This window comes from Populus nigra, chromosome 7, assembly GCF_951802175.1.
Source record: "Populus nigra chromosome 7, ddPopNigr1.1, whole genome shotgun sequence".
In the NCBI taxonomy this organism is placed as follows: domain Eukaryota; kingdom Viridiplantae; phylum Streptophyta; class Magnoliopsida; order Malpighiales; family Salicaceae; genus Populus; species Populus nigra.
This window is the reverse complement of record NC_084858.1, coordinates 13,150,180-13,222,268: the sequence shown is the minus strand read 5'-3', so window position 1 is coordinate 13,222,268 and position 72,089 is coordinate 13,150,180. Positions and strand designations below refer to the sequence as shown.

The 72,089-nt window shown below is 30.6% G+C and overlaps 5 protein-coding genes and 1 non-coding gene across 6 annotated transcripts; 3 read left to right on the top strand and 3 right to left on the bottom strand.

The window, feature by feature from the left end:
* The first annotated feature begins 6,945 nt into the window (after positions 1-6,945).
* LOC133700073 (protein GLUTAMINE DUMPER 5-like) lies at positions 6,946-7,328 on the top strand. Its single transcript, XM_062123636.1, has 2 exons — positions 6,946-7,217; positions 7,298-7,328. Exons 1-2 carry the CDS (start codon positions 6,946-6,948, stop codon positions 7,326-7,328), a joined length of 303 nt encoding a protein of 100 aa, XP_061979620.1.
* A 2,845-nt stretch (positions 7,329-10,173) lies between these two features.
* On the top strand, positions 10,174-10,494 carry LOC133700072 (protein GLUTAMINE DUMPER 5-like). Its single transcript, XM_062123635.1, has one exon. The coding sequence runs from the start codon at positions 10,174-10,176 to the stop codon at positions 10,492-10,494; it is 321 nt and encodes a 106-aa protein (XP_061979619.1).
* A 22,834-nt stretch (positions 10,495-33,328) lies between these two features.
* Positions 33,329-33,715, top strand: LOC133700071 (protein SOB FIVE-LIKE 3-like). The gene has a single exon (XM_062123633.1). The coding sequence runs from the start codon at positions 33,329-33,331 to the stop codon at positions 33,713-33,715; it is 387 nt and encodes a 128-aa protein (XP_061979617.1).
* Positions 33,716-38,388: 4,673 nt separating this feature from the next.
* Positions 38,389-40,174, bottom strand: LOC133698391 (6-phosphogluconate dehydrogenase, decarboxylating 2-like). The gene has a single exon (XM_062121291.1). The coding sequence runs from the start codon at positions 40,170-40,172 to the stop codon at positions 38,706-38,708; it is 1,467 nt and encodes a 488-aa protein (XP_061977275.1). The 5' UTR covers positions 40,173-40,174; the 3' UTR covers positions 38,389-38,705.
* Positions 40,175-49,392: 9,218 nt separating this feature from the next.
* On the bottom strand, positions 49,393-52,141 carry LOC133699227 (6-phosphogluconate dehydrogenase, decarboxylating 2). Its single transcript, XM_062122391.1, has 3 exons — positions 52,009-52,141; positions 51,850-51,905; positions 49,393-51,183 (listed from the first exon to the last, which is right to left on the bottom strand). The coding sequence occupies exon 3, from the start codon at positions 51,174-51,176 to the stop codon at positions 49,710-49,712; it is 1,467 nt and encodes a 488-aa protein (XP_061978375.1). The 5' UTR covers positions 51,177-51,183; positions 51,850-51,905; positions 52,009-52,141; the 3' UTR covers positions 49,393-49,709.
* A 15,645-nt stretch (positions 52,142-67,786) lies between these two features.
* On the bottom strand, positions 67,787-67,893 carry LOC133700261 (small nucleolar RNA R71). The gene has a single exon (XR_009843362.1). It is a non-coding gene; the product is annotated as a small nucleolar RNA R71 (small nucleolar RNA).
* Positions 67,894-72,089: the final 4,196 nt, after the last annotated feature.

The window sequence follows — 72,089 nt, the reverse complement described above, 5'->3', positions numbered from 1 at the left end:
AAAGCAAAATGGGCAATTTCTTATAATAGGGGTCATCGATAAAGTAACTTGTAAACAAACATTTTTTAATATTTTAATTATGTTTTGAAAGGTGCACGTGCTTTGCCTATTTCTGCTTTAGACCAATTGACTTTTTTTTAGGAATAATGCTTATTTTGTTACACAAAAAGGGAATGCATATGATTACACTGCACGTGGGAAATTATAGCCTCCTATTATTCAACTAGAAATGGATGCCAATATATTTAGATCGAGAGATCATACTATAGTACTTTTTAATGTTGATGATAATATTTTTCAGGTTCACTCCCCTTATAAATCAAGTAATAAGATTCAAATTTTGGTGTAACTTTTTTATTGTCCAGTTTTACATTATTAAATATAATTTTCAACTCGATCGTTGGATTGAGTTAATATTTTTACAAGAGCTTCTAGACATGTTGCTCTACATTGGTTTAGGTCAATCGGAGTTTGGTAAGAGATTATTTCAAATGGTCAAAATCATTGGACGAATCTGGTCAAATACGTATGTCTAGACCTTTGTCTATTGTTTGGATTATATCTAGAGCTAAAAAAAGAATTCCACTAACATTCCAGTTGGGTTGGAAAATAGACATTCATACATTTCCGTTAGATATATTTAAGGTCTGCTAATTCACCCAAATAAGAGATAACAACATATTTGACGTCAAGGCGAAAATATGTCATGAATGTGTGAGAATTGAAGAAATATTGTTTCAATCCTTGTGTGTTATGAATTGTAGTCAATACAAGGATTTCTTAATGCTTTTGGAATCATGTGTGGCAGCTATTGGATTATCTATTTTACAAGGACTTCATGTCAAATATAGAGATATTTATTGCAGCAACTATTATCCATAGTTTGCAATGATTCCATATCCATTATTGAATGTAGGTGGTCACAAGGAGGGTTGGGATTCTATTTTTGTTCTTTTCCTTATTTTATAGGATTTTTTTATTCAAAAAGGAGATTATATGAGACTATTTAAAGGAGTTCATGCTTGAAGAGGAAACAAAGTGGCAACAACTTCTCCAAAATAAAAAAGTAAAAGGTGACAAGTTTTTCTTATTTTCAAGGACAATAGTGGTGGCAACAAGGCTCTATATAAATCCTTGTTACAGTTTTATTTTTTTTCTTTTCTTCTTCTTCTCTTATGACAGTAAAAATAATTTATTCTCGTGGGTTTTATTTTTGTTGTTTCTAATAGGCTTAGTTCATATTGAGCATGGGTTTGATTAATTAGTTAAGACCCAAGGCTTGTTTGGGCTTAATTAATAATTAGTCCTTAACTATAGCCCAAGGCTTGTTTGGTTCCATACATTCAAGTTTATTATTATAGTTTTTTGGTCAGTTTGTAGGTGAGTCAATTTAGCCTACAAGGATAAATTCATTAAGGTTTTTATTTTCAAGAGTATAAATACTCTTTATAAGGATAAAATATGAAGACTTGATAATACTATTGCTGTTGAATTTATTCAGCTTGTGAGAGAGAGATTCTCATATTCTTTCATTCTCTAACGAACTAAATTAACTTATTGATGATTAATTGGTTTCGTGGCGTCTTCCTTATACTTTTCGTTCACAAATTGGTATTTATAGGGTTGTGGTTTTTATATCAATAGTGTTGGTGTCTTGGGATATGTTTTTATTGTGTCACACTCTTATCAGACCTGTTTCAGCTTTTCAAAATTCATTATCAATCTTGTTATGGGTTGTGTGAACATGATCATGAGGTTTGATGCACCAAGTGTCAAAAAGAAGTTAGAAAAATAGATAAGTTGGTGGATGGAACATGCATATATGGTAAATGGTAGAGTTCTAATTGACCTTGTTCATATATTTTTGCATATTATGCAAAAAAAACATCTTGATATTACTCAGTATGTTGACCAAAATTATAGTTTTTAAATGTATAAAAACACATATGGGACTCTATTTCATCCTTTACCTGATGAATTATAATGGAATGAATATATTGGTCCTCAAGTATACCTAGACCTTTCTAAAAAGAAAATAATTTTGAGGTCAACTAAAGTCAACTTAGTTACATAATGAGATAGATGCAAGAGGGGCATTCCCAATATAGATGTGTCATTTGCGGTCAAACAAGGCATTACAAAAAAACATGTGAAAACATACAATGTATGTAACAAGATACTCAATTATATTGTTATTTATTATTGTTTGTATTGTAATTGCTTCTAATAATTATTTTTTAATTTTGAATGATGTTTTGTATTTTATAGGTATACTTGGTTAGGATGTCATATATACGAGGTATGTTGTCTTTATCTACACATAGAGTTTCTCAGTACATAGATCCTGGTACAATCGATTCTTGTGTTTTATGGTTGCAGGAGTTACATAGATTAGAGACTATATATAATAAGAATGAATGTTTGTTTTCATATACAAAATAATTAATTATTATGTCGATTATCTTATAATTTATGTTAATACATCAAACATTTTCTTTTATTATGCAGGATTTGGGTAAAATGTATTACAAATTCTATAATTTAATATTGCTTTTAGATCCTATGATCCCATGCATCATGCAAGCAACTTTTTATTATATTACATGTCTTTAGCATATAATGATGGGTCATCACTTACTTATAACACCTATTGAGAGATAAAGATGGGAGACTCACACATTCCACCTTCATAAAGGGGAGATGAGTCTTACATTACAAGACATTGTTATTCTGCTTGGCTTACTTATAGAACGGTGAACATTTACTATCGTGCGTGTCCAGAATAAGGTCACTTTATACGATCATATATTTGGACAAGTACCCCTCATAAAATGTTCAAGGGGAATGCTTTATGCAGAAAATGACTTTGAGAACTTTTCTAAATTACCCGATGATCATAAGATTTTACAATGGTATGTTAATATGGATTAATAATACAATTAACATGTTGATTTGTCTATATTTGATTTGAATTTGATATTCTATTGTGCAGATATGCTAGAATGTACATATTTTATATGTTTGAAAGTATACTTTTCATGAATCTTAGTGGCATGCATGTGCCTTTGTTCTACCCACCACTACTCAAGAACTTCAATCCATTCCATGATATAGTTAAGGTTTAGGCATCCTTACATGTTTCTATAGGCATTTGTGTCAAGCTAGTTTGAAAAAAGCAAAGCATGTTGGAGGATGTTTATTGCTTTTACAAGTAAAATAAATGTACAGAGTTTTGTTTTTTATATTTTCATATTATTTTTTTTATGTTTGAGTTGGTTACTAATTGTTATATGTTTTTTGTACATAAAGGTATAATCATGGAGGCATTTACTTATGCTTGGGGCAACAATAAATTAAGTCTAAACTTGTTATTTTTATTTAGGTTTTGGAGGTTGAGTTACAACTTTTTTTAGGATACAAGTAATATGCTATTGATAATACAAATTATATTATTTAGATTAAGAATATTTTTATGGAAACCTTATTTAATAAGTTTCATTGCTTATTTATTAGCAAATGGTGTGAGAGTATATACTTTGAAAATAATCCAACGAACATTTTGTCATTTTATCGTAGCGAGTTAGATAAACAATAGTCAAATCAGACATGTTATAATAAATTGCAATGTTAATGTTAAAATTGATGTTGAAAATTGATAAGATAATTTTTTTATGTTAGAAAATATTGAGAAGTAATAAGATTGGTTCATATTGGTAAGTGATGAGAAATAATTGTTTGTGTTGATGTTGGTAAATGATGAGAAATAATTACTTGTGTTGATGTTGAAATTTTTTGATATTGAAAAATTTTGGGAAATAATTGTAAGTTGATGTTGGTAAATGATGATAAATAATTATTTGTGTTGATGTTGCTAAGTGGTTAGAAATAATTTTTGACATTGTTGTTGAAATTTGTTTATAATGAAAAATGTTGGGAAATAATTGCATAGGTTAATGTTAGTAAATGATGATAAATAATTGCATTGTTGATGTTGAAAATTCTTGATATTGACAAGTGTTCAAAAATAATTGTATAAATTGATGTTGGTAAATGATGAGAAAGAATTGCATTCTTGATTATAAATAATGATGAGAAATAATTGCATTGTTGATTAATTTTTTTTGTTACTAAACAATGTTGGGAAATAATTAATTGCATTGTTGATGTTTTAATAGGTTGTGTGGAATCTTTATTATAAAGATAATATGTCAGCTACTCCTATTATACGCATATTGGTCATTAATTTATGGATACCAATTGTCCCCCTCGTATTTTTCAAGATTGTTGAGATGCATTACTCAGATCGTGTAACATGATAATTTGGCTTTAAACAACACATTCTATCTGACATAGATACGAACGATCAATTGCATTATATTAGTCGTTCGAGTAGGAACATTGATTATAATTAGATGATCTACCATCTCTACTATATATTGATGTGAGATGCACAAAGAAATTTTCTTTTTAAAATGTGCATCTTGTAATTTTCAAGGTGGAATACATGGGCTGACACTTGAGTATAACACGTTGAATCATTACACCAAACACAGAGCAGGTTCCTTCACGCGAGGAGATGGAGTATGAGCCACATGCACGTTGAATTCAAAATGATGTAAGTATTTATTACTTTTTTATAAGCTTGGACGAAGTAGTTTCATTTTATTTATGGATTAATAATTTTTATTTGCTTAATATTAGGTTTGTAATTGTTACATGATGGTCGATATGCTGCTGCTAATCTTTGTAATCTCGATGATAATGATGGACTTGCTCGTTCTTATGCATCTTTTTGGTTCAAGACATGTCATACTACACTTGACTTGTTATGAGATATATTAAGCTTAGATGATATTGTCTCTGAGGATAAGACCACATAGACAGGTGGAAGTCATTCTACTGATTAAGTCGATCCATCCACTTGTCATTGTATAAGACAAAGATAGGCTCAGATATATTATTATGTTGTGTTATTTTCTTAGTTATGAGTTTTTTTTTATTACTTCTGTAATATTGTTTTAGTTAATTATCATGTTAATTTTAATGTTGTCTTACATCATATGTATTTTCATATTTATTTTAGATAAACATGAATTAAAATAATTAATTAACAGATGAACATCTAAACATCGTGAACAAGTTGTTTAAAGTTTCAAATAATCCATTTATAGATTAAAAAAATACACATTGTTATGTTTCTTTATTGCCATGATCAAATTAATGCATTACATGTTATAAATAACACACATTAATTTGGGATTATAATTAATACATAAAAATGATGATAAAATATTGCACCCTCAATTATGAGTTTGAGGTTTGGTGATTTATTGTTTTGTTTGATGATAAAATATTGTAGTTTAAGTTTTGTTTTATGTAAAATTTTAAGTTGAGTTTAAGAAAAAAATGTGTTGTGATAACACAAGCACTATTTATATTAGTATTTGTGTATTGAAAAACCACTATTGTTATTAGGCTAGACAGAATGTCAAGTTCAGGTGACATGAGTCTGGCTTGCTTCTAAGTTCTACATTTTTGGATTCAACTCCATGCTAAGCCTAAATACATATAGGTCTAGCGAGCTGGGAATGACAGTAGCCTCTCTACCAATCCTCTAGTTCAACCAGTCGGCTGATTGATCCTGTTATATGAAATGGTTGACCGATTCATACAAAAACTATGATTTTGTTAACCTTTTCTTCTAAATATATTTTATAAGTCAAAATATACATTTTGTAGACTAAAAACATTACTCCAATTATAATCTCAAGAATTTATTGTTTACATGGTAGCTTATCTCTGTTTTTTAGTGTCAACTATTTGACTAGTTTACTTACTATTATGAACCGGTAGATTAGATCGTTCTTTTTAATGAGATTAAAATTTAATTGATATAGTCAGAACCACGACTTCAATAAACATGATATTTGATTAATTATTGCAAGTTTAGAACCAATATTGGAATGAAACAGTTGTGAGCTACGCTATGCTTTACACTTTGATTGATTGATGGTAACTGCTGGTGTCTCTGTTATCTACATTTGGGTAAATCAAGCCCTCTATGAACCTTGTATCCTGCATTTAAAAGGCAATTTAAGCCCATGCATCAAACTTTCCTACAAAATCAATGTCCAAATGAATTCCATATGATATGCTGGAATTTAAACATGATCCCAAACTTCGTTTAATTAGAAATGAAGGGTTGAGCAGATTTATAAAAGGAATTGATTTGAAAATATATAAAAGTAGAGGGACTATATGTAATTTTTATCTAAAATTATAGGGGTTAAAAAATCAAATTTAAATTTAAATTAGATTGTAAATAAAAAACTAAACCGCAATTTTTCAGCCAAAAACAATTTTTTTTAATGTTTACAACAAATAAAAAAAAAATTTAAGCTCGTTCAGCTTCTTCACACACCGGACAAGTCTTATATCTGCCTCATCTCATATTTGAATAATATATCACGTATATGGCCATGGTTTCACCTTCTGCACCGTCAAGCAGATTGAACATTCTCAGAAAGATATTCCTTCATAAAGTACCAACCCCCTCAATGAAATGTTTCCTTGACAGTCATATCTTTGGCTAGAAAGGGAATCTAGCTAGCCAGGCATCTCCCTCATGGATTTTTTTATCTTTTATAATGTTGCTAAATTTTGTTAGTGGACGTAGCTGCTTGGAGACGCAAGCAGTTGAATCATTGCCTTCTTGAACTTCTTAGGAAAATGGGTCTGAGACAACAGTGGCAGAATTAGTGCACCGCAAGAAAGAATCAATCTTTTTTTCTTTACAAAACCAATGGCTTCTTTGTGACTAAACAAAAGAAACTTCTTTGTTCTAATCCAGGCCCATCTGTTCATCAACCTCATTACACTGCACTTGTCAAAAAATAAAACAAGAGAGATAAAAAGAGAGAGGAGAGGGAGTAGTACTTATTGGAAATGAGGCCCGTTACCAACTCAATTATTGTAGGTGGTGGTGTTCATTGGAGATTCTGGCAGTGGAATTCACTTGCTGCTTACCTCTTTGTTGGTCTAGCATCTATGCTGGGGCTTGTTACTGTAGCTTTGATAATTCTGTCTCATTCATCATCGGGAACTGAGGCTGAATCAGATGAAAAGCCAGCAAAGCAAGTGGATTTTGAGCCAGAGATTGTTGTGATCATGGCTGGCGATGAGAATCGAACATATCAAAATACCAAAACACCTTGGTGGTACTGAGAATTTATTAACACTAATATCAGTTTTTTATATTGCTAGAATATGACAAACCAATTGTTTTTGCATTTTACAGCTGCCTTATCTCTTCTCTCTCAAATTCATAGACTTAAATGTTAAAAACATTTAGGTTATAAACATAAAATCCTAAAAGTAGAGAGATAAAAAAATAAGTAAATGGAGAATTATTGGACAAAAAATACCATTTCGCCTGAATTTGAAAAATCCCTGTTGTTTTTATTTTATTCCTTCTTTTAATTGTTCTTTTTCTACAAATCTAAATCTTATTTAATTAAATTCGCCTTTAATTGAATTTTAAAATTTTATAAAACATTTCAAATTCTCAAGAATATGCAAAGAGAAGAAAATCTCAACACATAAAATATCACAACAGTACATACAAGGATGAAATTTAAAATAACAAGGTTTAATGATCAAAATAAAAAATAAAAAATAATTGTTCATTAAACAACACCGTTTACAATAAACTATGAGAGATCGAGAGCATGGTAACGCATAGTGAAAACACTATTTATTTTAATTTATTTAATATATAATAATAATAAAGTTTTCATCCTGTAAGCATAATCCAACACTACATTAAACTTTTACAGTGTAATTGTCTTATTTTTTTTGTAAATTATTATTATTATAATTAGTTATGTTCATATAAAATTCAGTTTGCATGGTCAGGAAGATTAAACATTGTCATCATGATATACGCCATGAAGGACAAACCCCTTTCTTGAAACGTGTGATTACCGTTAATTAATATGCTCTATTTAGTTAATGTAATATTAATTTTATTCGTGTAAATTTTATTTATTATTAATAAAAATATATATATTTAATTATATTTGATTAATAAATTTAATATTTAATTAATAAATCTAGAGTAAAAATGAAGCTTATAAAAAAAAACCTTTGCATATAAAATTTTAAAATTGTTATAATTATAAGATTTCTATTACATCAAAACATTGTTTCTAAATATTCCTAATCAATATTCTATTAATATTAAATAGTAATTAGAGTTGTTAATACCAATGCATATTATGTTCATTCTTTTATGAAATAAAGCAACTGCTCTTATAAATTGAGGTACGAGAGATACTTAAAACTACTATGTAGGTGCTTTTCAGATGCCATGTACATTGAACTTACTCAAATGAGGATTCCATATAAAAAGATAACCTATGTCTACGAAAAAGCTCAAGTGATGGTTGTGTAAGTGATCTTTAGACTTAAAATCACAAAGTTGAATATATGAAGTGTAATGCTTTGATACTAATTACATGTTGTCCTAATTAAGGGTAACATAAAGGCAAATATTATGTATAACATAAACTGTATAAAGGTATTTGAATAATCAGAGAGGATTCATCATCTTAAGTGAATTACAGAAAATATTTCAAGTATTCTCAAATAGTATTGATTGTGAAATCCTTGATCAATATAGAATAAGATTTAGAAAGAGTTTTAAATCTTATTTAAATATTCAATTACTATAGTGTTGAGAGCTAACATAATTTAATAAAATAAACATACTCCATGTTATAATGTCTAAATCATAATATTCATGATGAACGAATAATAAATACATTAAGAAAATTGTCACTGAAATGTTAAGTCAAACCACTTATGACTTTCCTAATATTTGGAGGATCATGTCAAATTGGTAGACATTGTACTTAATCTTCAAATATAAATCAACCAATTGTTGAATTAATAATAAATTAAATTATTTAATCCTATTTTATTTAGGATTATAATTTATATTTGGACCAACTTATCAGAAAACCTAATGAGCACACATATAAGAACCTTGGTTAGAAATGAAAATGTGATGATTAATCAAGTATGACTTGATTGTAAATAATTTTTAGAAATTAAGAACTAGAATGTAATTAATACAGAACATCACAATTCCAGACCTAAAAAAATCAAGTAGGGACTTGATTGAATAAATTTCTAAAATTGTCTTGAAATAATATATGTAATATTATTCAAGGGGCAAATTGATATTTTTCTATTTTTAGGGTGTTTAGATTTTTCTATAAATAAAATGTTATGTTTTTTATTTCCTATAAGAAGGTGAATAAAGTATAGTATAGAAACATCTAAAACACAAAAGAAAAGAGTTAGTACTTTAAGATATATCAATTCCTCTCTTCTAAAAGAATTTAAGAGATTTCTCACTGGTAGTTCGTATGGATTACCGTTAGAGGCGAATATTTAAACGACTAGTAGTTTGCGACAATTCAGCCTTGAAATAGTTATTTAAAGCTTGTCAAACATTTTTTCTTCATATAATTTTTATATAAATCATAAATAATTTTAAATTTATCTAACAAGACCTGCAAGACTCCTAAAATTTTTAAATTATAATTTCTATTATGTATATATTTTTCAAAAAACCCAACAATTGCATAATCATCTTTTAGTCATTGCGCAGCAAACGCTTCTTCTAACTATCCAGGCAACTCTCACGAACCTTCTCTTTTATGATTACACAGTATTGTTTTTCTTTAACTTTAATTTTTCTATTTTATTTATTTCTTTTGTCATCAAAAGTTGTCCTTTTCTTTTCTTTTCTTTTTTTCATATTACATGCTGAATTTATTAGTGGACACGGCTGCTTGGAAACGCAAACATTTCTATCATTCTCTGCTTGAATTAGGTAGGAAAATGGGTCTTGACAAAATGAGACATTTGTGGCCGAAATAGTTCTCCCCAAGAAAGAATAAATCTTTTCTTTACAAAACCAATAGCTTCTTTTCTTGGTAACTGCACGGAACCATTATTTCTTTGTTCTAATCCAATATTCGCTGTGGAAGTCTAATTACTTCCATGCTATAAATACAAAGTCTATCAACCCCATTATATTGCACCTAAAAATAGAAGTAAAAAAACTAGTGAGAGAGGGAAAAAGAAAGAGGGACTTTATTGGAAATGAGGCCTTCTACCAACTCAACAGCTGTAGGTTCTGCTCATGGGGGATTCTGGCATTGGAATTCCCCTGTAGCTTACGTCTTTGTTGGTCTAGCATTCATGTTGGGTCTTATCACAGTATCATTAATAATTCTTGCTTGCTCCTCTGGAAATTCTTTGTCCAACTCATCAACAAGCGAGGCTGAAGATGAAAAATCAGCAAAACAAGTGGAAATACTGGTGGAATTTGAGCCAAATATTGTTGTGATCATGGCTGGGGATGATAATCCCACATACTTGGCCAAGCCTGTCTCTTGCAATTGTCCCAGTGAACAAGTTTAAGCTGATCTAGCTATATATCCGTCTAGCTTCAACTATGAACTGAAGACACCCTCCTTTTGTAGTTCCTCTCTTTAATTTGCTTTTGTAGTGATTCAGTTTTGGCTTTTGTTTTGTTTTTTAAATTTGCGGAATATGCAAAATCATGAGTATAGAAATCAAGTGATGATATTTTCTTGATGGTATAATCATTCCTTTTCATTTCCATTTTTATTGGTTATTGAATTTTGGGATTGTTCTGTTTAATGTTTATTTGATATCATATGATTAGAGCAAGAATCAAGCTGCAATAGTAAGTCAAATTCATCAAATCCATCTCTGAATTTGGAAAAAGAGTTAATGGTAAAGAATGCTTGCAGGCTTGAGGAAGCAGTCAAACGTTAACAGCACAGGAAGAGGAAAAAATACAAAGGCTAGTCTTCAACATTTTCTCCGTTAAATTAAGGTAGTTCACATTGATTTGTATCAGAATTTGAATAAGAAATTAGCTAGAGAAAGGGATCAACGAGAGCAGCGGACAAAACTGCTAGGTCAAGATACCATGGACTCGAAAATATTGATGATGTAAATATGATCTTTTATGGGTCAATCTGTCACACATCAAATTACAGCTATGACATAATGTTTCTTTCACATCTTCATTAGCTTAAGCTTTTAGGAATTGGGCATCAGCTGCATAGCGTAAAAGCTTTTTTTTTTTTAATAAAAAAAAAACACATCAATGCTATCTTTGAGTAAAATTTTAATTATTTTATATTTTTGAATTAATTTGATATGTTAATATTACAAATAAATTTTTAAAAATAAAAAATATTATTTTAATACATTTTTAAATAAAAATTAATTTAACCTGTCCCGAAATCTTTCATGGAAATTCAAAGTGTCATTTTTTCCACTTCTTCAAACACGATAGGCACATAAATAATCATTTAATCTGTTCATCGATAGTAATTTCAAAGTTTAATTAAACTGCCTTACTATCTCTTTGACATTTGAGGTCTAAACATAGCAATTCTCGCCTAAAACCACATGTTACTATTGCAAAAATGGATTTATATACTAAAAATAAAAAATAAAAAAATGAATTGGGAATTAATAAGCCTGGCTTGGCTTACCTTTTCCTCTAGCCACTTGCCAGTCATCGCATACCTTGGAAATTCTCAGAAGCGGGTCTTCAAAAATTATACTAAATTAATAAGGTAGCATTAAGCTAATAAGGTAGCATTAAGCAAACTATCATTGACAGAAGGAATGAAAAATATGATTTGTTTTCTGTGTTGGATTAGGTTAACGAGAGACGTAACGGGAATTAGCATTTACAAGCTAGACCCGCGCTCCAACGCGTATAAGATTTTTATTTCGAAAACAAAAAACACTTGCAAATTATTTTTTCAAAGATGTAACTAAAAAACATGATGAGACATATATAAATTAAAATATTTAATATTATGATATGAGATATTTATATATTTATGTTTAATAATTCTGTTTATTAAAATTAATTTTTTGTTTAATCAAATAATAAAAAATATATATATACATATTAAATTTATTATATAAAATCAAAGAGAGAAAATATTACACAAGATTGTACTTGTTAGAGTTACTATAGAAAAATAAATATTTTTAATTTTAAAAATAAAATTCATTTATATAAAACATAAAAAAAATTATAGATGGATTAAATACTCTCTTTAAAAATTAAATGCATAAAAATAACTATAAATTAATTGCTATTTAAAAAAGACTAAATAAAAAAATAGAAATTTTTTTTTGATTTAAAGATAAATAAAAAAATATTTTTTAAAAAATACATATTAAAAAAAACATCGATTCAAATTAAACTTTGGGTTAGATTTGATACCTATAATCATTGATACATTATAGAGGAACCTAAAAGGTATTCATTGTGCATGCTTGAATCGTGGATCCCATCATAAAATATTGTGCACCTATTATTCATAGTTTTTTTTTTTTTTTTGATTATCGTGGGTGTCCGGGCCAGCTTGCGCGCACCTCGACTAATCCCACGGGCCCTGAAGTTAACGACCATGTAAGCCTCCAGTGGCCATCATATGAGCAGCCACAGGGTTTGAACCTGAGACCTAAAAGGGAGCAAACCCCTTAATCCCAAGCTCTTACCACTAGGCCACCACCTAGATAGTTTATTCATAGTTTTTATGTGAGGCTAAGGGGATATGAAAACAATAAAGAGAGACAACATGGATATAAGATCAAGGTGACTGCTAGACACCTTGATATTAATTAGTCAATCGAGGAATTGAAAATTGAGAAAATGAGTTGTTGTATAATGACATGTAGTTGGTAACCTCAGAATTGAATGTATTATATAATTCTTTGTAAAGACAATATATAAAATGACAAATGATTAGTCGATAACTCTAATTTAATCTCTTGTATTAATTACATTCTAGTCCTCAATTTCTAAAATTTATTAACAATCAAGTCACACTTGATTAATCATTTCATTTTAGTTACTAGCTAATGGTTCTTTTGTGTGTGACCCATTAGGTTCCCTAATAAATTGGCCAAAAATATAAATCATAATCATAAATAAAATAAAATAAATAATTTAATTTATTATTAATTCAATAATTAATTGATTTATATTTAAAGATCAAGTACAATATCTAGTAATCTATCATAATCTCCTAAATATTAGAAAAGTCATAAGTAATTTGACTTAACCTTTTAGTGAGCAATCTCTTAGTGTAATTATTGTCCCTTTATCAAGAATGTTCCGATTTATATATTATATAATGAAGTATGTTTTATTTGTTAAATTATTTTTGTTCTCAACACTATAATTATTGATTATTTGAATAAAATTTAAAACTATTTTCAAATCTCATTCTACCTTACCAATGATTTCTATTAGCAGGTTTTGGTTTTCATTGCTGCTTGATCTTTTTTGCTTTCTTTTGGGGTTGATTTGGATGTGCTTTCTCTATTTTGATACTACCTGAATTCTTCTTGGTATTCTTTTTTGTCTTACTGTCTTTAGATTTTTAAATTCTTCTTGACTTACTGTCTTTATGTCTTTAGAGGTGTTGTTGGGTTTTTTTTTTTTTTTCAGGCAACAACTTTTGTTTGCTTTATATATGATAGATTAGTTTTAGTTTTTCCTTGGTCTTTGCACGGCATTTTTGCTGCAATTTTCTTATCATAGATGTGATGGCCTAGAACTTTGTTTTTCTCAAATTTTGTAGTGCTGCAAGTTTGTTGTGGGTAGGGCGTGGGAGGTTGGGTTCCAGTTGCTTACTCTGTCGAGCTCAGGGAAGGGTTTTGCTGCTCAGCATTTTCTTTGCCCTGTTTTGATTCCAGTGAAAACAATTTAATTAATGCTTTTCAATGAGATTTGCCATTGTGATGACATTATCCTCATACAACACTATAGTTCTTTTTTAAAATCTGTTGAGCGGAGCCAATACTTTTTCTTTTTCAATGATTGATACTCATCGAAGAAAAAAAGGAAGCAAGCTCATATCATTTGGGATTTATTTTGACTCTGAATCGCAAAATGTGTATGATGGAAGAAGGCTTTTGCCTGCTGCTCATGCCAGATGCTTTATTGGTTGTTCTATCTATTCTGCTTTATTGTTTTGCATCTTGAAAACAACAATATACACCGGGATCATTTTGCTAATTTCTATATTTGCTCACTGCTTCTTTTTTAGTACTGTTGGACTACATCTCCTCATGGGTACTACTGCTAGAATTGGATGTTCACTGTTTACTTTAAGTCGATGCAGCTTTTTGGTCATTATCAATTCTTAGTTTAAACAATGTTTTGTTATATTTTCAATGATGCACGTACTAGATTTACATTACCTTGCATATTTACAACAAATGGAATCTTTGCATACTTATATCATCAAATCACTCTATATCAATTTAAACTAGATATCTATGTCTTATAAGAATTTTTATACCCGTGACAAAGCACGAGTCATGTAGCTAGTGAAGTTTAATTCTCAATTACTCCTGTTGGAGTCAATGTTGAACAATGAAATTTAAAAAAAAAATTAAAAAAATAACAAAAAAGCCATGTCAATTTGTATAAACCTATTAAGCATTATTTTTGGGTCATGAGATAATAATTTTATAAAACAATAAGTTAAAAATTAATTAGAAAAAATAATTTTTCGATAAATATAATATTAAATAATGAAATTGAAAAAAAATCAAATTAAACAAGAATAATTAGATTAACTTATTAAATTTATGATTCAGGTGGTCATGAGATGATGATAATCTAATATATAAAAAGTAAATTTGATGTTGAAGGTGAGATAAGGATAACCTAATAAAAAGCGAATCTAATGTTGAAAGACCCGTGACTTGGGTAATAAGATTCAAATAAACTCTTAGAAAGAAAAATTAAAAAAATGATCGATTTAACCGAGGTTAACATGTCAAAACTCGCAACTTTGATCGTGAGACCAAGATATTCTCATAGAAAGGACAGATTATTAAGTTCAATTCTCAGCTGACCCAATGTTGAATGATAAAATTGAAAAAATAAATAAATTAAAACAAGACAAAAAAACAACATAAGTCAACTCGAGTTAACCCATTAAGTATTATTCATGAGTCATAAGGCCGAAACAACATAAAAAAAGCAAACAAAACAAGTCATGAAGTCTAATTCTCAATCAACCAAATATTAAAGGATGAAATTAAAAAAACAATTAATTAAAAAAAAAAGAAAAAAACTAAGTCAATCAGGTTAACCTGCCAAACCCGGTTACATTGTCAAGCCCGCAATCCGTGTTATGAGAGAGTGATAACTCAGTAAAAAAAACATAATATTAAATGATAAAATTTTAAAAAATATATTGAAAAAAAATCAAAGAAAAAAAAAGAGCAAGCACTTTTCTAATGAATAATGCTTTGTGAGGAGAGGTAACTAAAACCCCCTCCACTTCTATAGTTAACTAGATAATTTCCCACGCTATGTTAATGCTCGAATTATTGTTTTTTAACATAAAAAATATCTAGGTGTCGTTAATGTGTTTTTAGTAGAAAAAAATTAAAAATATATAGGGATTGACTTGATGTGACCTAATCGATTTAACAGGTCCAAAAATAATTCAAATGACCGATAAACATATAGTTTAACTAAAAAAAAATCAAGACATTGTTTTTTTATGTATTGAAACAATAACATATTAGATAGACTCGAATCAACTCAGGTTAATCTGTCAAATTTATTACCTAGGTTATGAGACCTTGATAACCCTATAGAAAGTAAAAAAAAAAGTTATACAGCCCAATGCTAAAAGATGAAAATGAAAATAAAATTCAACTAAAAAATAAGTTGAGTCGACCCAAGTTAAACTTCTAAACCTGAGTTATGAAACTAGAAGAACTCTATAAAAAGAAAATCAAAATAAATTATAAAGCTCAATTTATAACATATTTAATGATGAAGGATAAAAAAATAATAATAAAGCACACAAAAAACCACCCAAGTCAATAAAAAAACTCGTGACCTGAGTCATGAGACCAACATAATCTCTTAGAATGAAAACTGAAACAAATTATAAAACCTAACCCCTAATCAATCCAATACTGAAGGATGACATTGAAAAAAAATCAACTAAAAAAAGAACAAAAAACAACCCCAGTCAATCCAGCTTAACTAGCTATTCGGATTATAAAACTATGATAACCTCGTAGAAAGCAAATTAAAAAAAAACAAATTATAAATATTAATTCTCAATTGACCCAATTTTAAAGGATTAAATTGAAAATAAAATCAAATAAAAAGGACAAAAACAATAATGCAAGTCAACATGGGTAAAGAGACTAAGATACTCCATAGAAAGTAAATAAAAAAAATTATAAAGTCTAATTCCTAATGAACCTAATGTTAAATGATGAAAATGAACTGAGTCAACTTGGCTAACCCTCATAGAAAGTAAAAAAAAAAATTATGATTAAGAAGTTTAATTCCAAATCAATCCAATTTTGAAAGACGAAGTTAAGAAAAAAAAAATGTTAAAAATAGGATAAAAAAACTTGAATCAACACGGTTAACCCTCAAAACTAGCGACCCAGATCATAAAATCAGAATAACTTCATTGAAAGTAGATCTAAACAAATTATGAAGTCTATTACCCAGTAAACTTAATGTTAGAGGATGAAATTAAAAAAAAAACGTTAGTTAAAAACTAAAAAAAAATTTTGGAAAAGAAAAAAAAACATAATTTTCTATTGTTATCCATTTTTTACTCCACAAAAAATCACGAAAAGAAAAGGAAAAAATAGAAAAACAAAATTCAAGAGGTATGAAGAAAGCCCAGAAGATTTCCCAAGTCGGTGGTGAACGATCAAAATGACATGTGAAAATGTTGGAGGACCAGAATATACAAGATTAACAAAATTGGTGACTTATTGACCTCGACATCTCATTAAGTCGCTTGCCCACATACAACAGAATAATAATTTCACCTGAGAATTTCTTCTTCTTCTTTCACAATTTTGGACTAGGTTTTTTGTGTTTTATGTGGTTTATTTGAATTGATGTGTTTAAATTTTAGATTTAGTTTATTTATGTTTTTTTTACGCTTTAGCATGTTTTATCCTATGCATGCATGTATGTTGGAAATGGATAAATGTATTCATGCATCACTACTTTATTTATGATATATCACTTTGAAATGCACACACATGGACATTTTAAGTTAGGCGGGGAAGTGAAGTAACGGCTTTACCTTCACATGGATAATCACTAAAAAGCAAGAGACCCTATTGAGACTAGATAGAACTTACTTTAATATCTCACATTAAAGGACATAGAACATGCATGTAGCAAGTATGTTCCACAAATAAACATGCTTAATCCTAAAAGGCATCTTGATTTGTAAAACTTAGGGCTGATAACATGACCACCATTAAAAAGATGAGCTCTATTGAATATGAGTTGGATTCTGAATCCCTACAACTATTAGAAGAAAATTGTCTAAGACTAGATGATAGTAAATTACCATCCATTAGATATGTAAGTTGCTTTGGAAACAACTTGAAGAAGCTTATCTCACGCATGAAAAACATCCACGAGGATGAGTTTTTAAAGAAATATAAGAGGATAGCGGAAATCACAAAGGTGTCCGTGCAGAATTTAGCAATCAAGGCCTTGATGTATTTTTAGGACCTTGAGTACCGATGCTTCACTTTTAGGAATGTAGACATGTGACATACTCTAGAATAATATGGTTTACTAACCAAATTCCCTCGAAATCTATACAAATTCTACTTCCACCAAAGGCACGATAAAATGTTACCTAAATTGACTGAATTGATCAAAGTTCTAGATCTCTATAAGATATTGAAGAAAAGTGTTATTGGTTTAAAGTGAAAGATGATCGAAGAAGTATTTGAAAAGAGGAAGAATGATTTTAGATTTGTTGAAGAAAAGGGTAGAATACTTGCTTTAGGAATCTTTGGTTTGGTGTTATTTTCAAATCTCAATGGAATAATCGGTTAGAGGCAACTGCAACTATAGTTGTATATGAAAACATTTAGATAAATTTCATTACAACGATACTAGCAAAAACTATCTTAATACTTAACCATTGTAGGAGGGTTGGCAAGGGATTAATGAGATGTTGTGAAAATTTGCTATACATATGACTGATTAGCCATATAGAAACTAGGAGGCCGATATTTACCAATTTCTAGTGATTTAGTCAAAGACCATTGGGGATAGTTAAAAAAAAGGAATGAAAGGATCTGGGCATGGAAAACTAGAAAGTAAATTTGCAAGGAATCTCATGAGTAGTGAAATGGAAAGCCCTATGGATGAGAACAACAGATTGCTCGATGAGTTGTGAGCAAAGACAATGAGTGCCTCTAATAGGAGTGACTGGATATGTTAGCTACATACCTGATTTTACAACATATTCCAAGGATGATCAGGTTATCCTAATTCTCAATGTTATTTAAGGATCAACTTGCTTTGGAAGTTATAAAGAACATTAAACAAGACTGGAAGCTTCTGATATTGGTCAAGAAGGAATCAAATGATTTGAGAGATCTAGTTACTAGTGAAAAGTATCGAGGGTGGAGAAATCTATCACTAGTCATTCCTATGACTCTTGGATTTGAAGCCAATAATTCACAAGCTATTGAACCTACTAAAATAAAGAGGATTAATAAAAAGAAAGAGCTGAAAGAACAACTAGAAATACTTCAAATAGAGGTGGGCACCAATAAAGCCCTTAGGATATCCCTCAAGGAGCAAATCCTTATTGAAGAGAAATTGAAAAAGTTTGTAGAGCAACAGTTGGAGGAAAATAGGATTAACAAAAAGAAAATGTTGAGAGAACAACTAGAAATACTCCAAATAGAGGTAAGCATTGGGAAAGCCCTTAGGATATCCCTCAAGAAGCAAATCCTCACTAAAGAGAAATTGAAAAAGTTTACAGAGCAATAATTGGAGGAAAAGGACAAGAAAATCATATCCTTAAAGAAGCAAATAGGGATATAAAAAAGGCAACTAAAAACCAAGCTAAGTAAGAGCGAGAAGAAATGAAAATACATTGGATATAAACTAGTACTTAGCTAAAGGCTTTGAAAACCAATTTTAATAATTGCCAAGAAAGGGTTGATATGTCTTCAACACACTCAAGCTAAATTAGAAAGTCAGATTGAGCGTTATGAAAGGCTATACAAGAAGCATGTGATGCTGGAAAATGAGTTAGCTGAAGCAAAAGCCAAAGGAAAGCTTGTCGTGGTCTACAAAATTGATTTCGATAAAATGAGAATGAGATTAACCTGCTAGAGAAGAAGCTCAACAAAGAAAAGGCTAGAGCAAAGCATTTGGAAGAGAATAACAAACTTCTCGAGCACCACAACTAGATGATTAACACAAACAACAATAAACTTGAATAGGAACAACATGTTCCTTTAGGAAAAGATGAGAAACATGGATGGGCAGATTGACTAGGTATTTATCTATGCTTGAAGAATTCGTCATAATGCCCAACAAGTTGGAAGGGATGTCCACCGATATCAATAAAACATTGTTGAGACTGATACTTTTCTTAGGGATATAAACAAAGGCTTTGCCTTTCTCCCTGTAAATGATGATGATGAGTATAATAGATTTCAAATGTAAAAGTTTTGATCAAGTATTAATGATAAGGATGAAGACCCAACCTTATAAGCAATATCTCTTTATGATGAGTGTATTTTTATTAAGCATTGACTCATATTAAATTGTCTTGGCAGCTACAAAAAGATCAGAAACCTACCCGTTTATAAAGGAATGGTGACCATATATCAACTCGGGGTATAGTTAATCTATATCTAACATACATCATCATGTATAATCATACATCCATATGCATCTACATTTATGAATTATGGAATGTGCATGGAAGATATTTGGAATATAGGTCCCCTTGTCAGAGTCTACAATGCCAAGTTTTGTGAAAGGATGGAGAACGAAAAGAGGGCTCACTTGGAGGATAGATATAGGGTTGTTGAGGGATTTGACTTATATGAACTAGTTATAGTAGCTAAGATATTTGATGCCAAATGTAGTGGTGCCAAAAAATTTAAAGTGTCAAAATTTCTCAAGTATATATGAATCGAATGCCCTAATACACACTAAAGGGTTTTACTGCAACAAAATGGCAGAAGACATATACAATGAGAAGTTGCTCATTCATTTCTTCAAAGACAACTTGATCAGTTCTACGTTAAACTGGTAAATGACCTTGGATAACACAAGGATCAAGAAATGGAGTTATCCTGCTAATGCTTTCTTGAAGCAATATAAGTTCAATATTGACTCTAGATCGGACAAGTTTGATGGTGATAAAGAAAAGAAACAAGAAAACTGTAAGGGAGTATGTTCATAGGTGGAAAAACAAGGAAATGCATGTACAAACCACATTTGTTGGAGAAAGAGATGGTGACTCTATTTTCCAATACTTTCAAGTCCCCATATTATGAGCATCTGATGGGTAGCTCCACCCAACATTTTTATGAAGTTGTTATTTTTGCTAAGAGAATAGAACAAGGGATAAAAGTCAGTAGAATATCGAAACCTACTAAGAAGAAAGGTTTACTAGAAGGATAAAGAATGTTGAGGTAGACAATGTAAAAGGAAGATATAAGGGTAAAAAGAATTACCAAAACCAAAATTCCCAAACCTAAAGCCACCAAACTATCTATTCCTAAATATCCAGTATATACTTTTCTAAACCTCCAATAAACCAACTCACTAACTTGCAGGAAAACCAAGCCAAAAACAATTGAAAAAGATCCTACCAAAGAAATCAAGAACAACTTCCACCTCTACCTATGCCCTTAAAAGAGATGCATGCAAAATTACTAAGCATAGGTCATGTGCTCCCTTTTTCATTTCCACCACTAAAACCTCCTTTTTCAAATTGATACAAATCAGAGCTAACTTGTAAGTACCATACTGGAAGTCTTGGCCACAATATTAATACTTGCTCAACATTCAATTGGAAGCTCTTGCAATTATCCAAAATAGGGTGAATAACCTTTGAAGATACCCTCAATATCAATTCGAACCCTTTGCCGAATCATGCTTCCAATAGTGGGGGAATAAATGTTATTGAGTTTGGGTGGAAGAAAAAAAAGGTTTTGATGGTAACCATGGATAGATTTTATAACATGCTAGTGCAATTCGGCTACTTGTCAATAAAAAATGAATCAAGTTCAAGGAAAAGTGTCAATTTTTATAAGTTCCAAGAAGATATGAAACACAATATCAATGAATATGAGGAGTTTCACTAGAAGGTGACATAAATGATGACTTGTGGTTTGCTACAATTAAATGATGAGGAAAAAAACGATGTCGTAGTCATGATAAGCTTCTAAGGGAAGAAAACAGAGGTATGTAGGCTTCAACATACCGAGAGCGGTCTATCAAAGCTCATCCTGACAAGGCATGCCTTTACCCACAATGAGAACTATAATACATTGCATCATAACTATGATAATCCAACCCATATTAAGGGACCTGCTCCTATGTTCCAGATCGAGATTGATTGATTAACTCGAAGTGGCAGGTGTATTACGCCTAAAAAACTAGGAAAACAATAAAAAGGCAAAGGCAAAAAGGTTGTAGATGTCATCTAAGGTATGAAAGTAAACAAACTCGTGAGTGAAGAAGAAGTTAGTGCATTTTTATAGCTGATGAAGCATAATGAGTACAGTGTGGTAGAACAATTGAAGAAAACCCCTTTCAGGATATCCATAATGTCTCTTATCCTAAGTATAAAAACCCCACCGCAATGCGTTGTAAAAGTTTTGAATATTTTTTAGGAAATAGGCCATCAAGTTTGTTCAAATTATGTTCATGGTCAAAGGAGTAGAGTAAGTCATCAAAATAGAAAAGGCTTTTGAGGCAAAACCATGCCAAAGAAAGGAGGAAGTTTTAGCAAAAAAAGGATGTTGAAGTGCACCATGTTGATGGTTTGGTTTCTTAACCAAAAGGATGTAAAACAATCGATGGAGGCCTTATCATACTTATTTTTCTCAAGGTAGAACAAGCTATACCCCACTATCATATTCACCACCGATAAATGCCTGAACTAAAACTATAGCCAACATGTTTCCCTATATACCACAATTCTCATAATAAGATTTTGACAACAATATTTTGATAAAGTTTCATCAACATATATACTATTGCATATTGTTTTGTCATCTTTGTGTGACACTCTTTCAGATATTCAAAAAGCTCAGGATGTTCTCTAAAAAGTATGAATTGTAAGTGCTAGTGAAATAACAAGTATACCGAACAAAAAGATTAGTTCTAAGGAAATGTTTTTACCTAAACTTTTCATGTTTTTAAAATAATATATTCTTATACTTGAATATGAATTTGTTGTAAGCAAATAAAATATATGTAAGTCCAATTTATAGGTAAGAAAATACTTCTAAAATTTTTATTGATTTTGATAGCATTTATTATGCTTATTAATGTTTGTACATTAAGAGTTAATAAAATCCATTCTAGGAAGTTAGTTCTTAATTTAAAGAGTGGTATTTGTGTGGTTTCATAGAATATGAAGGATGACAACATATTCGACCATAAATGAGTAATCTTCAGTGACGCCTCCGAAGATTTCTAAGAAAATTAAAAATTTTAAAAATTACCCTATAAGTTCACTTTTTTACAAAAAAAAAATAATTAAATTAAACTTCTTACAAACTGATTAAAAATTTGAAACACTATGAAACATTAAAAAATGTTGACATAAAATTTATGGATAATAAGGAAAAAAAGTGCTTGAAATTTTTTAAAATGAAGCTTTTAAGTTCTTGATATGAGATCATACAGATTCCACTAATTTATTTTACAAAATAGAGTTGATTCACTTTAATTTCGGCTGAAAAACCATAAGCACCAGCAAGTTCAAAAGTTTCTAGCATTTAATCACAACTCCTTATAAACATTAGGGAGCATGAAAAAAATGCTAATGATATCACTCACCATTAACAAAGTTGGCATATAGTGAAAGCACAAGGAATCTTCTCCTCAAATGCAAATGCAATATTGTTAATTAACATTTTAGTACTATGGCAGCGATGAACAGCAATTAACAATGAAAAGCCAGGTCTTTCTTCAATTTGATCCTTACATTTGTGAGGATTTTTTTTTTCAAACTAAGTTTTTTTTTAATTTCATCTTTTAATATTAGGTTTATTAATTATTAGATTTCATAATTTATTTTAATTTATTTTTTATAAAATTACCTGGTTTTATGACCCGGATCACAAGTTTTGTAGTTTAGTCATGTTAACTTTAGGTTTTTTTTCATTTTTTAATTATTTTTTTTCTTAAATTCATCATTCAACATTGAGTTATTTATAGATTGAGTTTCATAATTGTTTTTTAATTTGTTTTTATGGGTTATCATGGTTTCATGATCAGGGTCTCGAGTTTGTATTAGCCAATTTGACTTAATTTTTTTTTAATTGAATATTTTTTTCAATCTCAACCTTCAACATTTAGTTGATTGATAATTAAAATTTATAATTTATTTTATTTACTTTCTATTGAGTTGTCTCGATCTCCTAACCCAGATTGACCCAGGTTATTTGTTTTTCAATTTAATCATTCAATATTGGGTTGATTTGGAATTGGACTTCATAACTTTTTATTTTATTTTATTTCTATGGAGTTATCATAGTCTTATGACTCGGGCCACGAGTTAAGCCAATTGACTCGAGTTTTTTCTTTCTTTTTTAGTTGATTTTTTTTTCAATTTCATCCATCAATATTGAATTGATTAAGAATTAAGTTTTATAGTTTATTTTGGTTTGTATTTTATAAGGTTATTCTTGTCTCATCAATATTGAATTTGACAGATTAACCTAAATTGATCTAATATTTTACTGTTTTAATATTTCAAAAAAGAAATCATCTTTAAGTTAAACTATTTTTTTTATAGGTCGTGTGGGTTGTATTTAAATCTACAAAGTTGACCAGGTGACACCAAATCAATCTTTATATGATTTAATTTTTTTTCTACTAGAAAACACTCTAACAACACTTGGATATTTTTTTATATTTAAAAAAAATTATCAAACTCACAATGATATATCAGTAACCTAAATAATTAAGGTGTCCAAATGAAATCCCAAGCAAACTAAATTTTCCTCTATATATATACATGAGTCACCTACCTCATCTCATTGCACTTGCGAAACCCTCTCTCTATCTCTAGAAGATAAATAAATAGATACCAAGAATCCACAAAAAGAGAGAAAGATGAGGGCTTCAAATGACCCTACATCAACCATAAATCTATGGCGTTCTCCAATACCTTACCTCTTCGGCAGCTTAGGCATATTGTTATCAATCATTGTTGTAGCATTGATAACTTTAGCATGTTCTTACTACAGAAAACACTCGAGGAATTCTTCAAGTGATGAACAAGAAAAGCCGGCCGCAATACCTATAAGGATGCCGGTTCTTGATGCAGAGCCAACGATTGTTGTCATCATGGCCGGAGAGAACAAGCCAGCATATCTAGCAACACCAATCAATTCTTCAGCCATGAATTGTAACCAGCTGGGATAGCTTTCTGATCATTTCTTGGTTCAATGTCAATGGCCAATATGCTAATCAATATTGTATAATACTATATATATTGTATTAATCATAATCTAACAAAGTTTTACGATGCTTTCTTCTTCTTCTTTTTGATCTCTTGTTTAATTTGTATTAGCATTTGCAGGAAATACGTAAAATATAATTGTTGAGTAGCAACGGATTTTTCATTTTATCTGAAAAAATAGAGTATTGATTAACCTAATGCAACAACACTATTTTCCTCTCTCTTTGTTCAAATTTGCTATACCTGTATTCTCTTTTTTTTCCCAGTTAATCAAGATTATATATTAAGATATTTAGCCAGCTATAAATGATTAACTTTTGCATCCTCTATATGGGACTTTTTGGATTTGTCAAATAACCTAGGGGTGCGCAATGTTGCTGGTTTACCTCTCATGGAAACATGAAAATTCACTTTTCTTATCGTGGTGATCACTGAGAAATTATCTATTTATTCTTTTATTTTCACATGGTTTTGATGAATTTACCCCCCCCCCTCTTTTCCCAAATCATCTCCCACCGAGGGAATGAAATGACTATAATAATGCTATTATTAATTAATTATTTTTATTAACAAAAACTAAAAGAGAAGTTATTTTTACTTTAATTTTATACTCTTTCATAAAATACTATTCATTGTAATAATATTTTTTTTAATTATATCATTCAATGTTTAGTTTATTATGAAGTTATCTTTATAATTTATTACGGTTTGTTTTTTATAAGATCATCTTAATTTCAAAATCCGCGTCGCAGATTTGACAAGTTAATTCCATTGACTCATGTTATTTTATTTTATTTTAATTGAATCCTTCGACATTGAGTTTATTAGGAATTAATCTTCATGATTTGTTTCAACAATACATTGATTGAGAATTAAATTTCATAATTTGTTTTGATTTGTTTGCGATGAGATAATGTCAGTCTCATGGATCTAGGTCACGAGCTAGTTTGACAGGTTAACTAGATTGACTCGGGTCATTTTTTCAGTTTACTTTGTATAAGATTATCTTGGTCTCATGACATTGGTTATGAGTTTGACGAGTTAACATGAGTTGAATCAGGTCATTTTGTTCGTGTCCTTTTTTAATTGATTTTTTTTTAATTTCATCCTCCAACATTGGGTTGATTAGACATTAAGCTTCATAATTTATTTTAATTTTCTTTTTATGAGATTATTCTAATCTCATAACTCAGGTCATGAGTTTTTGCTTTATATTATGTTATCAAAGTTGCATCCATTGGGTCACAAATTTGTTTGATCAATCTAAGTTAATCCAATATGTTTATGTCTTAATATTTATTTTCAAAAAAAATATCTTAAATTTTTTAATCAAATTATATTTTTTATCAATTATCCATATTATTTTTAAAACCTACTAAATTGATTGGACCATATCAAATTATCCCCCACATAATTTAATTTTATTTTTAATAGAAAAACATTAAAAAATTATTACAATTGATGGTACAAATCACCTCCCACGGGGAGATGACTATTTATAATGCTTTAATTACTTTGTCGGCAGAGCCAGGCCCTCGTACACTTGGATTGTCTGTTAATAATGTTGACTTATGAGTACAAGCTAACGATGAAATGAGAAGGACATAGTTTGGTAGGAGAAACTACAAATCTCCTCTCAAACTCTCATACCCGTTCCAATTAGAAGCCCTCCATATCGATTTTCTTATTTGATTCTCTTCTAGCCAAGTTTTGACTCAAAATTCGGGCTCATAAGATTATTATTTTTTCACTAAAAGCTTATTTATGAGTCTTGGTGAAAGTTGCGGACTCTAAAATTTATCTCTTTGTTAGCAAAATCTTGAGTGGTAAAAATCTTACACGTCCAAATTTGCATAAGAATTTTGGTTCAAAAAGTTACCTTATATCCTGGCATATGGTTAATTGATCAAAATTTGAATAGGTAGAGAACTCACTTGGGATAATCTATAAAGCGGAGGACCCAATTGGAACATACATGATAGTTTGTGGACATATTTGTTCCTTCCCCAAGTTCTTATGTAAAAAAATTTAGAACAAGCCATCATTCTTTTAATTTTTTTTTTTAAATATGGTCTTACATTTGAAGAAAACTTTGAAACTAATGAAATTTTGTAGCATGAACACATGATTACTTGACTTGAGACTTAAGTGGATGGAAGATGCTACGCCACAACTTACAGAAAGGATCTCGGATTTAATGTGAAATGTCTAGATTCAATGAATCATTAGTACTATAGTAAATCTTTTAAGTAGAATCTTCCTTCATTGTGAGTTTGTGACCTTAAATTTATATGAATTTCATACTTCGAAGTTCGCCAAATCTTGTAAAAAATGTAAATATATATATTGATATTGGCAAAAGAACTTAATGGTCTCTTTATAATAAAAATCAAATAAAATCTCTATCAAACCAATCATAGACTAATGAGATTCTGGTAGAGAAATGTGGTAGCATAGGGCCGGGAACCATCTCAAACCATTGAAGAGATATCTGATTAATTAATTGCAGTATCAACTTAAACATTCTCAGTATATTACCCGTTGCAGAAGAGCTGACCCTTGATCGTGAACTATGCCGATAGAATGATCTTCTGCCGCAAAGTCACAGATATTTTCCCGCAAGAAAACCCTGGGAAATATCATTGGATGACAAGGCATCTAGGCATGTGAAAGCCTTTATCTTCAGACGCTTTTTAAGTCATTGACATACATATTTATCAGCAAAAGTTTTTTTTTTTTCAAAAAACAAATAGCACAGTAGTATGAAACTGTTGAGAAATAATACTATTTGAAAAATACCAGGTTAAAGAGGAGGAAAATCACAGAAACAATTTCCACCACTCCCAACCTACCTTATCTTCCTATCTCCTCCACCATTCCTACTCCGTCACCACCATAAATAGTAACTCCTCCACCTCTTTTACCACCAACATAACAACAACAATTATCTAACCAACCCAACCAAAAGTCCACCCTAGCATTTATGTGAACATGTACTTTAGATTTCATACTGTAGGTTAGAAAAAAAGAAGAAAAAGAATTTTAGAGCAATAAAGAGAGAAAAGGCTTAAAATTAATGCTTCATAATCGATTCCATCAGGAGAAGAGGCCCACCACTGCTATCTATGTTGCCTTTTGTAATCTCGCTTCTTTTATTTAAAAATCAATGGATGATATTGTCTCAAAGGATAATATTCTTTTCACTAAGGTTGCTAGCATGACATTCACTAATCTTTTTATTACAGTGTTATTTCATCATTTTTAAAAACATTTATATGCTAATTGCCGAATTTAAAAGTGTTGGTGATTGAGAATACTGCTTAATGTTAGTGGACGCGGCGGCATGAAAGCGCAAAAGGGTTTAATGATGTTCTAGTTGAAATTGACTGAGAAAAAGGTGGTAATTGAACTGTGCATAATGGGGGTGGGGGGGCATTTACGCTGTTGCTCTAACAGGAGCTGATGTACAGATTCTGTCTAGGTGTGAATATATCATTTGGATGGCATGAAATAAAAGGGAAATATTTGCAAACATATCTTCAGAAAGATATAGTCTATGCTTTCATGAAGCTTGGAAGGCTGGTGTTCCTGCTAGAATAACATGAAAACATCAATATTGCGTAGCAATGATGCATGATTGTCAGTATTGAACAACAGGGCCCCACCTAATCAAACAAGGCGATTGTGGGTTGAAATTGATCAAGATACGATAATTTTAAGAGATAGCAGCCTGTTTGTTGAAAATTTGTAAGAGTGAAAAAGAACTCCCAAACTAATTTAAAAAAGAAAAAGCATGGCTATATAAGCTTGGATAATAATTAAAAAAAATAAAGTATTTTAAGAATTGGACAAAAATGTTCAATCCGTTAAGAAAAAGGTTAATCTATCATTAAATTGATCTAGCTAGGTTCATATATTAATAAATTAGATAGTTTTGTAAGTGAATTGTGGGATAAATTGATCATGATAAGATAAGTTCACCTCTAAATTATTGAAAATCATTATGAAGTTATTGGAGATAGCGGCATGTTTGTTGAAAATTTGTAAGAGTATAAGAAACGTAGTAAATTCGTGTTTGTTTGTTGAAAAATATTTTTTAAAAAAAATATTTTTTTATTTTTTTATTTTTAATTATGTTATGAAAAACTCATCAATAAAATTTACTTTCCAATAATAAAAAATATTTTCCATGAGAAATCTAGAAAACAAAGTGCTAGTAGAATACATCATTATTCTTATATATATAATACTTTAAAATATAATATTATAAATTAATAATATGTTAGGATATATTAATATACAATATAAAGATTGATATATTAATTTGATATATTAGTGCATATAATACTTTAATTTAGATAATATTACTAGAAAATACATTTGAATACAAATCATATTATATTATACAATAACCATACATTTTAAATCATATGAATTTTGTTATAAAATTAGTATACCATAGCAAAAAATATATTTTCAATATTCTCCAAACACAAAAAAAATATCTAGAAAAAATAAAAATTTTGCTATTTTAAAAAAGTTAATAACTCAAAATGTACTATTTTCCAACCTATTTTCTTTATATATTTGAACGCCACAAAATGATTTCATATAATTTTTTATTAAATATTGAAAAAAAAATCAATTTTCCTGGAAATTATTTTTCATGACACTAATGGACATTAAAAAATAATTTATTTTTTAAAAATTCACTTTTCAAGAACTAATTTTTTAAAAATAAATGAGGCCTAAGCTGATTTATTTTGATAGACTAAGGAAAACAAACATGGCTATATAAGCTTGGAATCCCTTGGATAACAAGAAATAAAGTATTTCGAATTATATCAATTTGAGTTAAGAAAATGAGACTGAACAGTATGATTTTAAAAGAAAATACAATGAACCGATTATTAAATCAATTTGAGTTAATATATATTAGATTATTTTAGTAATTAAAATGGTTGGATACAGCAGTGACAAGTTATTTTGAAAAATAAAGCATACTATTGAAAGGGTTTTGAATTATATTGCTTAAGAGAAATGATTATTTTCTACCACTGGAAGACATGTTTGGTGGTAGCACTAGACAAACTGGTGAAGAGTAAGACAAGTCATTTGCTTTACTTAAAATAGAAGACAAGTCGTTTACACAAATGGAAAACAGAAGACAAGGTCGTTTGTTCCTGGCCCGCGAAATAGCTATCAAGTTGGAGTGGGCCGAGAGGCAATCATGGTACCCACGATTCATCATAATATCACCCAATTTATATAGATAATTTTAAAATGATTTTATTTTAATATTATTTTAAAAAAATAATATTATTTTAAAAAAAAATTAAAAAAATCAAATTAGTCTCACGTAGGTTTGACCGAATAAATCCCACCTGATTTAATATGATATTCAGTTTGGATAAGATATCGAGTTAGTGGATCATCAGATTAATTTATATTTAAAGTTTTTTTAAAAAAATATAATAGTAAAAATTAATTGGATATGGTTGGAAAATGAGCCCCAAAATATTTGTTTTATTTGTGGCTATAATTTTGGTTAGAATTAAAATAATTGATTTTATGGTGGATATGGTTGGAAAAAGAGGAAGATAAAGAGGGATTGCTCGGATAATTTAGGTTGTTAAGGGGGTGTGATAGGTTGCTGGAATATCTTGGTGGATTTGGGATTGAATTGGTTGCCATTGTGTACCAACCACCCAAGTTTTTTGCATAATTGAAAAGGAAAAGGGAAGGAAAAAAAATGAATTTGATTGTTTCTCGTGGGCTTGCTCGAGATTGAAATGAAGATGGAGAGGAGTTAACCATGGAGGTTAGGGTTTTAGTATTTAATGGCAAAATTGTAATATTAATATTGCAATGGCAATTTAGTCATTAAATGAAATATAATGATATATTTGAAAATAATTTGATATTTTTTATTGATTTTTTTTGACGTGACAATGTAAAGATATGAAATGTTATGAATTTATAAGCTTTAGAATGTAAAGTGTAATTTTTAAAAAAACAAAGACAGAAAGAAAAAAAACAAATTATAAAAGGCTCAGCGTAATTAAATCAATTTTTTATAGTTAGTTTTTGTCCTCAAAGTTCTAATTTTTTTAATCAATATAATATAATCGATTTTTATCTTGCCAAATCGAACATTAATTTAATGTTAAAATATCTTTTTGACATCTTAAAAATTCTATAGAAAGGTATTTCAAAATAAATTATTAGCTTGAAATCTTATTTAACCTAATTTATAAAGATAAAATTTATAAACAAATTAATGACCAATAATAAAAATTGCTAAAAGAATAAAAAAAATACACTATATTATTTTAATGAACAATGCAATATGAGAAAAGCTATAGTGAAATCAATACATACAATTGCAAGAATATGGTTTCCCAAAAACTAGAGTTATAACAAATCAAGAGGAAAAAACCAAAACAAAAAAAGAAAGTAACAAATCATGCGATTCACCTATTGTCTTTGGCATGAAATGGTTAATCTCATACTTTAATTTTGTAAACTCTTCAAAGCAATTCCTGTAGAGAAAAAATTGATCACAGAAGCTATGACTTATGCTAGGACCGTCTATCATCTATAGTGAAAAATATGAATGGGACAAGTTAGTACCAGATTATTGGCACTCTAATAAAAATAATTATGAATTGAAGATAAGATACATATTTAGATAATATTTTTAAAAAAATATTGATTTTGTTATATATTAGATGATATTTGTTTTTTAAATATTGAGACGGCGATATATTAGATCGACCTGCATTAATTTATTGAATTTACAACCCAAATCATGAGACCATGATAATAATATATAGAAAGTAAATTAAAATAAATTTTAAAGGTCAATTTCTAATGAATCAAACATTAAATGATGAAATTAAAAAAAAATAAGAAAAAAAATAGAAAGAAAATAATATGAAATCTAATTTTAAACTCATTTAATATTGAATGATAAAATTGAAAAAAAAAACAATTAAAAAAGACAAAAAAATCCCAAGCATAGTCAACCTGAACTAACCTGTTAAATTCGTGATCCAAGTCATGAGATCATAATAATTTCATAAAAAACAAATATAAAAATTACAAGGCTCAATTTCCAACAGATCCAATGTTTAAAGTTAAAATTGAGAAAAAAAAACTAAATCCATGAGACTGAGATAACTTCAAAAAACAAATTGAAAAAAAAATATTAAGCCTAATTCCCAAACAATTTAATGTAAAAGGATGAAATTAAAAAAAAAACTAAATAAAAAAAGAAGAAGATTGAATTGTTGTAAGGTGAAATTAAAAAAAAATCAATATAAAAGGACCCAAAAAATGAACTGAGTCAACCTTGATTAATCTATCAAACCCGCGATTCAAGTTATGAAATTGAGATAATCTCATAAAAACTAAAATGATGAAAATTACAAACTCCAATAAAAAAAATATTTAATTAAAAAAAGACCCAAAAAATAAATAAAGTTAACTTGAGTCAATTTATGAAATTCTTGATTCTAGTTATGAGATTAGGATAACCTTGTAAAAAATAAATTAAAAAAAAATCTATTTTCTAAGTAATCTAATGTTAAAAAATAAAATGAAAAAATACAATTTTTTAGGTTTTTTTTCCTTTAGAATTATTAGTCTAAAGGAACATAAACCTGCCAACTACCAAGCACACCAAATTGGCCGACCAATCAGCACAAGAGTCATCTTCCATTCCAGTTCTACCGCAAAGTTTTTGTTCAATCCCTGGTGGAAACAGAGAATAAGAACACAAAAAAACAAGTCATCCTGATGTAACAAAGCCGCTATCAAGCATTTCCCATTTATTTTCTTCCAACTTTCTTACATCTGAACAAAACTGAAAAGTGTAACGTAAATATTCTTACAGTAGGATTGTTTGAGATAACGTTAATTTCACTTTTTAACTATGATCCAGTGAGACCAACAAGAAACTTCAGCTCCATTCTTATCCAGGTAACTAAAAGACACAAGCCAGCTTTAAAAGCAGAAAACAAGAAATGACAGAGCAAAAGCAAGCAGATCTTAGGTAGCCTCCCATATTTCTAATCTAGAATATCAATAACCCTGTGAGGTACCTCTCTGCGATATGACCTTTCTTTCTGACAAGACAGAGAATTAAAGGCATGAAAGGAAAATAAGAAGTGTGGAGGCTATGCCCTAACATGCTTAAGGACATGGGTCTCATATTCTTCCAGAGCTGAGGAATGGGTTTTTCTGCGTTCTGATTACAAGACAGAACTGATTAGAAGAGATATTCTTATGTTTATGAAATGGGCTCACCAGTTCTGCACTAAAAGCTGGCTTCACATTTAGGAGGACAGTGACAAAATGAAAATGCTTTTATTATTTTAGTTTTCTAATTAAATAAAGACCAACAGAGAACCTCAGTTGTTTCAGACCTTTATTTTTTAGTTATGATAACCTGTATTTTGGCTGTTAAAAAGGATAGCTTTTGTCAATGATGAAGGGGAAAAAAAAATAGAAGGCATGAATGTGCGTTAAAGCTCACTCTAGCTCACCATAAAAAGGGGTTTTGTGCAGTCCTCAAAATACAACTTTGTTTCTCAAGTTTGTCTCTCCCTCCCTTCTTTGGCCTTCCCAAGCATAAAGACAGCAGAAGTAATTTTCCCAGCAAGAATTTCTCAGCTTCATTCAACTCTGCCCTCGGCAGAATGGATTCATCCAAACATATTTTGGGCTCTGAAGGGTGCAGCAGCAGCGAATCTGGGTGGACAATGTACCTCGCCTCTCCCATGCAAGAAGATGATGATCAATGCAGTTATGATGTTAATGACTACAATGCTCACGATGTGAGTAAAAATTATCGCTCTGCTGCTGATGGAGACAGTGATGACTCCATGGCTTCTGATGCTTCCTCTGGTCCCCATCATCAAAACACCCATGAGAATGGTCATGGGGCAGTACATTTTAAGTTCAGCAAGGGTGGTCTTTTCAACCTCCTTTCCTCCTTAGCCAAACCAGAGAAAAAAGACAAGAAGAGTGATAAGAACAGTGCCAAAAAGAGCCGGAAACTTGATGCTCACAGAAAACACAAGTAGCGGTTCCTTTAGCAGAGAGCAAGATTCACAAAATTTGAAGCACACAGACAGATGGGAACAATGTAATTTTTATCATAGATACTCTTAAAGAGTGGCAACATACTCCAGATATTATCTCCAAAATATTTATGTTCAAGATTCATTGGCTCGATGAAATTAATCTAAGACCTGCACATTCAAATGATACAAAATATAGAAACTATTTCTCACCTATTCAATTTAACAGCATACAATGTTTATAAATCTGATTTACTGTCTGACTACAATCAGTACATATTGATCATTGCATCAAATTCCATCCATTTAACCTATAGTGTGTGCTCTTCTGGAAGGAAATAAGTTTTTCTTTTTTCTTTTTTCCCTTCTGGCAGGAGGAAAGAAGAGAGATCAACATGGTGAGTATTGAATATTGGTTTGGTTGATTGAGATTCAAGGATAACATGATTCCAAGTTAGTTTACAAGAAAACAATAATTTTTCGGCAAAAACTTCTCGATACAATGCATTGTATATTGTTTCTGTCATGTCTTTGTGGGTGCGTGCGATGAATGAACAGAGTATGTTGTGCTGGAAAGAAGAGTGATCGACCTAGAAGGACAAATGCCAACCATGAGAAGCAACGTGCACATTTCCAGTGACAGAATAATGGCTCCATACACAACCAAATCCTCGAACAAGGGATGCAAGAGCAACAGCTAGGAAACTACTGAGTATGGGCTGTCCTTCAAAAGCAAAGCAATATTACAAAAGCACACTATAATAGAACACTTAATTCAGGAAGCCTCTATTCTTCAAATGAAAACAAAGAGAGAGAAAAATAAAGAATTAGCATATTTTATGAAAGAAAGACAAGAACCAAAAAAAAAAAAAAAAGGTGATTAGACTAGAGAGCACCACTTATACAAAGGGCTAAGGTCGAATTTGCATCAAGGTTTTATCCAATTATTAAAATTAATTGGAGCTCTCTAGTCTAATCACTTTTTTTTTTTTGCATCAAGGTTTTATCCAATTATTAAAGCAATTGGCATCAAGGTTTTATCCAATTAGACCATCCTCATTAAAATTAATTTTTTAAAAAAACATATATCTATTTTTTCCTATAACCTTATTATATTGATTGAGAGTTGGGCTTGATAATTTATTTCGATTTACTTTCTATATCCTAATGTTTGTTTAATACTTGATTTTATAAAAAAACAAATCGATTTTATTATTGCAAAAAATTAAAAATGCAAGGACCAAAATTGACGAGGAAAATATATAGAACTTTTTTAAAAAAATTGTTCATATAACACCTTTTTAAAGATTTTTGCCTCCATAAGTCTTTCGTATTCCTTTTTCATTTCTTTAGTTTAAAGCATGTATCTTTTAGTCTAAGATTTTATTTTGTTTACATTTCAGTCTCTGAATTTTTAAAAAAAAAGAGAGTTACTTAAAAACAATGGTAGAGAGAGAAACTACTTGGTTAGTGAGATAAAGTGAACAAAATAAAGCTAAATTCGATGTCAATATGTTTCTCTTGAAGAGAAAAGTGTCTTTGAGGTATTTTTGAACTTCTATATTGTCATAAAAAAGTATGTTATTTTTTAGAAAGAATTTTTTATTATTTAATTTTGTGTTCTTTTACCGATTTAGAGGTTTTGAGTTGAGAAATGTGTTTATTGAGATTCTAAGAGTATTTATTAGGTGTTTTGATGAAAATAAATTGAAAATAGTTTATAAATAGAAAAACCCAGCATGATTTTGTGGTCACCTCTTCGATAGTTAAAATGTGGAAAGTAGATGACACATCATCTGTTCTCTTTAAAAAAAAAAAATAGACGGACAACACTTCATCCATCCATTATGAGAAAAAAGGAAAAAAAAGGCTAGGCGTCGGAACTCACCTTACAGGCCTACGCGCTTGACCTCTTTTTAGCCTTTGTCTTTTTTTCCTTCAATTTTGATTATAATTTATTACTATAAATTAATTAAAATTTTATTTTGGATATTATTTTATTAAATATTGTTCAATTTTGACCTTGTTTTTCAAGAACATTATAACATTCTTTTTGTAACATTAATAAGCCTTTTTTTTTCATACAACCATTCATAATGCTTTTAAAAAAACATTTATGTGGTGGCTTTTATGCAAATGTTTTTTTTTGTTTATTCTATGATTAAATCAAAAACATATTCCAAAAATCAAAGTTATACAACACAACCACATTCAATTCTCGAGTAGTGGGTTTGGTTGGTTAATCTAGGTTGGTCAGGGATGATCGAAGATGTTATCATCTCATTATATATATATATATATATATATATATATATATATATATATATATATATAAAAGATGATCTCTTTTTTTGAAGTCATATCAGGGTTTGATCGAGACACAATTAGATCGGCAAGGTCAACCAAGTCACATTGTATCAGCTCCCACCAACTTTGATTTGAAACCCAGACAAGACAAGGGGCTTAGTCAGGGAATTTCCAGGTTGACCTGCTAAGTCGAGATGAATTTGGTAACCCTGTCAAAAAGTTCCCCACAACAACACATACACGATATGTTGTTCTTATATTTTTTTACACGTCAAATTAAAAATATATATATTAAGGCCATGTTTGTTTCCCGGAATTCATTTTTTGGGAAACCACTTTCCAAACTTTCCTGTGTTTGTTTGCCACTAGGAAAGTTGGTCAACGGAAAACACTTTCTAGTCAATGGAAAACACTTTCTGATCAACGGAAACACTTTTCGGTCAACGGAAAACACTTTCCAGTCAAAGAAAAATTTGGTTTGGTTTCTAGGAAAGTGTTTTCTCTTTTGGCTGTGTTTGTTTTCCGGAAAGTGGTTTCCGGGAAACCACTTTCCAAACTTTCATGTGTTTGTTTGCCATTGAAAAAGTTGGTCAACGGAAAACACTTTCCAGTCAAAGGAAAATTTAGCTTGGTTTTCAGGAAAGTGTTTTCCTGAAAAATTTGGGCGGAAAACACTTTCCGGAAGTTGTGAAAAATTTAAAAATGTCATTATTTGCTGATTATATCAAATTTGATCCTCAAACTTTTGATTGCTATATATAATTTGATTTGAATATTTATTTTTCAATTTCTTCCCTTAAAATTTAATTTTTATATTAATTTTGGTCCTTATTTTTATAATTGCAATTTGCTTTTTCCTTATCATTTTTTTATTGAAATTTTTTATCAAATTTGATCCTCATTCTTTTGATTTTTACTTATTTTATTTGAAATAATTTATGAAATGTTAATTATTATTATTTTAATTTCTTCACCTTTTATTTTTTTTAATTTTTTAGATTTGATCTCTATTATTTTGATTATTATTTATTTTATTTGAGATAATTTATGAAATAATATTTTTTTTTTCAATTTCATTCTCATTCAACTTTTTAATTTGTAAGATTTGTTCTTCATTATTTTAATAAACTTGAAAAAATAAAACATTAATAAGTTATTTTCCAGCTCATTTTCCATAACATAACCAAACACTGGAAAGTGTTTTCCAACTTATTTTCCATTACACTACCAAATATCGAAAATTAATTCTAGCAAACCGCAGGCAAATCAAAAGCCAAAACTTGGAGGCTAACATGAGTTGTTATCAACTAAAAATCAACATGAGTTGTTATCAACTAGATCCTGACGATTATAAAAACCCTTCTCATTTTTCTTCTCCACTCAGATATCCGAAGAAAAAAAAAGAAAAAAAAACAATAACTACTAAAAAAAAAGTCACATATTTGTCAAACAATAACCTTGGAAATGGGTTCTGAAAAACCAAAGATCTGGGAATGGAAGAAGAGACGAGAAATTAGTAGATAGCTGACATAAACAATATTAAAGAAAAAGAAAGAAGGGAAGGTGCACGTAAGAGTCAGAAACGTAAGACTTGATGTTGGAGCTTTTCATTTGTCTGAATTTATATATTATTTTAATTCTCCGTACCATGAGCTGATTGGCAGGTAGGAAGTGGGAGTTGGACTGCGACCTTGGGGTTTTTACCTAACAATGTATGAAGTTTTTTATTATTATTAATATGAGGTAGTTGTGTATGTTTTGATTAATTTTATAGGATGTGAAATAATCAGTATTTAAATTTTTAATGATTTTAAAATTTATGAAATTGTAACCAGTAATTTTTATAAAATAAATATAAAACTTTACTGGCTACAGTTAAGCTACCGTCGATGCATTAACTTTAAATTTTGTAAAAGGTTGAATGCAAAGATGCTCGAGCTTCGAATTCCATTACTGTACTGTCGTTTTCATGCCGACAGAACAGAACCTCCTGATTTTTGGAAAATAAACTTGATAATCACGACCGCGCCAACCTCCATTTTTTTTTATTTTATCTATGATATATTAAAATAAATAATATTTTTTATTTTAAAAAATTATTTTTATTATCAATATCTTCATCTCTATTTCTGAATAAAAATAACCATCATGTTTTCAAGATAAGATTGTTACTTGGTGAAAAGTTGGCATAGCACGGGTTTACCTGGCTATATAACAAATGAAATCAAGTAATTGTTGCAGCATTCAAACATTTTCCCCGCCTTATAAATAATAAATTCAAATGTAAAGTCGGAAAAGTATAAACCAACATCCATTGCATGGCAATACTGTAAAGTAAATAAATTGCTGAAGAATAGCAAAGCAAGGAATACCACTGAAAGAGAGATTATTGCTCGAATATCTGATTTCAAACTACTCCTCAGAAGCACCATTACATATCTCTTCAAACCAGAAAACAGCCACGAAGCTTAAATGAGGAACCTGGTGGCGCTAAAATACAAAGCAGTAGAACCGCCAAGAAAAACCACAACTTATAGAAGAACGAAAAAGTGTCTAAATATTCAAATGGATCGAGATGAATCTCATGAAATAGGGGTGGCGAAAGCTGTACCCAGCATAGAGTCCAGGGGAGAAGTTATTGTCTTATTGAAAGTCTTGATTAAGCTTGATAGAACTAAGGAAAGGTTTAATTCTTCAACTGCCTGGCAATCTTGAACCATTCAGTATGGAAAGATCCTTCCACATCAACCCTTTCATATGTATGAGCACCAAAATAATCTCTTTGAGCTTGGACCAAATTAGCAGGCAACCTTCCCCTCCGGTAGGTGTCAAAATATGCGAGACTGGATGACATTCCAGGAGTGCTAATACCGGAGTTGATTGCAAGACACACAACCCTGCGCCACGCAGACTGGCGCTCAATAATTTCCTTTGCAAACTCTGGATCCACTAGAAGGTTAGCAAGATCAGGATTCCTATCGTATGCCTTCTTGATTCTGCCCAGAAATACAGATTGGATAATACAACCACCCTTCCAAATCCTAGCTAGTTCTCCCAATTTTAAGTCCCATCCCTTCTGAATACTCTTTGCACGGATCAGATTCATCCCCTGTGCATAACTACAAATCTTGGATCCATAAAGAGCTTGTCTGACATCATCAATCAAATGCTTCTTATCCACCACTTGGCCAGTTAAAATATCCCCAAAACCACCTGCTTTGAAGACTTTAGCAGCCTCAACGCGTTCCTCCTTCAAACCACTCAGGAACCTTGCGTCCAAAGAAGATGCAATTGTAGGAGCTGCTACGGATAGATCAGCAGCTTGCTGCACAGTCCATTTTCCTGTACCTTTCATGCCGGTTTTGTCCAAAACCTTGTCAACCAAATATCCTTCACCCTTATCATCTTTAATTCCAAATATATCTGCTGTGATTTCAATGAAGAAGCTAAGAAGCTCACCCCTGTTCCATTCTGCAAAAACACTATGGAGTTCTTCATTTGACAACTTTCCAACTGATTTTAGTACATCATAAGCTTCAGCAATCAACTGCATATCGCCGTATTCAATTCCATTATGAACCATCTTGACAAAATTACCAGAACCGCCTTTGCCGATGTAAGTCACGCAAGGGCCACTATCAGGAACTTGAGCTGCCACTTTAAGAAGGATGTCTTCGATGGACTTGAAAGCCTCGAAGGAACCTCCAGGCGTCAAAGAAATTCCATTACGTGCACCCTCTTCACCACCTGAAAGTCCCATTCCAAGGTAGAGCAAGCCCAATTCAGCCATAGCCTTTTCTCTCCTCTCAGTTTTCTCATACCACTCATTTCCACCATCAATGATACAATCTCCCTTCTCCAAGTAGGCAGAAAGAGTCTTTATGGTTTGATCAACAGGTGACCCTGCCTTGACAAGCATAATTATCACTCGAGGCTTTTGGATTGACTTCACAAAAGATTCAGGATCATGGAAGCCATATAAGGGAAGATCTCCCTCTTTTTTGGCCCTCTCAACAGTCTCATCAACTTTTGAGGTGGACCGATTATAAACAGAAACGGGGAAGCCTTTCTCTGCAATATTAAGGGCCAGGTTCTGGCCCATGACAGCCAGACCAGCGAGGCCTATTCTTGTTGGTTTTGGGGGTGCGGCCATCGTTACCCTGTCCAAAATTATCTGAGGATAAATTCCATAACTTTGAAAAATTAATTAATATTAATTAACAGAAAACCTAAAACACATGTGGTTTTTACTTAGCATTTCATAATGAAAACCTCAATTTTCCTAAGAGAAGGATCAATAAATAACATTAGGTTTTGGGGTTAGATCAGTCATTTTATATTATTTGGGAAAAATACGATCACTTAAATAACATTAGGATCAATAAATAATGAATTGATGTGTAAGTGACTTTAAAGACATTTTCATCTTTTATGCAAAGTGAAATTACATCACCATCCTCGGGATCAAGAAATTTAAAACTTCCTCGCAAGGAAGGGCTTTTTGATCTGTTGCTCTTATTTATTTCTTGGTTATGCTCATATTTACTAAGAGAAGTTTATTATTTTTATAAATATAAAATATCAATAAAAAAAAACATGACTGGCATGTACCACGCATGTGTATGCAAATGGATATTGTCCGTGTCTTTTGAGTAGACTGTGTGTCTTTGTCCAACAATTAAATATCCTTTTCCTAGTGATACAGTGTGCGCTCACGATGGAGCGATGATTGGGTTATGATATGTTTTTTTTCTTTTCTTTTATTTTTTTTTCTTTGTCAAAGTATGAAAGTGTCCTATCATTTTTTTATATTCAATCTAGTCCTTATTTCTTTTGATTGTTGTTTGTTTTATTTTTTATTTTATTTTTATTGATTTTTCTTCTTCAATTCTCCCTCTCATCATTTGTTTTAATTTGATTTTATATCAAACTTCATCCTCATTCTTTTTATTTTTTAACCATTTTACTAATTGAATTGTTTTTCAATTTCATCCCACAAAATTTAAATTTAATTTATTTTTATATTGAGTTTGGTTCTTATTCTTTTTATTGCTATTTTTTGTATCCTTTTTATTGTATATTTTCCAATTTCATCCCTCAATTTTTTTTTATTAAGAATTGTTTTTTTTTTCTTCTATAGGGTTAGTACTGGCCTCGTGTAACGAGTTTTAAAACTTAACACGGGTTGACTTTGTCTTTTTAAGGTCGTTTTATAAAATTGATTTATTTTAAATTTTATTCTTCAACATTTAATTTTTATGTATTGGTCTTTTTTTCTTCACTTTCCTTTCTGTAAGGTTATCTCAATCTTATATCCATCATCTCGAGGTTGGTGCGTTAACTCGGGTTGATTCGAATATTATTTTTTTATTTTTTTATTTTTAAAATAATATTTTTAAGTTTCATCACTCAACATTTTTTTATTGAGATGTTTGCTTTATTTTTTTGTTTGCATTCTATATGGTCAGTCTTAGCCTCATGACCACAGTCATTAGTTTTGAATGTTAAGACAGGTTGATTTTAGTCTTTTTTTAAATAGATTTTTTTTTCAATTTCATCCTTCAACATTTAATTTTTTTGAAATAAATCTTTGTACTTTTTTTTCACTTTCATTTCTCTGGTGTTATCCCAATCTTGTGGCCATGGTTGTCGAGTTAGCAGGTAAACCCATATTGACCTAGATCTTCTTTTTATTTTATTGATTTTCTTATAGTTTCACCATTCAATATTGAGTTGTTTAATAGTTGGGTTTCATATTTTTATTCAATTCACTTTCATTAATAACCTTTTTTTACATTTTATTGGCATGAATAATCATTTGGAAAAATAAAAAAATTATTTTAAGAATCAAAGTTATTAAATACAACTGAGTGCATGACTCATATTGCGAGATCAAATATCTTAGTTTTAATTATATCTTGATCAAATATTGATTTATTTAATTAAATGCATCTATAACTATTTGGATTTATGATTGAGAATTTTTTTTATATCTAAAAACACGTTGGAAAAGCCTGCATATTCTATTTTTACTTAAAAAAATAATCTGATCTGTGACAAAATATGAGTCAAATAGCTAGTAAAACACTAAAAGAAAAGTTGCTTTTACTATGCTCCACATCATAAAAATACTATTCATTATAATAGTGTTTTTTTCTTTGATTTGTTTTTCAATCTATGTTTTTTTTTGCCTTTTACTGTCCATTATTCTTTTGTGGTTTGCTTTTTAAATGGTTATTCCAAACTCATGACCCGTGTTGCAAGTTTGACATACTAACTAGGTTGATTTATTTTCTTAATTAGTTGTTTTTTTTTTTTTTAATTTCTAGCCTTCAACATTGGGGGTCATGGGCTTTGTAGGTTAACCCATGTTGACTCAGATCATTTTTTTCTTTTTTTTAATTGATATATTTTTAATTTTATCCTTTAATATTAGATTAATTTGAAATTGAGCTTCATAACTTAATTTCTATTTGTTTTATATGGGTGGGGTTATCATGATCTTGTGACTTGGTTCGTAAGCTTTACAGGTTAACTTGGGTTAACCCAACTCAATCCAATATGTTGTCATCTTAATATATTTTTTTAAATAATCGTCTTGAATTTTTGTAGTTAAATTACATTTTTATTAGTTGTTTGAGTTGTCTTTGGATCTGTTAACCCAACTGAGTTATTTTGGGTCAACTTTCATAAGGTTTAATTTTTTTTTCTACAAGAAAAACATTAGCAACACTTGGATTTTTTTTACATTATTAAAAAAATGAACAAATCTTCAGCATATCACGAGCAAAAGATCTTTTTACATTGATAACCAGCTTTTTTTTCATTTTTTTTAAATTTTTTTTCTTTTTGCATTTAATTCTTTTATGACATAATTATTTGAAATAAAATTTTAAATTGTAGTGGAAAGGAAAAAAAATAAAAGAGAGAGGATGAAAATGTAAAACAAGCAAAAAAATACATGGCTAGTCTCAAAAGAGAGAGGATGAAAATGTAAAACAAACAAAAATTAAAAGAGAGGATGAAAATGTAAAACAAGCAAAAAATACATAGCTAGTCTCAAGGTTTTTAAAATTTTTATTTTGATCTAATAGTTCATATTATTCCCTTTTTTAGTTCCTCAGTTTGAGATATGAGAGAGAAACTCGCTAAAAATATAGTGAAAGAAAGTGAAAGTTGTTGGTTATTCAAATTTTAGCCATTAAAAATGAGGATATTTATGTCAATGGATTCCTCTTCTCGAAAGAAATGCCAAAAAGGTGGTTTTTTCCTCTTAAACATGATGGAAAAAATAGATCAAGTTTCATTTGATTTTTTTATATGGTTGATTTTTATTTTTTTAGAGTGATTTTGAAGTGTTTTTTATTAAATGATTTTTTTAGGTTTATATTATGTTACGAGGATGTTATTAGGTAAAAACAAAAAGAAAATTGAGTTTAAGGGATTGAAAAACATGGACTCTTGATTTTCCAATCATTAAAGGTGACTAGAAAAAGACTAGTTACTAGTTAGCAACAGACAACTTATCATTGCAAATAACCTATCACCCTCCTTAAAAAAAAAAAAATTATAGGAGAGGGTAACGAGGAAAAAAAAGTGCAGGCATGAGCTTTTAATTAATGCCAAGTGTGTGGACATAGCCCATCAACATCTGGCTTTTTTGTATTTTTTTTGTATTTTTTTTAATCTTTTTTTCATTAGTTATTTATATTTAAATATTGATTTATGTCATTTCTTTTTTAAAGAAATTGAATCAGCTTTGTTTTATAAATAGTGATTAATCTTTTTATATTTTTTTGGTTGCATGATAATTTGAAAAGTTTAGTTTGATTTATCTTGAATTTTCTTCCTTTTATATTTTATATGAATTAGATGTATTTGTATCAATTTCATATAAAAATGGAAACCATTTATTATTAGTAACAAGAATTAGTTGTTCGGATAAAATTAATGAAAAAAAATCCAAGCTACAAAGCAAGTTGAGGGTACGACACTTTCAAATTGTTTTTTTTATGTTAAAAAATAATTTTTGATCTAACATATAGTGTAGTGCAAGTAAGTTAGCTCATGAAAAAACAAATAAATAGAGTGTATGGATTCTTGAATAAAGGCTAGCAAATATATTGCCTTCACATTTCTTTCAATATTGTTTCAATTTTGGAACATATTATGAGGTCTAAAGTTAAAGATTGAAACATAATGACAATAAGATCTTCAAATAAAAGTTAACACTCAAAAGAGCATGATTAACAACAAAATAATGAATCATTCATGTTAATTTCACTGCTAGAAAATTAAAAAAAATAACAGAAACACAAAAAATATTATGTCATGTTTTACTGATGAAAAATGCAATGGAAAATTTTTGTTAGTAATTTCAGACATAAATGATGATGGAATAAAAATATTCAAAAAAATATCATCATCATTGCAAACGTGTCAAATCATCGACATAAATATAGATGTAAATCCCAACGGTGATTTTAAGAGAAATTAAAACTTGACAGTGACTCTGTACAACACATTTTCCTCTTGTTCTTTCAAAACAATCACTCAATCCCTCTTTCTTTCTCTCCCTAAAACTCAACTAATAGCCATCTCTATAAGCTTCAGAAATCTAGCCACCACAACTTGCTGACGTCAACAAAACATCTCTTTAAAGGCCTAAGCTTCCCTTCCTTGGTTTCTTTTCTTGTCAAGCTTTATTCCACCATGTAAGCAAACCTATCCATTTATGTTTTATTTTAATATATTGAAATTTGCTTGTAGTATTTATAATTTATTTGTATATTTAAGTGTTTTAATTTTTTTTATAATGATATTTTGTTTGTATTAATGCATTTTAGGATTTGGGTAAAATGGATTTAATTTGTCAATTGATAAAATTGAACGTGATTTTGTAACTTAAATGTATTAGAATTAAATAAATGATGGGTAATTGGCTACCAATTATTATTATTATTATTTTGTCAATTTTATGGTTAAGTTGAAAATTTGAGGAAAACTAATTTTGTGTGGAATTGATAATAATTATAGGCATTAATTTAAGTTGAATAAATTTGAATTGAAGAAATGATGGATAATTAGTTGGATCCCAAATAATTTTAGTTAATTAAGGGTTTTGTTTAAAATCTAGGAAAAATTAACTTAATATGTAGTTGATAATAATTAGGATATTAATTTATTTTTTTGTTCTTCAATTGAATAAATAATGGATATTTAGTTGGGAATCAATTTGTTTTTTCAATTTTATGGTTCACTTAAAAATTTGGGAAAAATTGATATTGTGTGGAATTGATAACAATTAAAGATTAAGTATATTTCAACTTATAAAGTGTTTAATAGTTATTGGATTAAGAATTATATTTGTCTAAATGGGAAGAATTGAGTCACTCTGGAATTAAATAAATGATGGGTTATTAAGTTTTTGGTTGGTTTGTGTAGGCTAATTATGATTCATTTTTAATAAATAGTAGAATTTATTATATTTATATTTTTTAGATAATTTTGTTGTATATTTTTTTAATTTATGTTTATTGATTTCTTTTATGTACCATGTTTTCAAGAGAGAAAAAAAGTTCAAGTCCAATAAAAGCGTTCCTACTTTATCAAGTAGCAGTGTTAGTGATCGTGTTGTGAATATATAGTAGGATTATGAAGAGATATCTAGTGTAGAAGTTATCGACTAAAGCTTAATCATTAATGACATAATGAGCATCATTTCATTGATAGAGCCCGTCACAAGCAAATTGATAGCATAATAGAAGGGTGATCTCTTAATGTAAATGTTTTGTCTGATGAAGTTAATTATTTTTATTGAGTTATTTTAAGTTTTATAATTATATGAAAATGGCTTTTATAAATTGACTTTCATGTTTATCAATGTTAAAGTTGCTCGTTTTATAACATCTGCGATGGAGTGATCATTGGAAGAACTATTATTTCAATGAAGTCAGCTTGATGACTATCTTGAAAAGACGTATATTATAGATATTTGGTGGAGAAAGTTTAAGGTTAAATGAATAATCTCAAATTGAAGTAACTAGTTTTTAAATTATGAAAACTAATTCATGTATGAAATTAATTTAAAAAAACTTTGGTGGAACAGGAGGCATTTGTGAAGAGAGTAGGGAAAAACCACGGTACAACTAGGTAAGTTTAAAAAAATAATATTTATTATGTTTTTATAGTTAGGTGTTATGTTAATGTTATATTATTCTAAACCTATTTTCTTTTATTTTCTTATCTAATTTTTATATAATAAATTTAAATCATATTTGAGTTAACTATTGATTGCATCATGTTGCATGATTTTTTGTACGTTTCGTATACCAAAGCAATGAAAAAGGCCAATTTGAATGATATAAAGATGTGAAAAAGGTATAAACTGAACTATGTCACATACAATAATTGAGCAATAAATCTTGAATTTGTGGAATTATATAGTCTTACAAAGCGCTCAAGATCGAATAAACAACATCAAAATAAAAAAACCTTATGGTTTGATAAGCAAGCACACCGGAAGAGTGATTCCATTTACTCACCATGCAAAAGTGCATAGTAAGATTTTATTGTGATATATTTTATATATCTCTTGAATTTTTAATTATGAGCTTATTAATGAGACTTCCAATAAACTATTTACTTGTAGGAAAAACAATTGGGTCAAGAACCAACATCAATGGAGTTATTTGAGAAAACTTATATAAAAAATGAAGATTAGGGTAAGAAAAATAAAACTTTTGTTGATAAATGAGCAGATGCATTTGTTGTAAGTGTTTTGATAGTTATCAGTGGTTTAAGATTATTAATTTTCATCAATAATATAAAATATAATTGGATTTTGAAATTTTTTTTTCATAGGAGAGATAACATGGTTAAAAATTTGGTTACAACACTTCCAACCATCCTCGTCATAATCCTCTAGTGTAGTTGGAGGCTGCTACAAGTGATAAACCCAAGAGGAATCATGTTTATATTTTTTTCTATAGCATTAATCCAAGAATTGAGGAAGGGTCACATTGTTTCGGCTATAGGCACACTACATTCCATCCCAAACTATTGATCATAGAAATTTAATGAGATTGTACATAAAAAAAAATCATAAAAATAGGTTATTAAAATGGAAAAGATGAGTGCATAACTACATGAACAAAATAAGAGTTGGTATGTGTGTATCTTTTTCTCTTGCTTTTGGACCTTCTAGTTCAACATCTTATCCTCTCTCCCCACTCCACCTTCATCACCTCCAATGTGATGTATCAGGTATACTAGGACCTTCGAGAATCTTTTTATTTGGGATATTTTTTTTTAGTTTTTTGACCGATTAAAGAGGTTATATATAGGTTTGTTGAGCTACATGAGTTTTATATATATATATATATATTTTCATGTGAAAAAAGTTTGAAAAATAAGTTTATTAGGTTTGAGAGTTCAAGAGTAGATAATGTCATTTATTTTTTTAAAATAAAAAAAAAGCAAACATTGTGTCATTTGCTGGTCCACCAGGCCTAGACATTTAGTCTGTTTTTGTTAAAGCTTTAATGTTTTTTTTCTTCTATTTTAATTAAGTTTCGCTAAAACAAATTAATTAAGAATATGTTAAGCATCTTATTCCATTAAATATTATTCTATTTTTAATTTTTTTTTAATAATATAATGACATTGTTTTTATAATATTAGTTAGAGCTCTTTTTGTCTAACCCATCATTACTATTTTTTTTTGTGTGTTTTTTTAAAGCTTTATTAGTTGTGTTTTCTGCGCATGTCTATTTTTATTCTATGTTTCCTGCACACACGTATAATTAGATAGCAAATTGGACTCCAAAAATTTTGTGCTTATATTTTTAATTCATACACATTGACACTATCAAAATAATTTTCTTTATTTATTAAAAGTAACTTTTTTTTAAAATTTTGATAAGCTTTTTTTTTAAAAAAAATATTTAGGAAAACAATCCAAAAAAAAGGAAGTGCATTAATAAGATAATGAGGTTTTGATTAGAGATTTGCTTTTTCTTTTTTACCAACCATTATTTCAAAGGGTCCAAATTTTATTTGATATTTATTCTAATTGTTTTATGTTTTATCAAATAAAGCTCATAGCACATAAAAGCTCATATGTTTTATCAAATAAGGCAAATCAAAAGCCAGAACTTGGAGGCTACCATGGGTTGTTATCAACTAGATCCTGACGACTATAAAAACCCTTCTTATTTTCTATTACATTATCAAATATCAAAAATTAACTTCTAGCAAACCGCAGGCAAATCAAAAGCCAAAACTTGGAGGCTAACATGAGTTGTTATCAACTAAAAATCAACATGAGTTGTTATCAACTAGATCCTGACGATTATAAAAACCCTTCTCATTTTTCTTCTCCACTCAGATATCCGAAGAAAAAAAAAGAAAAAAAAACAATAACTACTAAAAAAAAAGTCACATATTTGTCAAACAATAACCTTGGAAATGGGTTCTGAAAAACCAAAGATCTGGGAATGGAAGAAGAGACGAGAAATTAGTAGATAGCTGACATAAACAATATTAAAGAAAAAGAAAGAAGGGAAGGTGCACGTAAGAGTCAGAAACGTAAGACTTGATGTTGGAGCTTTTCATTTGTCTGAATTTATATATTATTTTAATTCTCCGTACCATGAGCTGATTGGCAGGTAGGAAGTGGGAGTTGGACTGCGACCTTGGGGTTTTTACCTAACAATGTATGAAGTTTTTTATTATTATTAATATGAGGTAGTTGTGTATGTTTTGATTAATTTTATAGGATGTGAAATAATCAGTATTTAAATTTTTAATGATTTTAAAATTTATGAAATTGTAACCAGTAATTTTTATAAAATAAATATAAAACTTTACTGGCTACAGTTAAGCTACCGTCGATGCATTAACTTTAAATTTTGTAAAAGGTTGAATGCAAAGATGCTCGAGCTTCGAATTCCATTACTGTACTGTCGTTTTCATGCCGACAGAACAGAACCTCCTGATTTTTGGAAAATAAACTTGATAATCACGACCGCGCCAACCTCCATTTTTTTTTATTTTATCTATGATATATTAAAATAAATAATATTTTTTATTTTAAAAAATTATTTTTATTATCAATATCTTCATCTCTATTTCTGAATAAAAATAACCATCATGTTTTCAAGATAAGATTGTTACTTGGTGAAAAGTTGGCATAGCACGGGTTTACCTGGCTATATAACAAATGAAATCAAGTAATTGTTGCAGCATTCAAACATTTTCCCCGCCTTATAAATAATAAATTCAAATGTAAAGTCGGAAAAGTATAAACCAACATCCATTGCATGGCAATACTGTAAAGTAAATAAATTGCTGAAGAATAGCAAAGCAAGGAATACCACTGAAAGAGAGATTATTGCTCGAATATCTGATTTCAAACTACTCCTCAGAAGCACCATTACATATCTCTTCAAACCAGAAAACAGCCACGAAGCTTAAATGAGGAACCTGGTGGCGCTAAAATACAAAGCAGTAGAACCGCCAAGAAAAACCACAACTTATAGAAGAACGAAAAAGTGTCTAAATATTCAAATGGATCGAGATGAATCTCATGAAATAGGGGTGGCGAAAGCTGTACCCAGCATAGAGTCCAGGGGAGAAGTTATTGTCTTATTGAAAGTCTTGATTAAGCTTGATAGAACTAAGGAAAGGTTTAATTCTTCAACTGCCTGGCAATCTTGAACCATTCAGTATGGAAAGATCCTTCCACATCAACCCTTTCATATGTATGAGCACCAAAATAATCTCTTTGAGCTTGGACCAAATTAGCAGGCAACCTTCCCCTCCGGTAGGTGTCAAAATATGCGAGACTGGATGACATTCCAGGAGTGCTAATACCGGAGTTGATTGCAAGACACACAACCCTGCGCCACGCAGACTGGCGCTCAATAATTTCCTTTGCAAACTCTGGATCCACTAGAAGGTTAGCAAGATCAGGATTCCTATCATATGCCTTCTTGATCCAGTCCAGAAATACAGCTCGGATAATACAACCACCCTTCCAAATTCTAGCCAGTTCTCCCAATTTCAAGTCCCATCCCTTCTCAATACTCTTTGCACGGATCAGATTCATCCCCTGTGCATAACTACAAATCTTGGATGCATAAAGAGCTTGTCTGACATCATCAATCAACTGCTTCTTATCCACCACTTGGCCAGTTAAAATATCCCCAAAACCACCTGCTTTGAAGACTTTAGCAGCCTCAACGCGTTCCTCCTTCAAACCACTGAGGAACCTTGCATCCAAAGAAGATGCAATTGTAGGAGCTGCTACGGATAGATCAGCAGCTTGCTGCACAGTCCATTTACCTGTACCCTTCATGCCGGTTTTGTCCAAAACCTTGTCAACCAAATATCCTTCACCCTTATCATCTTTAATTCCAAATATATCTGCAGTGATTTCAATCAAGAAGCTAAGAAGCTCACCCTTGTTCCATTCTGCAAAAACACTATGGAGTTCTTCATTTGACAACTTTCCAACTGATTTTAGTACATCATAAGCTTCAGCAATCAACTGCATATCGCCGTATTCAATTCCATTATGAACCATCTTGACAAAATTACCAGAACCGCCTTTGCCGATGTAAGTCACGCAAGGGCCACTATCAGGAACTTGAGCTGCCACTTTAAGAAGGATGTCTTCAATGTACTTGAAAGCCTCAAAGGAACCTCCAGGCATCATTGAAGGTCCATTACGTGCACCCTCTTCACCACCTGAAACTCCCATTCCAAGGTAGAGCAAGCCCAATTCAGCCATAGCCTTTTCTCTCCTCTCAGTGTTCTCATACCACTCATTTCCACCATCAATGATACAATCACCCTTCTCCAAGTAGGCAGAAAGAGTCTTTATGGTTTGATCAACAGGTGACCCTGCCTTGACAAGCATAATTATCACTCGAGGCTTTTGGATTGACTTCACAAAAGATTCAGGATCATGGAAGCCATATAAGGGAAGATCTCCCTCTTTTTTAGCCCGCTCAACAGTCTCATCAACTTTGGAGGTAGACCGATTATAAACTGAAATGGGGAAGCCTTTCTCTGCAATATTAAGGGCCAGATTCTGGCCCATGACAGCCAGACCAGCGAGGCCTATTCTTGTTGGCTTTGTGGGAGCAGCCATAGGTAGCCTGACAATACGATCTCTAATGAGATAAATTCCAAAAGTTTGTGAAACGCTAAAAGCAATTCAAGAATCTTGGCAAAAAATATATAAATAAATAAATAAAGAGTTTGGATTGTTAAATAAATGCTAGCAAACATATTTCTTTCACATTCCTTTCAATTTTGGAACATATTGCGAGGCCTAAAGTTAAAGATCAAAACAAATGACGGTAAGATTTTCAAATGAAACTTAATTCAAGCTGTTACTCAGAAGGCCATGATTAGAAAAAAACAACGGATCAATCCGTTTATTTTGAAACTAATCAACTTTAAAAAAATGATAAGAACCAACGAAGCTGTTCAACAATAATCTGATCAAGAATTTCCCAAGCTCATCAAAGAAATCATTAAAAACTGTACTATGATCACAACAAAACCAAATTCACTAGCAAGATCATGCAGAGACCTGCAAATCCCAGATCACCAATTCCTTAATAAATCCCAGAAACATTAAAAAATCAAAAGCCAAACTTGGAAGATAATATGAGCTGTTATAAACTAAATCCTGACAATTATAAAAACCCTTCTGATTTGAATTCTCCACTCAGATCTCTAAAGCAAAAAAAAAATACAAGACAAGAATATACTAAGAAAGTACCATCTTTGTCATACAGCAAACAAAAAAAACGCACCTTGGAAATGGATTCCGGAGAAATTAAGGAAAGGAAAACCCAGGAAAATCAAAGATCTGGGAATCGAAAAGACAAGAGAAATTAGTTGATAGTTGACAACAATAATGTTAAAAAAAAGAAAGAAAGAAGGGAAGGTACATAAGAGTAGCAATTGCTTACCGGGTGGAAATAACAAAAAAAGACTTGATGATGATCTGCTCTTCATTTGTCTGAATTAATAAGCGGGTCAAGTTTGGCCACCTACAGTATTCTCTAATTGGTTGGTAGGAAATGGGAGTTGGTGACCGTTGCTTTTCGACCTTTTCCATATCATGAGCCCAATTTTTAGAAGGGGTGACTGATGGGCTACCTATCATTAAGTGCCCATGAGTGGTTTCTTTTATTTCGAAAGAAAAGGCTTGAATTGAGAAGAATGTCATTAATTTAAGTTGACATTTTAAAAAAAAAATAAAAATAAAAATGTCTTGAGTTTACTTCAAAGGAAACAAATTAGAACTTGGGATTTTAACCTAATTTTTAAATTTTTAAGAGGTTGAATGGAATTTATAACGGAAAGAAAATTAATTTTTTCGTCAACCATATGACATAAATCATGTTACTTGTGGATGTAGAAATTTTATCAAAAAATAATTTTCAATACTTATTTAACATGAGAGAGATAAATACAAAGAAAAAAAAATAAAAGAGAGAATTGAAAAGGTTATTTTATGGCTAGTTAAAGATATTTTTATTATTTTTTACGAGTATAAATATTATTTTTTTTATTTTTATACTTGTTTCTATCTTTAAAATGACTTTTTAAATAATTATTCGTTGCCGCTAATTAAAAATTTTAAATTTCTATTCATAGACATTCTTTAGAATAAAAGAGAATTTTATAAATTTGAATTATTGGTTAAAGGCAAGTGTTTATGTTTAGAGGTACTATTCCCATTATTTCTTCTATGGGAAATGATTCACAATTCGCATTAGAAAACTAATTAAAAACACAAATTGTTGATTAGAACTTACAAGGGTAATAGAATATGACATATAACACGTCTAGGATGCTCAATGCATATCTTATTCAACACATATATACTTTGATGCATGTATAGTTCTTTTAAATTTATATTTTTATTATAAAAAATATATATTTATATACATATAATACTCTAGTTTTAAGATTAGAATTATGTTTTTTTTTTTCAATTTTTCTTCATTTTATCTGATTTTTTTTTATTTCTGCATCTTATCCACATCAGAAGTCATTTTTTGTTGCAACAAATTATATAAGATAAAAACAATTTTGATTATTGAAAGAATAGGATTCTTTTCATTTTTTTTTATCTAATATAGAATCAACAATGAGTCTTTTTTTCTAATCCTAATTAGGTTTCATAAGGAAATACAATACTTCAACGCTTTAATTTTCATAATAGTTTTTCTTTTATGATTTTATTGAAGTTTTTACTCAACAAAAAGTTTGTTTATATACAATAATTGCATCATAATAGGTATAATTTAGTAGTAAAACTACTATTTGTTCTATTAATTTTACTACTAAGAATTTAATGCAAACAAATACAAAAAATATAAGGAGATTAAGACTGATATTTCATAAAGAAGTTATTGTTATAGATCACTCTTTTGTGCATGGAAGTATAGATCATAAATATAGTATCCTTGTCATGGAAGTTTTAAATCCCATCAAATTATACATTTTTGGGTTAATGGATCAATCTATAATACAACACATTTTTTTTCATCAATTATGATAAAAACACCATTAAAACAAATTAACAAAAAACTAAATCTCTTAGCAATATTACTATGCACACATACACAAATTGCTATTCATATAAAAAATGTAATGACAGATTTTCCTTTACACCATTAAAACTTTAACCTAGCAATTAGAAGTAATTCAATCTTTTTATTATGATCCATTGATTATATAAAATTAATTATGGTAAATCTATAATCTCATATTATTTTTCATAGTAAAATGACTTAAAATCTCTTTAAAACAAAAATTATTAAACTAGCTTCTAGAGGCTTATTCGTCTTTTTTCTTTTATAAGTACAGTAAAATGATTTATATAACTTTAAAAGCAAAAAATCTTTAACTAATATCTAAGGGTTTTTTTTGTATTTTCATCATGATTTTTTTTTTGTTATAATTAAGTTGATTTAGAGGCAATTTAGTCATTCAAAATATACACTTGAGTAGCACATGTAGCCAACGGACTACCGGTTTGATATCGATGATTTTTTTTCTCTCTCTTCTCCTCGATTCACGCCTAACCCTCAACTGCATCCTTTTTTTATATATATATTTGGTCCATGTTCTTTTGATTACTATTTGTTTAATTTAAAATAATTTATAGAACTGATTTTTTTTTCAATTGTATCCTTCTTTAAGTTTTTTTTATCTGTAAGATTTGATCTCTATTATTTTGATTGTTATTTGTTCTATTTGAGATAGTTTTTAAAATTGATATTTTTTTTATAATTTTATCCTTCAATTTTTTTTCTTATTAGATTTAATCCCTATTTTTTTATTGTTTTTTTTAAAATTTGGTAATTTTTTTTAGATTGATATTTGTTTTCTGATTTCATTTTTAAAAATTAAATTTATTAAAATTTAAGCTTCTTGATTGAATCCAAATCTAGAATTTTACTTTAAGTTTAGAACAAGTTGGCGTTTTACATGTTGCTGCAAAGGCATAAAGCGGTACTTTGTAATTTGAAAATGGCCCCAATGTTTTGGGCTTTTTTCTAAGCACATTTGGGAATACATTTGATTGTTTGACGTTTAATGAGTAAATGAAGTAAATAAAAATGATTCACATTACAAAATATTATGAAATTATAAGGTGTATCATTGTAACAATTTATAATTTTTTTTTTCATTTTCATCCTCAATTTATTTTTTCAGTTATAGCTTTCTAGACCAAATTATTGATCATATTGTTATGATTTGTTAGAAAAAAATAAACTCAACAAAATATGACCAAAGTGTAAAAAAAATCTCTTGATCAATCTCAAGTTCATTAGAAAAAATTATGTTGAATTCACGTACTTTTCTTTTTTCTTCCTTCATTATCCCTATAATTTTTGTAATTTTCATTTTGGTTTTAAGAATTATTTTCTTAACATTTCAATGGATTTGACCATTTTCTGTCGATAAAAAAAACTGATACAAGTGTCAACAAGTTTCATTTAACGAGAAGGATTTCATTGATGTGTTTTTGATTCATCTTGCATAAAAAAATAGATCGGTATCGAGAAAGAAAATGTTGTCCAATTGATTTTATGTTTTAGAACCCTTTTTGGGTTGATAAATTAGTTTTTTGAGGTTTTAAGAGTGTTTATTATATATTTTAGGTGAAAATAGATTAAAAATAAATTGTTATGTTAAAAACATCATTGAAATTCCAACAACCATAGTGATGGCATACGACATGTAATAAAATAATAAAATAAATCTTGTTTGGCCCTTTTCTTTTCTTTTTTGCCTTTGATTTTTTTTTATTAACCTTTCTTTTTTAATAATTATTATTTATTTTGAATTGAGCTTCATAATTTATTTTGGTTTATTTTCTATAGGATTATCGTGGTTTCAAAACCTTGGGAAAAAAGGATGAAAAAGGCATAATAATAAGACTTTGGAGACAAAAATACTTTAAAATGACCTAATGTATAGGGTAAAAAAAGAGAGAATGAATGTTTGTTTCATAGTCAATTCCGGTCCCTAAAATTTTAATTATTTTTAATCAGTAATTGTTTTTTGCCAAATCGAGCATCAAATTAATGTAAGAATACTTTTTTAATATTGCAATAATCCCAAATCAAGTTAACCAAAATAAATTATCAAGTTTAGTTTCAAATAAATTCAATATAAATAGATCATATTTAAAAAATATAAAAAATAAATAAAATAAAAGACTAAAAAATAGGAAAGCACAGTGCAAATCAATAGTGCTTTCCGTTATATACTATAATGTATTACTAATGCCTTTTAGTTATTTTTTTTTGTTAAAAAATTCATATATTAGTTATAAAATCCAACCTATAACATACCATTATCAAGTGTTGAAAGTTTTCAATCAGCACGCTAGTCAAATCATAGTTATTAAATTTAAAATTTTAAAAATATCTAATTCTCATAGCCTAATCTGAGTTGAATTTCAATTTAAATAAAAAAATATTGATTTGACTAAATCAATTAACCCATGACTAAATTAATTGGACTAAACCCAATTTAAATTTGGTTTATGAACACCAAATATATAGAAAAATGAAACAATTCCCTTTTAATAATAAAATAAAAATCAGTCCCAAGAAACCAATAACCCAGATTTTTTTGGGTCAAACACCAAGCTAAATCTGATAATTATGAGCAAGACGGGCTTGATAAGTAGAGATACATATTTACACAGTATTTAAATTACACAGTATACAATATATCATAATTATTAAAGTTTGTTGAGGAGATACACATATTCTCATTAATATATTATCGTAGATGGTATTTTTTTTACGTACAATTAAAAAAAAATTAGAATAGAAAATTTTAGCACTTTTTTTTTTAAATTTTATTTTGCAAAGGACTTTTATTCTTGGTCATGCATTCTAATTTTTGTGTCCATTAAAATGAGTCCTGAAAAAAGGAAAGTGTGCAAATGCTCTCCAAATGTACAATAGATAAGAAAAAATAGAAAACTAATGCCAAAGAGTATGCAGACTTCTTGAAAATCTGAAATAAAGGTTTCAAGCAAAGAATTAACCATGGTTTATTTTATGTTTAAAGATTAAAAAATCAATAATTATTTAAACTTTTTAAAATGAAATTCAAGAAAAAACTTACGAGTAGCAATGTAAATTTATGTAAATATAAAAATAAAAATAAAGACACAGAATAAAAATAAAAATAATTATTAAAAAACAACAAAAGCAAACAAATTCAAGAAAATAAAGTAAATGATGCAGGCCTCTTGAAAATCAGCAAAGGTTATCCCGTTTTCAAGACCGAATTCTCCCATGACAACCAATACTTTAATTTATATATATTAATTACAAAGTTATTTTTGTTTAATATTGATCATTACAATCTATAACAACACTAGAAATAAAAGAATCAAAATTCTTAGTGTTAATATATTTCTTCTTATACATAAATAAAATTATATGCATCTCAGAAAAATAAGTATTTCTGATCTCATTCTATTTTATATAGAAACTCAATAATTACCTATATTTTCTACACTCTCTTCTTTTCTCATCCTTATTTTCTTTTCTTCACTCTTGGTTTTAATTGATTTTTTTTTCTCCCTTAACCAAAACTAAGTCTTTTCTATCCTCTCTTATTTTTCCATTAAAGCCTAGTTTATTTTCAATCATTAAACTCATAACCTCATATGGTTTATTTGTCTTCTCAACTTTGCTTTCTATTTTCAGCTTTAATTCGTCTTGTTTAAGCCTTCAAATTTTTTTTTTTGACCAACTTTTACCTTCAACAATATTGTACAAAAATAGTAGTTGATAATAATGCCTTACTAACGACTTCCATAAATATTTTTACATGGTAACTACTGTAACAAACCCGATTGTACGACTTGATCAATGTTAAAAGATCCCCACATATGCTCTTAGTTTGAGGGTAATTTGTTTTTTTTGAAATCTACCAAAAATTCAGCTGAATTTCATTTGCATTTAAAACATTCCAAATTATCGACTACTATCAATTTACTCAATCAACTCATCATGGGCCTTGTTTCAATCATCATTATTCAACACCTCATACAATCCACACACACACACACACACACACACACACATATATAGCCCACATATCATATCATAAAATTTAAAAGAAAAAGGAATACTAACATGCAAAGAGAACATTTACAACATAATAAGTGTTCTTAAACATTTCAAAAGGGTTAATTACAAGATAACTAAAGTATGAATCACAAACCCTGGTGTAATGATCATAAATATACCGATAAAAAGAAATAGTGTTGAGGAGATTTTTTGCCAAAACTTCCCATGTTTTTTACACTAATATATTTTTGTACTTGGATAAAAATTTGATGGATGCAAATAAAATAATATCATGCATGTCAAATTTATAGGTAAGAAAACACATCAAAACATTTTATTGATTTGATAGCATTGATTAATATTTGTATGTTGAGAGTTGATTAAATCCATTTCACCGTTCGCCTTCCTCAATTTGACCCTCGAATTTCAAGGCTTTTCACAAAGTTATGCCTGGTTTCAGATTTCTTCAATGTGATCCTCAATTGAATTTCATACTTTAAATTTATTTCAATTAAGCCCCTGATGGCACCAAATTAGCCTTTCAAAACTTCAATTATGTTCCTAATCTTTCAATCTTAGCGTATTGATCTGAATTAGGCATCCAAACTTTATTTTTTTTCAATTGAGTCCTTGATTGGATGCATGAAACCCATTAGAAGTATAATTAAGTCCATACAATTAATTAATTCTTCCATTATTTGCCCAATTGACTTTCAAACTTTATTTTTACTTCAATTAAGTCCTTAATTGAGTCAATTAAACCTATTGGAAATTTAATTAAGTCCTTAAACTTAATTAGTTCTTTTAATTTTGGTCACGCTTGGATTTCAACCTCAACTTTCTTTTCGTTAAGTCTTTCTTCAGTTTGTCTTGTCAAAATATCACAATGTGACTATTCTTCTGCCTTTCTGTCTTGCTAAAGCTTATAGACTTATCTCCTCGTTTTTCAAAAATAATTTTGGATTTTTAACTTTGTTTTTAGATTTTTAAATAAAAAAATGCACTTTTTTATAAAACAATTTTGGGAGATCCGAAATTGGGTAATGGTATCAAGCATCAACCGAGTGTCAGATTTTTTCCTCGACACCGCAAGAACCCTATATAAACCCAAGTGAAACAGACCATCAAGTTTGATCCTAAAACAACCCAATTTAAGAGGAATAAAATGAAAGTAAAACTTGAGCAAAAATAATTTTATTACAATCCAGAATATTATTATGTCTCGAGCTCAACCCATTTATGAGAAAATGAAAATAAAACTTCATATTTAAATACATAAACATTTATATCAAATCCAACAAGTGCTCGACCCATTAGGTTGTCTTATGAGAAAATGAAAATAAAGCTTCATATTTAAATACATAAACATCTATATCAAATCTAACAAGTGCTCGACCCATTAGGTTGTCTTATGAGAAAATGAAAATAAAGCTTCAAATTTAAATACATAAACATCTACATCAAATCCAACAAGTGCTCGACCCATTAAGTTGTCTTATGAGAAAATGAAATATAGTAAAAAAAGAAGTAACAAAATGGTTATCCAAAGACTTCAATGTTACCGTGCATCATAAAGACACATATTATTGCATACAACTTATACTAGTACAATTCAAGGTAGAATAGAAAGGGTTGAAGCAGCAGGTGCCAAGGCTACAATAATAGTACAATGGTTCCAAATTTGGTCACCTTTAGCTGCAACAAAAGTTACTTTTTCCTTTGGAACTTTTGAAATGAATAGTTTTATGAAATCATCATGGCATGCTTTCCTGGTTGTTATATGCTTTTGGCAACAATATTCTGATGGAGTATTGTTGGTGTATATACTATTAGAGATTTCTATTGCACAACGTTTTGTCACCTTTGTGTGCCACTCTTCCAAATGTTGAGAAACTATTCAATAATCAATGCTAATGAATTACCACACATTACCATGATGAATCATATTGGGAATGACATGGAGAAATTATTATCCATCATGGGATATTTAGATGAGATCCTGTTTGAAAGACAATATAAAAGGATAACTCAATTAATAAGACTCTCAATACAGGCAACAACCATAAAAACACTACCGTGTTTTTTAAAGAATAATCTTGATTTGTTACGAGTGGTTGAAATTAAACTGGTGGTTATTGATTCCATTTGGGGTGTATTTCTAAATTATGGTTTGTTCTTCATCATGAGGGTTTATCCAATAGTTTATCCAACAGTTTCCTCTCTGTCTGGAATTCATCTACTTTTGATGTCCATAATGCTTTTCTGACTATAAATGGTAGGATAATTCATATTAAATGTAATTTTGTTCAAACTGTGCTTTCAATGACAATTTTATGAAAGAAGATTTATGGAATCCTTTTAAGGTATTGAAAGCCAGCATCTCAAAACCATGATGTCATATGAAAGCATTTTGTGACTGCAAAAATGCTTTTGAATTGCTAGAATTACTTTTACTAGGTAAAAAGTTCACCTGATCTAAAAGAAATTGGGCTAGTCGTATTGATATGACTATTTTTTTTTATCTACTAATTGGTTGAACAAACTTCTTTTTACCTCTTTGGGCCTCCTCAAATCACTTATAATCATAGACCTATTCATTGATGATAGATATAACTAACAGGGTCCTAAGCCTTTTAGGATTTTAAATTGCTTGTGGTTGAGATATGATTTTAGGAAAGTTTTCCAAGTTTTTCAGGGATCTAGTTATGAAGGCTTTTGAAGTTTAGGGGTTTAAATTGTAGGTCCCTCAACCGGCTATTATAGTCCTCTTGAAAATTCTGTCGGTAAAATAATCATCAAATGCAATTCAAGATGCAATTCAAGAAAATAATAACTTACAAAATAAAATGAGTGAACGAACATACCACGAAGTGCTGAGCACGGTTGTCCACGAACTGCTGCACCCCCTTTTGATGGTCTTGACTCCGCACATGCGTCTCTACAAACAACTCCATTGGACTCGGCTCACATACAAGAGACACAGCCTGTAAGGAAAAAATAGGTTGAAAGTTAAATATATTATAAGGAACGACAAATTAATTAACGATATATTTCATTAAAATTAATCTTACCATATGCTTTGCATGTGCGCTGAATGGGACGGATCCGCCAGTGTGCGTGGTCACCGAACCATGAATTTGCCGGTTCCGGTTGTCGGCGCCGGACTGTGAGCGCCTTGAGAACTGCTCTGAGGTCATGTGCTCTATATATGCCGTCCATATTTCCCCCGAGATGAATGACGGTTTGAATTCTTGCCAAATCGCCACCTCATTCCATCCTTCAAGACCGTTATCCCTCGCATGTTTTTTTTATTCTGTTTGGGTGTCATACCAAAAATCACGCAACCTACTTCCATAGTAACAAATTAGAATTTAAAATATAAAATTATAAAACAAAAATAAATATTATTTTTGATGTTAACTAGTTACCGCATGATTCTCCCACAACATTCTTGTTTGCCTTATCCCACTCAAATTTGTTCTGTGTATATAAATAATTTGTATAAAATAAAAATAGTACAAGATATAAAATTATAAAAATAATTTATTAAAAATAAGCTGGAAATTAAAAGTTAACACCAACCTGAAATCGCTTAAACCATGCATCGATATTAGGTTTCCACTCATGATCTCTGGAAACCTGGCTCCATTGAAACAACAGAATCTCCATCGATGATTTAAATGCCAATGTTATAGCCCTTGTAGCCTCAATGTTTGTGAACCTGAAATTAAATAAAATTAATAATATTAATTAGTTCATAAATTATGTTATAAGTATATAAAAAAACTGAAACCTAAACAAACTTACATTGATAGGTCATCCTTCCATTATGCCTGGTACTTGCGGGTGAATTGATCCCGCTGTGAAGGCACACTGCTTCTGCGCTGTGAAACCGTGCTAGAAAAGGCAGTATCACAAGTTGGCGCAGATTCCTTGCCTTGATTAGCACCTAAGGATACGTCCTCCTTGCTGCTAGAAGAACTAGCTGCAACCATTTGCTGACGAAGTGCTGTAGATTTTATTCTACATATCTACACAAATTTATACGAATAATTACATAATTAACTTTGATTATTTAAAAAAAATTTGGCAGCACCTCTCCTATACTCAAGACTACTTACAGTTTTCAAACTTGCAAATCTTTACAATAACCACAAACTAATTGACTCCAACAACATCATATATACAACCTAACATCTATAGAAATTCAATCATTTAAAAAAATTCAACAGCACCTCCCCTATATTAGAGACTACCCACAGTTTTCATACCTACAAATATTGCAAAATCAACTCTATACAACCTAACATCTATAGAAATTCAACAACTATATATTTTCAACTAAAATCAATACAAATTCATAAATAAAATTAAAATTAATAAAAATAACAAACAACATAAAAAACAATAATATCTAAAATTAAGATAAACTAATTAAATTTAATTCTATATTTCAATTAACATTTAAAAAATAAATTCAACAATAACAATTATAGCAATATAAAAAATAATAACCTAAATTAAGATAAACTAATTAAATTTAATTCTATATATTAATTAACATTTAAAACATAAATTCAACAATAACAATTATGGAAATACAAACAATAATATCATAAAATTAATAAATAAAATGAAAAAACTAAAAAACATTATACAAAACAACCTAAACACAAAACTAAAAAACAATACATCAATTCAAACTAAATTTAGGAATAAAAACTGCTTACCTTAATAGTGTGTTGATTTTAAGATTTTATCTACAAACAATGCACAAAACAAAGAACACCAAAAAAAAAATCATAATTAAAATAAAAAAATACAAAGATAAAGAAAAAAGAATAAATACCTTTTAATATGTTTAAAACTACCACCAAAACAATAAAATCTCTTCCAAAAACTAAATAGAAACGGAGAGGAGAAGATAAATGAAGATGAAGAGCCAAGAGAAAAAATGAACCAAATGGGGGAAGGGGGTTTTTATATATCAATTTTTCCGATGGTATTACTGACAGACATTTATTGTTGTCGGTGGCATTAAATTTCATTGGTAATTAATTGATATTCGCACCAAAAAAATTCAAAAATCCTGCCAAACTTTTCGATCCATCAGTAATTGTGCCTCTGACATGCGTGCGCTTCGGGATGTGCGTAAACCATCGGTGAATCTTTCAGTAATATACATTGGTGAAGCCGTTGGTGACTCTGTCGGTGATTGTGGCACAATCCCGTAAATGTTTTTCAACTCTCTGTGAAATACCGACGGGTTAAAGTCCGTCGGTATGGCCGTCGGTGATTGTGGCACAATCCCGTAAATTTTTTCCAACTCTCTGTGAAATACCGACGGGTTAAAGTCCGTCGGTATGGCCGTTGGTGATTGTGGCACAATCCCGTAAATTTTTTCCAACTCTCTGTGAAATACCGAAGGGTTAAAGGCCGTCGGTATGGCCGTCGGTGAAACTGTCAATATTTCTTTTTTTTTGTGTATCCCCTTCACAAAATCTTGAATTGCAAACTTACAGCACACACAGCACAATAACAAGAGCTGACAATTAAAGAAGAATAAATATTTCATGCTCTAAAATATTATATTATAAAAATAAGGCTTTACAACATGTTTAGTTAGTCAAAATTTTCATCTTCGTCCTCAATTGAATTGTTATCATCAACATCATCACACTCTTCAATGTGGTTATCATCTTCTTCAACAACATTCTCTTTTCCACTAATAGAGCTCAAAACAACATTCAACTCCTCTGCGTCAACATCAACAAGACTATCGTTGAAAACATGAAAATTCAAATTTTCCTCCAAGTCAATCGAAGGAGCAACTCAGTATGGTTCAACCAACTCACTAGCTTGAAAGACTTCATCTATCACACTTGTGTCTTCGTTCTCATCCTGACCAACCTCGACATGACCTTTGGGTTTTGTTTTTAAAATGGATAACCAATCAACTCTTGATCGGTCCTTTCTAAAGAAAGTGGTGTATGTGTAATAAACTTGTTGGCATTGCTTTGCGAAAACAAAGACGTAGTTTATGTTGAGGTGTTTTGCTTTTGAGTTGATTTCAATGAGACCATAATGAGGATCTACTCTGATTCCTCTGTCAGTTGTGTCATACCAATAACATTTGAATAAAAACACTCTATTTTGCTCGCTATGATATTGCAGTTTGATGACCTCTTCCAATCTACCGTGGTAGTTAACTTTAAACTCACTAGAAATCGATCCCTTAATACAAACAACATTGTTGTATGTCTTTCTTCTATGCCCATATTCTTCAGTGTGAAAGACATATCCATTGACAAAATACCCGTTATAGCACTTAACTTTTCTTTCAGGGCCCAGGCCTAGTAAAGATAGTGAAATAGCAGCACTACCTCCCTTTTAATAAACCTAGCTTGTAAATTAAATACAACAATAATCAATAAATGAATATTATGTAATATTGAAAGATTTGGGATTCAGTCAGCTATGAGTTATTGGACAGTAAGTATCGTCGATGTTGCCTGCAAGGTTGTTCCAAATTATATGAGTTTATGATATAACAAAACATAAATAGTACACTCTTGACAAAGTTTAAGTCGAACATCTACTTACTTAATAAAAGGTCTCAGCTCATCACAGTTAAATAGGACATAATTGTGTGCTTGTCTGAACTCTATTTCAGACAAATATCTTCCCCTCACGGCATTTTTAGGTATGGATCGTCCAAAATTAGAGAATATTGACAAGTTTCCACTTGAAGGCACTTCACCACCATCATCGTGCCGTGGAACACGGTTGATCCTCGTTCTCAAATGAGGTTCGAAATAGTATGAGATAAATGTTGAGATCTCCTTAACAATATAGGCCTCACATATTGACGTCTCAACATGCGCCTTGTTCTTAACTTTTTTTTAAAAAAGAATTGAACAAGTACCTGCACACACACACACACACACACATATATAATTAATAAAAAATTATCAATTAAAAAAACATTTAATTATGAATTACATAGCTCCTGTAATATCTAACTCTCGAATGGATACATCCATCTATACTAGACCGGTCCTCTAACTTTTACCTCAAATGATAAATGTACGGGTAGATGCTCTATTGAGTTAAAAAATGATGGAGGAAATATCATCTCAAGTTTGCATATTGTCTCGACGATATTCGTTTCAAGCCTTTTAATGTGATCAACATTCAATTTGCTGGAGCATATATCTCTGAAGAAATGACTGATCTCCGTTAGTGCATCCCATATCCCCTTTGGCAACAAATCATGAAAAGGTAATGGGATGAGTGTTTGCATAAACACATGGCAGTCATGACAGTCATGACTCTTCATTCTATATAATCTGCATTCCTCCATATTAACTAGCCTTGATATGTTCGAGGCATGTCCATAAAAACGCAGACTCTTAAGCCATTTGTAAACTAGTAGTTGTGTGTTTTTCTCTAACAGGAAGCTTGCTCTTGGTTTTGCGACCCGTGACCCATCACAAACCAACTCCATATTTTTACGGTTACAGAACACCGCTACATCCAATCTAGCCTTGATGTTGTCCTTTGTCTTCCCCTTCACATCCATGACGGTGTTGAAAATGTTCTCAAACACGTTCTTTTCAATGTGCATGATGTAACCATATTATTCGATAGTTTCACCCACATCTACCTAATGTTTTGTCCATGTTTTATATATAAAATGCCTTGATATTCTTTATTTTATGTTTTGAAGGCATTTTTGGATGAAAGATGCAAAAAGGAGTAAATTGGAGGTAATTGGCAGATTTGATGTTCAGTCGATGTTTTGTGCAGAGCGTGAGTTCTAGAGATTGAAATGAAGTGATTCCAGTGACACTAAAAAGCTAACATCCATACCTTTCTGGAAATGTAATGCAAGAAAAATAAAAGGAGAAAGATCATGGAAATAACATCCTGCAAAGTCAAAACTCGCATTCTGCCAGTGTTGACCTTTGGCCATTCAAAATTTAATATCTGGAGCTACAGAATTCCAATTGATGCAAACTAAATTTTCTTGGATTCCTAATTCAAAGACCTAGACACGCTCAAACTTTCAGCCAAAAAAGATGTTATATGAGGGAGATATGATTTTCCAAAGATGACAACTGAATTCTGCCAGCAAACAGGTTTCGTGAAGAAACGAGTCCAAATTACGTTCCGAAGCATCTAAACCGACATCCAAGTTTTTATATCAGCAATTTAGCTCCTCTAAGTCAGAGCTTGAAGATTTTATGCAAGGCTATTTCTCCTTTTAGGAAAAATAGTTATTAAAGTACTTAAATGTAAACTGCCAACTCAAGGGAGGACTATTTTGTAAAATAGAGACTAAGGTTTCTTAGCATATAAAAAGAAAGAGAGAAGGAGGCAGCAGCTAGCAGAAAAGAGGGAGAGCAGAAGGAGGCAGCAGCCAGCAGAGAATAAACACAAATTCTCTCCTCTACAAACCCAAAAAATCATGCTCTTTTCATTCTTTAGAAGTAGTTGTTCAATAGTTATGTAAGGCTAAGCTCTTTTCTTGGTTGCAAGGACACAACAAACCTTCGGATTTCAAGAACCGTGAGATTTATTCTTCCTTCTATTTTCAGTTTATGTTATTAATGAGTATGATTGTTTTTCTATGCATATTTTCTATGATTGTTGTTGATGATTGCTAGAGCGGACTCTAAGTTATTATTGTGAACAATCTATTGCTAAGTTTAATATCAAAACCGGAGTTGTGATATATGAACTTGTGAAGCAACTAAGCTTGATAATTATGGCGGAACTACATTATTGAACTTAGGGAGAACATTTGAACAAAGTGATACAAGCTGCGGACAGCTTGTATGTTAATCTTGATGAAATTATCTAGTTCTTAAAGCTACCATTAAATTGAATCATTAGTGCGGACACTTTGATTGTTTATTGGTTAGGATTAGTTATACGGCGGATCCGTTAATTAATCAATGTTAAGAAAAGATAAAATTTCAGAACATAAATTGCAATTTTCGTTTCAAGGATCGGTTATAATTTCCGTTGGTGGATGTGTGCTTGCGACCAAGGTTTGTTTTTCTTGATAAGTTTCGGTTTTAATTGATTGTGTTTGCTAGTTTAATTGCTGCCATAGTTTAGATAATCACAAACCAAATCCCCCCAATTACATAACGTACAACATAAAAATCTGACTTGAAACTTCCTTGTGGGATCGACCCCTTGCTTGCTCTATACTATCTTGTGTGTTGTGTTTGAAGCTAGGGTAATTAATTTGTGCGACCGCGACATCGCAACAAATTTTGGCGCCGTTGCCGAGGAGGTAATTTTAGTTGATTCTTGTGCTTGTACTGTTATTTTTATTTGCTGTGATTCAAAAAAAAAAAAGAGAAACAGAATTTTTGCTTGCGACAGTACTGTTCACTTGCGGCACGGTACTGTTCAAAACAGAGTTTTTGGTGGAATTAGGTATTGGCCTTTTGTTTCCTGAAGGGAAACGACGTTCTGAACAGGACTAGTACTAGTGATGTATCACTAGCCCCACCCTATTGAGGCCAAATTCCACTGTTTTCTAGTGTTTTTAGACAGTTTTAGTTTTCTATCGTAGGATTTTCGTACAATTTGCATTGTTTTCGATCTCTTATGTGGTTACTTTCTTTTGAGTTTTCTTAGCAATTTATCCCTGTGACCCGTTCTACTAATCAAATTCAAGTGCAGGTTGATCTTGAAATAGAAAGCACTTTACGCAGGTTAAGAAAGGAAGCTCGCCTCAACACCATGGCGGTTGCACGACAACAAACTCAAGGAGCTTGCTGCTCCTAATGTGGAAAATCAACCATTGTGCATAAACATTGACAATAATGTAAACTTTGAGCTCAAATCTGGTTTTATACATTTGTTACCAACATTTAATGGTCTTGTAGGAGAAGATCCTCATACTCATCTCAAGGAGTTCCATATGGTTTGTGTTGGCATGAAACCGAATGGAGTTGATGAAGAACAAGTTAAGTTGAAAGCTTTCCCTTTCTCTTTGAAGGGGGCAGCAAAGGCATGGCTTTTCTCTATTCTCCCAGGATCTATTGGAACTTGGAATGCCATGAAGAAGATTTTCCTTTAGAAGTATTTCCCAGCATCTCGAGTTGCCAACATAAGGAAAGAAATATATGGGATTCGGCAATCTCATGGAGAGACACTCTCTGAATATTGGGAAAGATTTGAGCAACTCTGCATTCAATGTCCTCATCATCAAATACCCGATCAGCTGCTCATTCAATATTTCTATGAAGGATTGATGCCTACTGATCGTAATATCATTGATGCTGCAAGTGGAGGCGCATTGGTGGATAAGACACCCGAGGCTGCACGCCAATTGATCTCAAACATGGCAGCCAACTCAAAACAATTTGGCACTCGTGGAGACTTCTCCAACAAACGAGTAAATGAGGTAAGTATTTCTAACCTTGAAAATAAAGTTAATGATCTTACTTCTCTTGTGCGTTCTTTGGCTTGCGAAAATGTGCCGCAGGTTAAAGTTTGTAGCATATGCTCCTTACAAGGACATCTTTCGGATGTGTGCCCAACAATGCAAGAAGATTACATTGAACAAGCTCATGCAATTGATGGAACATTCAACGGACAGCCCCAGCGTAAATATGATCCCTTTTCCAACACGTACAATCCCGGATGGAGAGATCATCCCAATTTACATTACGGCAACCCATCCCAACAAGGCAATCAAGGCCGACAGTTCCATCCCCATGGATTTCAGCCCCAACAAAATTATCAAGCAAGACAACCCCCTCCATTCACAAACTCCAATGTTATGGGGTCATCATCCAATGATGATCTTCGTGAGATGATGAAAACTTTGGCTTCTAATACTGTTACCTTGCAACAAAATGTCATGTCTTTTCAACAGGAAACAAGGTCAAGTATTCACAACTTGGAAAAGCAAATGGGGCAAGTAGCTTCAAGTGTAGGGAAATTGGAAGCACAAATGAATGGAAAGTTGCCCTCCCAAGCATTGAATCCAAAAGAGAATGTTAGTGCGATCATGCTGCGAAGTGGGAAAGAAATTGAAGAGAAAAGGTCGAAACAAATTGAGATGGAGGAAGAAGAAGAGATAGAAACTGAATTGAGTACAAAGAAGAAACATCCTCCTCCTCCACAAACTGAAATAAAGACCAACACTCCAAAGGTAACTCCTTACTCAATTAATTCCAGTTTTAAAACAATTCCACCCTTTCCTGTGAGTTCTTCTAGGTCAAAGAAAGAAGACAAAGAAAAAGAGATTTTAGAGGTTTTCAAGAAAGTGGAACTCAACATTCCTTTACTTGATGCTATCAAGCAAATTCCCAAGTATGCAAAATTCTTGAAGGAGTTGTGTACTACCAAGAGAGCTTTCAAACTGAAAGGTCATGAAACGGTAAGTATGGGTGAAGTTGTATCTGCCGTTGTTCAAAAGAATCTGCCTTTGAAACAAAAAGACCCAGGTGCGTTTACTATCCCATGTGTTATTGGTAATGCTAGTTTTAAAAGAGCTTTATGCGATTTAGGTGCATCCATTAGTGTTATGCCCAAACATGTTTATGATTCTCTTAGTCTTGAGCCTTTGAATAAAACTAGCATTGTAATACAACTTGCGGATCGTAGTTTTGTTTATCCACTTGGTGTGATAGAAGATGTCCTAGTCAAGATTGATAGTTTGGTTATTCCATGTGATTTTTATATTCTTGATATGGAACATGATTCTTGTGATTCATCAACCAACACTCTTATATTGTTTGGGAGACCATTCTTGAAAACCGCCAACACAAAGATTGATTGTGGTAAGGATACCTTGTCTATGGAAGTAGGAGATGAAAAAATTGAATTCAATTTTCATGATGCAATGAAATATCCTTATAGCAATGTTTATTCTATCACATGTTATGACCAAATTGATAAGTGTGTGCAACAAGTTTGTGATTTTGATTGCGAAGATGGATTAAGCATAGCTTTGAGCTATGGCTATGATTTCACCAAGATAGAAGAGATGGAGAGGCACATGTGTGTTCCCCAAAACGTGCACGAATCAGTATTGGCCTTACAAGCTTTGCAAGTCGTTCCCCATGGTAATGTCTTTGTTGATTTAGTACTCTCACATAAAAAGCTTTTGCCATCTATTTTACAGGCCCCCGAGTTAGAATTAAAACCTTTGCCTGATAATTTGAAGTATGTATTCATTGGCGACAACAATACACTTCCCGTTATCATAGCAAAAGGTTTGACAAGTATGCAAGAGGAAAAACTTGTGAAGTTGTTGTGTGATCACAAGACGGCCATTGGATGGACTTTAGCCGACATCAAGGGTATTAGTCCCTCAATGTATATGCATCACATACTATTGGAGGACAATGCAAAACCAACAAGGGAAATGCAAAGGAGGTTGAACCCGCCTATGATGGAGGTAGTGAAAGCTGAAATTTTGAAATGGTTAGATGCAGGAGTCATTTACCCCATCACTGACAGTAAATGGGTCGCGCCAATCCATGTGGTGCCCAAAAAGACCGGAATCACGTTGGTGAAAAACAAAAATGATGAGCTCATTCCTACTCGCATCTCGAGTGGATGGAGAATGTGTGTTGATTACAGAAAGCTCAATCTTTCTACACGCAAAGATCATTTCCCATTACCATTCATGGATCAAATGCTTGAACGCCTAGCAGGTAAGTCTTTTTATTGCTTTCTTGATGGATATAGTGGATACAATCAGATTGTTATTAATCCCGAGGATCAAGAAAAGACTACATTTACATGTCCATTTGGTACATATGCATATAGGAGAATGCCTTTTGGTCTCTGTAATGCCTGCAACTTTTCAAAGATGTATGATGAGTATTCTTTCTGACTATGTTGAAAGAATAATTGAGGTTTTTATGGATGATTTCACGGTGTATGGTGATTCTTTTGATAAATGTCAAGAAAATTTATCTTTAATCTTGAAAAGGTGCATTGAAACTAACCTTGTCTTGAACTATGAAAAGTGTTATTTTATGGTAGAACAAGGAATAGTTCTTGGGCATGTTGTGTCTTCACATGGATTAAAGGTTGATAAAGCTAAGATAGATGTTATTTCATCATTGCCTTACCCCTAATGCTTGAGGGAAGTTCGTTCTTTTCTAGGCCATGCAGGTTTCTATCGACGCTTTATCAAAGATTTCTCAAAGATTACAGCACCCTTGTGCAAATTATTAGCCAAAGAAGTGGATTTTATGTTTGATCAAGCATGTAAAGATGCCCATGATGAGCTTAAGAGACGTGTCACATCTGCCCCTATCATCCAACCACCAAATTGGGATGAACCTTTTGAGATAATGTGTGATGCGAGTGACTATGCGGTAGGAGCTGTGCTTGGGCAAAGAATTGGGAAGAATTTGCATGTTATCGCCTATGCTTCTCGCATGTTGGATGGAGCACAATGCAATTACCATACAACTGAAAAGGAACTTTTTGCAATGGTGTTTGCTCTTGAAAAATTCAGGTCATATCTACTTGGTACAAAAGTCATTGTTTTTACTGACCATGCAGCTCTCAGGTATCTTTTGAAGAAGAAGGAGTCCAAACCAAGACTGATTAGGTGGATCTTGCTTTTACAAGAATTTGATCTTGAGATCAAAGACAAAAAACGTGCTGAAAACCATGTGGCTGATCACTTAAGCCGACTGAGGACCGAGGATATACAGATCGATACAATAAGAGAGACATTCCCCGATGAGCAGTTGTATATGTTGCATTCCTCTACAAGACCACGGTATGCTGATTTGGTAAACTATTTAGTCACCAAAGAATTCCCTCCAGGTTTGTCTAAACCCCAAAAAGATAAGTTACGAGCTGATGCTAAATATTATTTTTGGGACGATCCTTACCTTTGGAAATTTTGTGCGGATCAAGTAGTTAGGAGGTGTGTACCACAAGATGAATTTCATTCCATTCTCACTTTTTGTCATTCTCATTCTTGTGGTGGGCATTTTGGAGCAAAAAGAACAGCCCATAAGGTACTTGAAAGTGGTTTCTATTGGCCTTCTATTTTTAAAGATGCATATCACTTCTGCAAATCATGTGAAAAATGCCAAAGAATAGGTAATATCACTCATAAGAATCAAATGCCTTTAACGAATATTCTTGTAAGTGAAATTTTTGATGTTTGGGGTATTGACTTTATGGGTCCATTTCCTTCTTCATTTGGCAATCTTTATATTCTTCTTGCTGTTGATTATGTGTCCAAATGGATTGAGGCGAAAGCCACACGAACTAACGATGCTAAGGTTGTTTTAGATTTTGTCAGGACTCATATATTTGACAGGTTTGGAATCCCTAAAGCTATCATTAGTGATCGTGGCACTCATTTCTGTAATCGTTCCATGGAAGCATTGCTACGTAAATATCATGTGACTCATCGAACTTCC

Bases quoted from the DNA above. Each gene is read 5' to 3' on its own strand.
- LOC133700071 (XM_062123633.1), top strand. From the start codon at position 33,329: ATGGATTCATCCAAACATATTTTGGGCTCTGAAGGGTGCAGCAGCAGC.
- LOC133700072 (XM_062123635.1), top strand. From the start codon at position 10,174: ATGAGGCCTTCTACCAACTCAACAGCTGTAGGTTCTGCTCATGGGGGA.
- LOC133698391 (XM_062121291.1), bottom strand. From the start codon at position 40,172: ATGGCCGCACCCCCAAAACCAACAAGAATAGGCCTCGCTGGTCTGGCT.
- LOC133699227 (XM_062122391.1), bottom strand. From the start codon at position 51,176: ATGGCTGCTCCCACAAAGCCAACAAGAATAGGCCTCGCTGGTCTGGCT.
- LOC133700073 (XM_062123636.1), top strand. From the start codon at position 6,946: ATGAGGCCCGTTACCAACTCAATTATTGTAGGTGGTGGTGTTCATTGG. The intron at 7,218-7,297 runs GTACTGAGAATT...TGCATTTTACAG, and splicing joins AATACCAAAACACCTTGGTG to CTGCCTTATCTCTTCTCTCT.